The 72,089-nt window shown below is 44.8% G+C and overlaps 1 long non-coding RNA gene across 2 annotated transcripts; it reads left to right on the top strand.

Moving 5' to 3' along the window:
* Positions 1-19,631: 19,631 nt before the first annotated feature.
* Positions 19,632-34,036, top strand: LOC129342043 (uncharacterized). 2 transcript variants are annotated; one of them, XR_008598197.1, is made up of 4 exons: positions 19,632-19,662; positions 30,022-30,188; positions 32,977-33,106; positions 33,619-34,036. It is a non-coding gene; the product is annotated as an uncharacterized LOC129342043 (long non-coding RNA). The 2 variants fall into 2 exon arrangements; XR_008598196.1 differs by lacking the exon at positions 19,632-19,662 and adding an exon at positions 26,607-26,664.
* Positions 34,037-72,089: the final 38,053 nt, after the last annotated feature.

Here is a 72,089-nt window from a genome sequence, read left to right on the forward strand (position 1 = left end):
CTTGGGACAGAGTCTTTACTCCTACACATAAAATAACAAGCTCTGGGGGCCGGATCCACTGCTCTTCGCAACTGCGGAAGTTTGTGCGCTCCATAGGGGTGGTCATATTACTCTGCTGCACAACCTTGCAGACCATCATTTCATTCCCTGCTAGGGTATTGATACATCTCCAGTGGGGGTAGGGCATTAATTTGGACGGGCGTCCCTCTGTTAGGGTGCCTGCCAGCACGAGCAAACACAGAGTAGCCAGGTGCCTCATCTCCTGGCCTTCTTTTCCTTTGTGGTGAAAATATCCTGGGGAGACCTGCGGATATAAGTACAGGTTCCCTGAGTTTATTGCAGCAAAAAATGAATAAAGCGGAATGGGGGAAAAGGGAGGGTGTATTTCTGCCAGCACTGTATGTTAAGCGGGGTTCGAACGAGAAGTCCCAGAGCACTAAGCGAGCCTTCCAGCTTGTTGCTCTGGGGAACTCCTGTACGAAGGCTTCTTTCTAAAGCGTGTATATTTCAGAGGGTAACGTCTTTACGTCGAGCAAGGGTCGGCTGTGCGTTAGGCGGGATTATGCAAACTCGCCCCAGGGGTCCCTGGGTGCCTGGACTATGTGGCCTTCAGGTGCCCCTTGCTCGGCGGCGGGCTATTTTCATTTTGCGGGCTGAGAGCTGTCGGTCCGGCTCGGCCTGGCCTTGCCGTTTTAAAGCGAAAAACTAAAGAGCGGCTTCCATTAACTATAAGGGTTGCTGCAGACGGGGGCCCTCGCTTTAATTTTTCAAAAATAGGCCTTCGTCATATGTTTGCAGGACAACCAATTTTTGGAGGGACTCCCTCGGGAGGCCCCATTTTCTGGTTTAAAAAAAAGGTACACCGGTCAAAAAAGAAAAATACACTGAGCAAGAAAAATGCACTGAGCAAAAAGAAAAATACACGGAGCAAGAGGCATACAGGTGTGGGGTGCTTTTAGGTTGCCCTCACTTGGAAGGCCTGGCAGGGCTTCATTATAACTTCAATATGTCTCCCCCCCTTCTTTTCCCTTATACGGTACGGGCAAGGGAAAAGATTACGTGGGGCGGGCGGCTGCTGGCGGAAAGGGCCGAAATGGGACCGAAGGCGCTCGGCGGCGTTTATCGAAAAGCGGCGGAGGCGGCCGAGATCTGCCGGCGCCACTGGGTCTGGGTTATTCGGGGGTCATCTTGGCGCAGGGGGATCCTGGCTATGTAAATGAGGTACGCTGCCCCTTGTGCGTGGCGAACGCACCTCAATAACACATTCCAGAGGGCATATATTTACAAAATACTGGCGGGTCTTTTACTTTTGCACTAAAGCGTACTGACTGGTGGCGCCGTATAGCAACTCACCATGACGAATATGAACATTAGTAAAAGAGAGGTGTTGGGCTATCTGGGGGACCTTTTCCAGGGGAGGCACGGCCCTCAAAGCCAAAGCCGACCATCATGCGAAAGCGTGGGTCTGGCAGGTGAGACCCCGAATCTACGTAGATGCGGGATCTTCACCAGCACGGCGGGTGAAATGTTTTCAAACAAAGAAATCACCTTATTTGGTGGTTTCAACGTTGGAAGACTGCATTCACTTCTGGGCTAAAGCCTCTCCAACCACTTTCACACACAGCAAATCTCTTTTGCCTGTGCAATTTTTTTCCGAACATGCGGCTTCCAATCCAATTAAGAATCACTTTCGGTGGTGGTCCTATTTGGCTTTGATTGCCGTGTCTTTCCCTAAGGGTCCCAACTGTGGGGCCCGCCTAATGAAGTTAAAGAATAGAACTGGAAAAACTTTTAACATTTACACCGATATCTACATATTCTATTGTTTCTTTTATTCTAAAGCTACAAAAGTCTGATCTAAGGGGACGCACGGTATCTCTGGCCCAGGGTGGAGTGATATCTGGCGAATCACTGGGCAGAGGGGGGCTGGGCTGGTGGTGGTTCCCCCAGGGTCATACACAGGGGGGGCGGTTTGCAGCGGCTTCCCTTTCCATTCTTTTAATTGAGAGGCATGAAAGTATTTTAGCCACGTTCCTCCTGTCTTCCTCTGGATGGCTACCTGATAGACGGCTGGGGAGACTCTTTTTGTGATAGGGACTGGGCCTTGCCATTTGGCTGCTAGTGAATGCGCCTTTTGCGAAAACTTCCTGTACAGAACGAGCTGTCCTTCCTCCCACTGCCTGGGGTTCCTGACCCATCCCAATTTGCGGTCCATATCCTTCTGAGCTGTGCCCAACTTCTGGGCCACTTGCATGTGGACGGCGTGTATGGATAAGAGCAGGTCCTGGACCCAAGCATCATTAATCACTACAGGCTGCATATCGGAAGGGAGCTGCGTATCTAGCCAGAAGGCCTCCGGGAGCTGCATTCTTCGCCCTGTCATAACCATATGGGGTGTGAGCCCGTGAACTGCGGTAGTGCCTCTAATGGCCATTAGGATTATGGGGAGTTTTTCATCCCAGTCTCTCCCGGAGGAGCGAACCATCTTGCGGAGAGCCTCCTTGAGGGTCCGGTTGGTTCTTTCTATGGCGCCTGAAGCTTGAGGGTGGCCGGCTATGTGGAAGCGTTGCTGGATGCCCAGTGCTTTACAAAGCTCCTGTGTTACTTCTCCGATGAAGTGTGAGCCTAAATCAGAGTCCATGACTCTCACGATGCCCCATCGCGAGAAAACATTATTAAACAGTAATTTGGCTGTGGTGGCTGCATTGTTGCGCTTGCACGGAAACGCTTCGACCCATTTGCTGAAGGGGTCTATGACAGTGAGACAGTAGCGATTGCCGCGAGCAGTGGGGGGAAGAGGGCCGATAAAGTCAATCTGTATGCGAGCCCAGGGTCCATCAATTCTCTGATGCTGGAGGGGAGCTCTAGGTCCGGTGGGGTCTGCATTGACCATCGCGCAGGACAGACAGTTGTCTACCCATTGCGCTACTTCGGTGCGCATGCCAGGCCACCAGCCAACCTCTTTTACCCTTTCCAGAGTCAGATCCTTGCCTCGGTGTCCCTGCTCGTGGACAAACTGAATTAAGTCAGCCCTAACTTCCAATGGCACTACCCAATGGCGTTCGCCGGCTGCATCTACTGCCCAAACTATGTCTTCCTCTTCTCTGATCATGAGTCTCCCTGTCTGATCCCTTCCTGCGGCTAGGAGGTCAGTTATTTCTGGGTCAGATAGTTGCAGTTGTGCTAGGTCTAGTGTTCCTGCGGTTCCCTGAACTTGGCTGCGGGCTTGTGCCCGAGTGGTGACAGGGCGGAGGGGACAGTCGGTGGCTGATTCCGGTAGGGGAGCATTTTCAGTGGCGGCTGCCTTGGCTGCAAGGTCTGCCTGGTCGTTCCAATAAGCGGTCTCTGAATTTGTCTTCTGGTGTCCCTTGACATGGGTCACCTGTGTTGGGCCTGAGCGGGACTGGAGGAGTGCTGCTACCTGCTGCCATAGCTGTAGGTGGGCTACGGGTTTCCCATCGCTGGCTCTCCACCCCTGATTCTGCCACACCGGGAGCCAGACCGTGGCGGCTTTGGCCGTCCAATCCGAGTCTGTGTAAATGGCAAGTGGGCTTTCTGGGGGCTCAAACTCAAGCACTGCCAGAAGCGCTTGCACCTCAGCCGCTTGGCTGGAATGGGGGCGGGCTGGGCCTTTGAGGGTATGGGCGTCGCTCACTCGCACGGCGCCGTAGCCTGTCCGAGGGGAGCCTCCAACGTGAAAGGAGGAGCCGTCACAGAACCAGCATGTGAAGCCGTTCTGTCGGGCTTCCTCTAGCGGGACTCCCCAAGTGACTGGCCAGACAACCTGTGGTGGCGGGTCCAGGGGGCACTCGTGCTCGGTCCCGGTTACCAATAGGCCATAGGGGGCTGGAGGCTCGGTGGTCTCCTTTTTAAATTCCACTCCGCGGTTGACTAGGGCCAGGGTCCACTGCGCTATGCGGGCGTTTGAGACTTGTCCGTCTTGTATCTTGCCAGACAGAATATATTTGAGAGGCGTGTGGGTAGTTTGAACTATTGTGCGGGAGCCTCCTATGATAAATTCCCAATGGGTCAGACTCCAAACTAGAGCAAGGCATGTCTTCTCGCATGGGCTAAACTTAGCTTCCACTGCGGTTAGGTTGCGAGAGGCATAGGCTACTACTCTAGCGGTCCCCGCTTGCTGCTGGGTGAGCGTGGCTCCTATGCTCTTGTCTGATACTGCTAACTGGATAAAGAAGGGCTGGGTAACATCTGGATGGGCTAGGGCCGGGGCTGCGGCCAGGCTGCGCTTTAGCTCGGCTAAGGCTGTCTGTTGCTCCGGTCCCCACTCCCAGGGGGTGTTCTTCTTGAGGAGAGCATAAAGTGGGCGAGCTTTGTCTGCAAAGGACTCAATGAAGTCTCGGGAAAAGTTGAAAGTTCCTAGAAGGGCTCTGAGGGAGGGGACATCGGTGGGTGCAGGCAGCTTGGAAATGACCTCCATTCGCTGGGCGTCCGGGGTGCGACCCTCGGGTCCCAGGGTCAGACCCAGGTACTTGACGCTGGTCTGAACCAGTTGGGCCTTTTCCCTGCTTGCCTTGAACCCAGTCTCGCGGAGGAGTTCCAGGACTTCCCTGGTGATTTGGCGGGCTAATTCTTCCGTGGGGGCGTGGACTAAAATGTCATCCACGTAGCTCAGTACGTGGGGCCTCGAGGAGGGTTGGAGGCGTTCCCACATCTGAACTACATGGGCATGACAAATGCTGGGGCTGGAGTGGAATCCCTGGGGTGTCCGCTTGAATGCGTATTGCTGGCCGCGGAAAGTGAACGCGAACTTGTACCAGCAAGACTCATGCAACCGGATGGAGTGGAAAGCATTGGCCAGGTCTATGACCGAGTAGAACCGTGACCCAGCGGCAATGGCCGTTAGGATCTCATTATACTTGGCCACAACCGGGGCAACTGGAGGGGTGGTGGCATTCAGGGCACGGAAGTCGACCGTCATTCTCCAGGTCACTCCATCTGCTTTCAGAACTGGCCACAATGGGGCGTTGCAGATGGACTGCATCGGGAGTATGACGTCCCACTCAAGGAGTCCTTCTATAGTCTTGGCTATCCCTGCCTCAGCTTCTGCTGGGTACTTGTACTGTCTTTGGGGAGGGGGGTCCTTTCCTTCAATCAGGACGCAGGCGTCCTTCACTATCCCACACTCGGCCTTGTCTGTCACCCACACTTCGGGAAAGTCCTGAACCCAGGGGTCTCCGGTGACGGGGGCGAGAGGAAGGGGGGCCTTGAGGGCTGCGCATCGATGGACTGCATTAACAAAGTCGGGGCCTCCCGGGATGCGCCACAGGAGCCCGTTCGCTAGGTCAATGGTCAGTCCCTCGGCACGGAAAAATGGCATGCCCAAAAGTCCATCGTCTTCTCCCCGGTTTGCGCATGCCGAAATCCGGGTGGCCAGGCTCCCAACGGAAAGGGGGATGTCCTGCCAGACCGGGGATTCCTGCATGCCGCCTCCAAAACCGGCGAGCTGCATTGTAGTGGGGGTCTGGGTGCCCTTTGTGACTAAGGTGGGCTGGAGTATATTAAGTGAAGCTCCGGTATCTATGAGGAGAGTGGCAGGCTTCTTCTTTTCCCCGGGAGTCCCGATCCCTGCCTTCACTGTCGGTCTCCCCCATGTGTCCGGCTTTAGTTTGGCAACTATGCCCACGGAAGGAGACTGGGACTTGGGGCAACCCTATGCTGATCCTGCACTCTGGTCGGTGGAAGCGGCGCTTCCTCTAAAGGGGTTGTTGGGGCTCGGGCGCTCCCGGACTGCAGCTATCGGGGGACTCGAGAAGGGAGGGTCTGGCGGTAAAGGGGGCGCTGACGGGGGTACTGGGGGCTGCTGCTGGTCTTCCCACTCCATGATCGCCTTCATTAGAACGGACGTGGGCTTTCCGTCGAAGAGCTCCATGTTCGCTCCAATGTTTTTGAGGCGCATCCAAAGTTCCCAACGGAGGGAGTCCCTGGACTGGGGCGTGCTGCCTCGGTCCCGGTAGCCCTCGTGGTCGCCCTGCGGTGCTCCCCAAGCATTAGACTGATCTGGAGGCGGGTAGACCTGATGGTGGTACGGGTGCGATGCTCGCGAGTGAGAAGGGGCTATGGGTGCATCCTGTAGTCGGGGCTCGTGGGGTCCCTGCTGGGAGGAGGAACTGTAACTCGGGGTAGGCGCAAAGGAAACTCCCGGGCGGTAGTCCCTCGGTCCTCTTCCCCGGTTAAAGCTACTGCTCCTTCCCCTCAGGATTCCTCCCCTTGCCTCCGGATACGGGCTGCGTCCCTGTGGTCGGTACTGAGAGTGAGGGCCATGATTGGCATAGGTAACCGCGCTAATCGGCTCGCTTTCCTTCCTACGAGAGGCTGGGGACTTCACATGGCGGATGGCGCCGGTCTCTCGCAACAGGCCAGCAATGCTCCTGATGCGGGATTCCAGCTCTCCCCATGTAATGCTCCCGGGCTCTACTCCTGCTAGGGCTAGGCGAGTGGTGCTGTTGAGTCCATCTATGACTGCTCTCCTGAACTCTAAGTCGTCGAAGTCCGGCATGTCACTTAAATCTAAATCTACCTCGTCTGCTAGTTCGGCTAGGAGTTGTTTCCTGGCTAAATATGCCTCTGGGTCCTCTCCGGGTTTTTGAGATTCGGCAATATATAGGGCCTTTAAACTCTTGGTGGGCCACAGGAAGGCGCACAACTCTTTCATGGCACCATACTGACTGCGAGTGGCTAGTCTCCGGTTGGAAATATATGCGTTAAGAGAGGTGACTATTTCGGGGCTGGCACAATGGCGAGCCAGCTGAGCTACATCGGAGCCACTGGCAGAGGGCTGGGACATGGTCACGTGTGCAAACCATTGTATAGCTGAATCTCGGTTCAGGGGTCCCATGCGGTCCGCTATGGCTTGGAGCTCATCGGGCCTCCAATTGCGGGTTTCCTTAACTATTCGGTCTGTCTTCCTGCCATCATCGTCTGTGGTGACAATTTCTTTGGTAGCTATCGGATGGAGGGGCTGTGGAGCTTCCTCGGGCTGGGACAATTGAGATGCCCAGCTATCCTTACTATCTTCTGGGAGGGCCAAGAGGGCTGAGGGGTGCACGGCGGAAATTACGGCCTGTTGCATCCCCAAGTGTCGCTTTAGGGCCTCTAGCTCCCTCTTACAAGCTGAATGGTCCGCGGCTGCGGTTTTAGACTGGTTGTGGTCCGCCATGAACCGGGCAGCATGGGTGAGCTTAGTAATCTCTTCTTGTCCCTCCGTTAATGCGTGCTCAGCCATATCGGCACGAGCGGTGGCCGCTTCAGCCTTGTGCTGGGCGTCCTGGAGGGCGGTAGTTAATCCTTGCTTTTCTAATATGAAATTGACGCGTTCGGCGCGCCACTCGGCTGCTTTCTCTTCATGGTCTCTCTCCTGTTCGACTAGTTTGGCCCTGAGACTCTGGATTTCTAGATGCAGGGCGTCCTGTTCTCGTTTGGCTTTCTCCTCTAGCTCCTTCCTTTCTCTGTCCTGGGCTGTTCTGAGCCTCTCTATCTCCTGCTCACTATCTTCCTGCGCTATCTGTAATTTATTTATCAGGGACACGCTGTCCTGTAAGGCAGTGAAAAGTGCCCAAGCTCCGTATCTGTCTTTTTTGCTCGACTTGGGTTTCTCTTTCTCACAAAAATCTTGGAAGGCACTTCTGACTATCTGGAGCGGGTCAGGTCCCTTGAAGGAACCGGCTTCCCAAGGGCAATCTCCCTTCTTGACTAGCCACTTCTCCAGGCGGGGCACGGTGGGGGCTGCCCGGTACATTTTTACTTTTTAGTTTAAGGCTGATCTCGGGGGAGGTTAAAGAGTAGATCAGCGACACCAGGGGTGGGGCGATTAAAGCTGCTCAAGGGTTTTAACAACTTCTTCCTCTCTATGTTCCTTTTGGGAGGTTTATCCTTCCCTCAGGTCCTCAAGGGTTTTTACCAGGGGGTTTTAAGGTCCTACTTTTAGGGTCACAAGGGTATTTTAAGGGTCCTACACTCGGTTCTTCTCCACCGGGGGAGAAGGAAGAATTCCTATTCCCGTTTCAAGCTTGCCTACAAGCCACGGGACCAGGAAAAGTTTACTGGCTCAGAGGGTGCTCTCAAGCTCTCTAAGCCCAAGAACCAAAATTCTCAGCGCTTCCAAGCCTCTGCCTAGAAGCTAAAGCTCAGGGGTCTCCCAAGCCTCTACTCGGAAAACCAAAGCTCAGGGGTCTCCCAAGCCTATGCGCTCAGAAAACCAAAAAGGGTTCCCAAGCCTCTGCCTGGAAACTGCAACTAAGGGGTCTCCCAAGCCTCTGCTCAGGCAACCAGAAATGCTCCCAAGCCTCTGCTCAGAAGCCAAAATGCTCTCAAGCTCTCTGCCCAAGAACTAAACTCAAAGTGTCCCCAGGCCTCGTGCTCAGAGACAAACGGTTAAACTGTCTCCAAGCCTCGACCAAAAGACTAAATGTGCTCAAGGACTGCCTCTGCAAGTCCCCAAGCAAAATTGCTCAGGAGTAAAGCTTACTGTACTCCCAAGCGAGGTGCGCTCAAGAGTTTTAACAACTCCCAAGCAAAAGTGTGCCCAAGAGTCCCACTGACTCCCAAACGAGGTGCGCCCACGAGTCTGACTTACAACTCGCAAGCGGAAAGGCGCCCAAGAGTCTAACTTAAAACTCTTAAGCACGGTGCGGCCGGCTGCCGCGGGGCTTCAGGAACCTGGCTTTAGATTCCCAAAGCTAAACTGACTGAACGAACGGACTATCGATCCCTTCCCGTTTCCTCCGGAGCGGGGATTGAAGCCTAAGTGCTGGCAGGAACGGGGTTTGGACGGACTTAGGAGAGACGGGGGAGGGCGGAAAAGAGTTTTATATGTGCTGCTTCAGGATGCGTATATATATAAATCTATAGAGCCTACTTCTGGGATCCCACCCACATAGACGCGTTTAGGCGGCCCGGAAGGTGGCCAGGAACTTCACCAGTTCAGAGGTCCTCACCCACAGTACACCGGTTATAACGGCTGGAGGGCCTCGCGGTGCACCACAAAAGGCAAGTAGTCCAAAGCTGGCTGAAGGAGGAAATGGGGAAAAGCCAACCCACAAGATAGAAATGCTCACTAGAGCCACACACACTCACACTTTTAATTCCCTGAGCTAAAATTGCGCTCTTTACACAGAGGTCTGGAAAATTTTCCTCTAAGTCAGTTCGCCGAAAACACGCGTGTCGACTCACGTGTATTCACACGAACTGGGTTATGCCCGCATCCTCCACCAGTAAACTGTTACCAGAACTGCTCTTTTATTATAATGGGGAATTAGCTGTAGCAGTCTGTAACTATTAATATTAAGCGAGGATCATAACCTATGTATACGGAGGTCCTGATCCCAGACACTCTAGTGAAAAAGAGGCAGACAACGAGTCAGGTCCAAACACGTGTATTGAGTGTAGCGTAAGCCTAGCTTGCACAATCATACAAAGAACATACAAGGTCTAAGAAATACAGAGTAGGAAATACAGAGACATTCGCATTAGCTGGTTCCCAACGATGATAAGGGAAATACTCACAATCCTGGAGCGAAGCAGAGACACGGCAGCGAGGGTGGCCCAATGCCAGCACTGGGACCACAGACGGACAGCAAGGAGGTCTGGATAGGGAATGGCCGAGGCACCGAGTGGTCTGAGAGACCAGCTTAAATACCCCAAAACGTACCCTGGGGCTGGTGCTGTACTTGGTGGTTCTCACAGATTAAAACAAAGGGTCTAATGGGCTACTGAATGGCTTGGATGGGCCACTTTGGTAATCAGATTGTGATAAGTGACACCTCAGGAAGAGGGGACAAAAGAGGGAGGGGGAAATCCAAGTGGGCTGAAAGGATGTTCCAGCGGACAGGGCTTGTCCTGATGTCATCAGCTCTGGAATGCGGAGGTTTCTTTGAGATGCATTCTTTAAGTGCTTGGGATGGTCGGCACTTAGTTCCTTCTCCGGGGCGGCTCCTAAGATATGCAGAGCGGGGCGAGGGGCTCTCGCTGCGGACGTGGTGTGCCCGCTTCGCCGAAATGGCTTCCCAAAGCAGTCTTCTTCCCAGGGTCTTCTGTCTGCCTGAGAACATGGATGCCGGCTGGGCATGGCTGGGGCTGGCTAGCAGGCTGCCCGGTAGCGAGGGCAAGCTCGGCGACCGACCCGCGGGAGGCTCCAGGCGGGAACTGACCAGGGAGCGCCTAGCCAGGCTCGCTGGAGGTTTCCCCGGCTGGCGCCCGGCTGCTAGCAGCGGCTTGGGCCCATATGAGGCAGGCTTCCATGGAGGCAGCGGGAACGACACTTTAAAACACAGTCCAAAGCAGGGAACAGGCACGGTCCGTGGCAGATGGCAATGCAGGCACGGGGCACACTTGTAATAAAGTCCAAACACACACTGGGAAGTCCAGATACAGGTCTGGGCAGGGCTGCCCAGAAAGAGAGTCCTTGGTGCAGTTAACCAAACATGGAGTCAGTAAACTACACAGTCTATTACAGCAGCGGGGTAATTGACACGCAGGCAGGAAACTGACACGTGTATCAGAATACACACACGTGCACAGCAGTCTTTGGGTGTAGCAGTAAAACAGCAACGCAGGAAACTTTAACACAGTTCATAGCAGGCTTTAAAGCAGGGGAGGGGGCCTACTTGGCAACAGTGCTTAGGCACAGGGCCTGGCAGACAGGTGGGAAAATTTCCCTTCTTCTTTTGAAGGCCATATCAAACTGCCAGTATACTTTTGGACTACTCTTAGATGATTTGTTTTCTGTAATATTTAGTTTCTGGCTGGAATGGCCAACCATTTTGATATGTGTGCTTTAAGTAGCAAGTGGAAGATACCTCCATGCTCCACCCAAAACTACATTAAAAATTGTGAACATGCCTATAAGACATCTGAAATTTGTTGAGAAGCATTTGCAAGCATATGACAGGATGCTTACAAAATGTGAACATTCATACACAAACGCAAACATGCCCTTCTGCCCGTTCCCCTTCTCTGCAAGCCACAAACATTTCCCTTCCAAAGAGGTAGGCATAACGAGAGGATGGCTATCTTTCCTGCAGACTATCTTTCTATAGGTCAGTTCAGTTCAGAGTTTATTGTGTATATCCATAGGCCATCACAAAATTACAAAGACACATGGTGGAGATGGACAAACTAACTAGAAAGCTGAAAGAACAAAATGCAAATGAATTTTTAAAGGATTGGGAAAAATTTAAAGAATATTTGGGAAATGAATGGGATGTAAAAGGACAATTATGGTCGATGGATAACTATTGATGTCTTTAGGGTAGAGATTAGAGTGGGTGAAAAAAAAAAGAACTTTACCTTGAAGAATTAGAAAAATTAGAGATACCAGAATAGAGCAATATATTAAGACTTAAACAGGTTTTAGCGCTGTGGGGGGTCAAGGGTAAGGGGGAAGAGGGTGTGAAATGATGATTGTAGAAATGTAAGATAATTAATTTGTAAGAGGGGGAAACTAAATGAATGTTTTTTCTGAAATTTGTAATACCTATTTCACTCTACCCAATAATTCTAAAAAAAAAATTACAAAGACCCCATTAAATATGATAAAAATTAGGTAAAATACAACTATACACACTACAGATTTACCAAAATTCCATTAAAACAGACACTGATTAAAACCATCAATCAAAGTTAACTGCAAGTTCATGTAATGCCCTCTTTCTTTGCTGCATTAGACCATATCCTCATAGCAGCAAAGGCAAAAAGTGAAACTCTGTAAGAAATGTATACGTCAGCATCAGAAAGCAAAAATGGGGCTATTCCACGATCCTATTCATGGGTTAAAGTCCCCACATGAAATAATGTGAGAGATCGAGTGATGAGAGATCAACTATTCAAATGTGGTGGCTAGAGATCGGCATGAACAGCATTACGAATGCAAAAAAGCCCACGAACAGCCTGTTTGGCTGTTCGCGAACAAGCTTTCCATGAGGCCCCATTCTAAACGAACAGGTGGTCGTTGCAAGCCTTGTTCGTTGCTGTTCGTTGCTGTTCATCAAGCCAGACAGTCTGGCACCTGCAATCAATTCGCTTGGCAACTCAGCCAGGGATTGTCTGAACTCTGTCTGAACTCCTGCTGTTGCCTTGGAAACTCCAATCTAAGCCCAATTTAGCTTGGTAGGTAGGTCTTCCTTCCAAGTGTGGACTGGAGTTCCAAATTTGTTACAAGAGGAAAAGACCCGGGGGGAGGGGGGCTCCCAGCTCTGACTTTCAGGGAGAGACAGCTGCTGTTAGACAGACAGTGTGAGTGCAATGGAGCTTGAATTTTCTTTGTGTGGTGTGTCAGGGCCTGTCGCTGCCTCCGCTGGGTGAGGCACTGGCTGGGCTGGCCCTGACATCAGAGGGGCACCAGGGATGCTGCAGGACCCTGCTCTGTGGAAGGAGGGGTGGTATACATCACCCTGACTCCCTCTCAGTCCACTCACTGGCCTGCTCAACCTGGCCTGCTTACCCCCTGCATCCTCCATCATCTCCTTCTCCCAGAACTCTCCTCCAAGCCTCCACTCTTGTACTGCTTTGCTCTCACTCCACACCATCACTCCTTACTCACACCCACCACCTCAGAGCTCTTCCCAGACAGCTTTTATAGGGCCTTTTTCAGCACCCCGCCCACTTTGCAGGTCCTGCCTGCCAGGCCACACCCCTCCTTAGCCTCCCAGCATTGGCCTGGGCTGTCTCCAGCTGCTGCAGCTGGGGTACTGGCTGGGCTGCCTGGATCAGCAACAGCTGCGTTATGTTGGCTGGCTGCCAGGCCTCTCTGGCTGAGCTGATTATTGAAGGTAGGCCCAGCTGTGGCCCTTTGGCTGGCTGCCCAGCTCTTCCTACAGAATGCTTTCAGCAGCTCCACCTGGAGGGGCTTGGTTGTGAACATCTTCTGAGCCAGGCTGCTGTCTTCAAGCTGAGTTGGAGGCTGGGGCGTGGCTCTGAGCTGCTGCGGCTGCTTCTTCTCCCTGCCAGGTAAGAGCTCTGTTTGGGCTGCTGCTGGGCCCCTATTCCCCCTGCTTTGGCCCTTTTCCTCTGGCCTGCTTAGCCCCCTCTCCTCCCCCTGGAGGGTGGGACTAGCTGGTCTCTCCTTGTTCCCTCCAGTCCTCTGAGGCTTTGGCCTTTTGCCCCTTCCCCCTGGAGCAGGCAGGTTCTGGCTCTGGTTGCTGGCTGGGGTGGCAGGGTTGCTGCCTCCCTGTTGCCTCCTGCTGTTCCCTCCTGGCAAGTCTGGGGGTCGGGACTCAGACCCTGGACATGGTGGGATAGGGATCTACCCCTTCAGGTTCCAGGGCTGCTGTCAGGCTCTGGTGCCAATCTATTATTTATTATTGGTACCTTTCCTGCTCAGGTAGGGTTTCTGGGAGTGGTGTGGTGGAGGAGAGCCTGCTGGCCTCCACGAACAACGAACATGTTCATGACAGGATCATGTTTGTCAGTGTTCGTTGTTCGTGGATGGCAACCAACAATGAACACCATATGCATTTTTTTTCTGTTCATGTCCATGTCTAGTGGTGGTAAGGGCATCCCAAAGGCACCCTGGCCTGCAAGTCTAAACCTCTGGGGGGAATGTACACATTAGCACACAGAATTGTACCAAGGTGAGAACCTTTAAGTAATAGTGTCTGAAAATTACTGGGACAGCTATTCTCTATCACCTGAACTTCAACTTTCAAGTCTACTGTAATAAAAGTTACTAATCCTCCACTTCCACATCCCCTTGAGCTGGGACAGGTAATACCCTATACCCTTGTTTAACAAAGAGTTCAAGATTCTGGATCCAGGTTTCTTGTAAACAAAGTATATCATGACTAGATAAAAAGGTTAGAAAGTCAAAATCATGAAACTTATTATTCCACCCCACCCCCCACAAATTCTAGGATAAAATTTTTAATTGTCATTTGGCGTTAGATATCTTATTTAAATCACCCTCTGAGTCTATAAAAACACAGGGATTCTTGTATAATCAAACTTCACCTTGGTCAGTTTGATTACTTTTGTTGATGGATTCTTGAAAGCTTGTGGGCATTATGGCGACAGGTGCCTCTGTTGGTAACATGTGCAACTCAATGTTGTTTGAAGGAGTTTTTGGTGAAAGGTTTTTGGATGGGACCATCAAAATTGTTGTCGATGAGTCACATTCTAGGCAAGTTTTGGCCTTTTGGCATGGTTCCTTTGAGTTTGAAAGCTTTAACCTTACCAGTCTAGTCTTTCCAGTCTTTCTGATTTCTCTACTTCTGGAAGCACCAGGAAGGAGCTGATTAGATCTTCTTTAATTGAGTTGTCCAGATGTTGATTTTCAGTTCCACCTTGTGTGTCTTGGGGAGCTTTGTGGATGTCTGCCTTGACCAGGACTCCTTTTTCACAAGTGGTTATAGTAACACTTGGAAAGGAATCTTCCATTTTTGCTTGAGCTTTGGCTGTTTGCAGCTTGGGGAGCAGGGAAGACACTATGGTGTACTCAAAGACCCCTTATTGGGAAAATCTCTCTGGAATCAAGAAAGCTTTTTTGATGGAGCCACAGTGAAGATGTTTTTGAAGTGTTGAAAGTCAACATTATTCTCTGTGTTTGATTCAGGCTGTTCAGCCTTTCAACCAAGTATAGATCTATTTGGCTGCATCTCTCTGGGAATAGTGATCTTAAATGGTTAACAGCTCGGTTTTTAGTACTCCAATTAAGTGTTTGTCCCTTGTATTGGCAAATAGTGAGACAGAGCTTGTCTGGTTGCAGGGTAAAATTATTCCAGCCCCTGTAATCTTTTGGCTGTTTCAGGTCTGCATCTACTGTATCTCTTTCAACTTCAAAATTGCCTGCTCCACCAGATCCTGTTAAGCTCATTGGCTCATTGGCTTTATCACAGCCTTTAGGAGTTGATCAAGTTTGGAGCTGGTTTGCTTAAGCATGATAAAGATAAAGTCTACTGTTTTGGCTGTCAAAAGAGAGAGCTTTTTCAAAGCATAATTATCTCCCACTGTACTGCTGGTTTCCTCAATACTTCTTTCCTCTTGAGAAATATTTTGTGGTAGATTGTCAAGTTCTGCAGTGAGAGTTTCCTCCAAGTTTGTAATATCTGCTAGAGGAGCATAACAGTTGGCAGTTAGGATGCTGAAATTTACAAGTTCCTTTGGAGTAAAATATTTCTCTATTCTTTTCTGTGTAGCTTGATTCTCAGGGTCATGTGATCTCTTACTGAGACTCACCTTTTAAAATGTTTTTTAATCGGGAGCTTAATGCTGAAGTCGGTTTGCTGTATCTTTATGGCTGAAAGCTCTCAGATATTTGTGTTTAGCAAAAGTCAGTGGAGGAGCCGGGAGTCACCTCCTGTAGTTGATTACCCACAGCTGCAACCCGATTTCCCTGTCTTGTCACAGCAAGAGAAATTCAAGGTAAGACCTCATTGCTTATTTAGCAAATAACAGATGTTTTCTTGTGGTTCTTAAGGAAAAGCTAGAATTTGAGGCAAGTTTCCACTATGAGAATTGAGGAGGGTGGAAGCAACTAAATAGAATAGGAGAAACAAAACACAGTTAACTTGCGGAGAGACGTGGCAGAGGCTTTCATCTCGTTGCCATCTTGGCTCCTCCTCTTTTCTATATAAAATGCAAGCTGTATTGACAATGACTCACTTTTTATCCTGGTGCATCTGTACAGGAGTGCCAGGATAAAAACTGAGTAGTCACCAATACTGCCTATGGAGGGCACTGCCGCTGTGGGAAACCCAGGCAAGCCAGCCTGTCCATCCAGAGGGCACTGATGCAGCAGAAAGCCCAGGCGAGCTGGCCCATCCCTCCAAAGGGTACTGCCACAGCAGGAAGCCCATCCATCTGGAGGGTGCTGCTGCAGTGGGAAGCCCAGGTGAGCTGGCCCATCCCCCCGGAGGGCGCTGCTGTGGCAGGAAGGCCAGAGGAGGCAGCTCATCCCTCTGGAGGATGCTACCATGGCGGGAATCCCAGTGTTCCTGTACTCCATTTTCTAGGACCCGTTTTTAAAAAAGGGGCTCTGTTGCTAGTTCTTCATAAAGAGCAATCCTAAGCAGGTTTACTCAGAATCCTGCTCAGTCTATCCAGTGAGGCTTACTTGTAGGAAAGCGTTTTTCAGATTTCACTGTTTGTCTCCCACAGCATGAATTCCTGGAAACTGTAGGTTTTGCAGCCTCTCAAACCGAAGTGGAAATCAGAAAAAATGGTTATATTCCTTATCCCACATTACTCATTTAAAACCAGACCCCAAATACTTAAAGTTCTATATGTACTGCATCATTGGTGGCACCAATGATTTTGGAATTAACCAGTGATGCTGTATTCCTCATAAAAATATTTTTGAAATATTAGCCTGCTTGCAGTGCCCATTTTCTGATTCTCATCTCACACCCTTAGGTAAAGGTAAAGGTAGTCCCCTGTGCAAGCACTGAGTCATTACTGACCCATGGGGGGATGTCGCATCACAACGTTTTCTTGGCAGACTTTTTACAGGGTGGTTTGCCATTGCCTTCCCCAGTCATCTACACTTTACCCCCAGGGACCTGGGTACTCATTTTACTGACCTCGGAAGGATGGAAGGCTGAGTCAACCTTGAGCCGGCTACCTGAACCTGGCTTCCGCTGGGATCGAACTCAGGTTGTGAGCAGAGCTTGGGCTGCAGTACTGAAGTTTACCACTCTGCACCACAGGGATCCTCTTACACCCTCACATTGATGATTTATTCACAATTTAAAATGAACAGTGCACTGCACGTGTATTTGTGTGGGGGTAGTTCACAGCATTCCTCATCACATAGGCAGCAGAATAGCTTATGCTTTGAAATTAATCATCATGTTGCTGAGGTCCATGAATTACAGTTTTCAAATAAATACAAAGGGGAAAAAATGACAAATATCTCATGGTTTCAGGTGGATCGCTGTGTTGGTCTGCAGCAGAAGAGCAAGAGCAAGGTCCAGTACTATCTTAAAAACCAATTAAACTTCCAGGGTATGACCAGCTCCCTTCATCAGATAAAAAGGTATAATGCAGAGTTTTGGTCACAAGGAGGCAGCATTCTCCAGGGATTCCCTTCCATTTCCAAGCAGGTTGAAAAAGGTAATATTAACAAATGAAGTCAAAGCATGTAAAGGGAAGGACTGAAAGTAATAATATATTGGGGGGATTATTGTTGTTATCACTATTATTAATGTTATCACAGTCCACCAGATATTTGGGCTGCAATTTTTTGGTCCTTCACCAACTCAGATTTTATCCAAGAAGCTTGGAGTCAGTGAGGTATCGTCTTAGTATGTGATATGTTCCAGGTAGTATGGCTGATTGCAACTGTCCAGTTGTTATTCTGTCTATGCCAGTATCACCTAATTTACTCCTTTTGGAACCATACCTAGAGCTCCAATCACTACTGGAATAATTGTATGTTTCTTCCAGAGATGCTGATATTTTGTTATCTTTTCAATCTTTTTTCTTCAATTCATCTGTCACAGTAATCAGGTTGATCATCGTACTTTGAACTGCAGCATTATCCAGAGTATTATATTCTAGCTTGTTATCTGTTCAGATTTTAAAATCCCACAAGGTCTTAACTTCCCCATTTTAAACAACTTTCTCAGGTTAATTTTCCCACCAATTTTTTTGCATAAATCCCTGTGCAGCATTGTAGCTACTTTATTATGGCAGTTTTTATACTCAGTTTGTGCGATCTTGCTGCACCCACTGATGAGATGGTCAGCTGTTTCATCTGCTTTGTTAAATAATATAATCTATACTTCTTGTCATAATGTAGCTTGTCATTATTATTATTGTTATGTCTACTGCTGCTACTGCTTCTACTAGATTATTATAACTATTAATATTTTCATGAGGAAGCCATGTTAGTCTGTTGCAGCAAAACTAGAGGAGTCTTGAAGACCTTTAAATATTAACAAAAAAACCTGTATCCCAGTATAAGTTTTTGTAGACTTCATTATATACCATGAATTATTCTACCTCCTACTCAAGTCTTTTATGGCAGGGTATTGGGGGGGGGGGGGAAATAAACCAACAGGGTCAAGGGTCTTTGAAATGCAAGGGGAAATGTAATTTATGTAAAATTCAAATCTAATCGTGAAAAACAGAGACCATTTGATAGTTACTGTAACTAGCTAACACTTATAATGGGTGGCCAGTAAGGTTGCCATCACAGCTCCAAGTGACAGCAGGTTCATTTGGGTGGTGGAGACTGGCAAAATGGTATAAGGTGATGCTGCAACATCAGTTCTGGCTAGGAACCAGGAAGTGACATCAACACTAGAGATGGGCACGATCTCCATTACGATAAAAAAAAACCCCACGATAATGGCAATCTCCCAATTGTGACCTGATGGATTGTTGTCTTCCACGGCAAACGATCCAGCAGTCGGGAGGGGGCTGGACTGGGGTGATCGTGATAGGACTGGGAGGCTAGACATTCAGGCACCAACAATCTATTCCCCTGGCAACGGAGGCAGGGGAATGCCTGAGCTCTGTTTGAAACTTGATAATATTTCCCCTAGTGAGGAAAAGCAAACAGTTGTGAGTGAAAAGGTGGCTTCCTGAGAAAAATATAAGCAAAGTGATTGGGAGAGGAATGGGTTAAGAGAGAGAGAAAACTTTGAGTGCGGCTATCAGCAGAAGCTGTTTTGCACTCCTCCTGAGTTCATTCAGTGCGTTGAAAGAGATAAGAAGAGATCTCTTCTCAGTGTTAACTCTTTCAAAAACCCCTTGCTTTGAGAGCAGCTATCAAGCAGTTTTGCGCTCCTCTCCTGACTGAGTTCATTCAGTGCATTGAAAGAGTTAACTGAAAAGAGATATCTCTCTCCTCCTGGCTTCTCAGCCCAGTGCCTGCTTTTTGCAAGAAGTTGGTATGTGATTTGATGTTTCATTTGTGTTTTTCCTATTTAAAAAACCATAGGATCCGCGAGGATCCGTGTGAATCCTGGTTTTACTTTCTTCCTGTTTAAATATGCTTTTGGAAGACTGGCTGCTTGCTTTTAAAATTGGGTGGGATGGAGGATTCTATCCCTGCTTTTTTAAAAAAAGCTGGCTGAAACTTGTTGACGGGGTGTCTCTCTCTCTCTCTATTTGGAGAGGCAGGGACGGGTTAAAAACTCCCCCCCTCTGCTCTAAGTGCATGAGTATGTGTGTGTGTGGGAGAGAAAATGTCCCCTCCCTGAGGGGAGGCGGCTCATCGCCAGGTTAAAAACTTTCCCTCCCCACTCTGCTCTAAGTGCATGCATGCCCATGTGTGTGTGAGAGAAAACGTCCCCTCCCTGAGGGGAGGCAGCTCGTTGCCGGGTTAAAAACCTTTTTCCCCATCTGCTCTAAGTGTGTGGGGGGGGCGCCCCTCCGATCCTAGATCCCAGATTGGAAACGGGACTTGATCAGAGTGAATTGGTGATCTGGGGTAGTCACCAGAGCAGATCCACGAACAGCTTGATCGGTATTTTTTTTTTGGATCGTGCCCACGTCTAATCACCACATCATGTGATGCTCTAAGAATCCACTCAGTCTCTATGGGAGAAAAATCCCCTCAGTCTCTATAGGAGCCAAAGAGAGGAAAAAATGGAGGGGAGACATAATATTCAGCAATATTCAGTAATATTCAGTTTCATGTTTTATATTAGTTCCTGGACACCAGAATCTGGAGTAGTTCCAGCCCAGGTTTTACTCAAGTCTCAGGTAAGCTGGCTAGAGAATCTCCTATAAAGGATTCTCTTAGACCTTGTTTTCCTTCATTCATTTCTCTTAAAGAAAGTTGGCCAGGAAAAGTGCTGTTAAATCACGGTTGACTTTTCTTAACCCATGCTGGGGTTTCCAAGGCAAGAGACTAACAGAGGTGGTTTGCCATTTCGTGCCTCTGCATAGCTACCCTAGTCTTCCTTGGAAGTCTCCCATCCACTTACTTAACCAAGGCCAACCTAGCTTAGAGTCCAGGTCAGGGCTAAATAAAGTTAGTCTAAGTTTATTTTTTAAAAAGTCCTCCTGCAGTAACTTACAGGGGGCCTTACACAATGAGGCCACATCACTTCCATTTGGAACCCAGCAATGCTCCAGGAATTTTCCAGATTTCTATAGTAGATACAATAGAAATCTGGAACATTCCTCAAACATTGCTGGCTGGGTTTCAGGCAAAAGTGACATTGCCACATTGGGCAGCATGTTCCCCCTGCATTTTCTTCCCATCACTATACTGAGTGCCAGCAAGTGACAGGGAGAGCTGGTGGGAGTTTGCCGATTATATTAGACCAATGGCAACCCTAGTGGAGAGTTCAAGATTTTGTCAATCCTAAAATTAGGTCACATTGACCTCTTTTGGAAATATATGTATTATCTAGAAGTTCTAGAACATTAGGATGAATCTGTCTTTTAATGTAATTTAATTTATTAACTCAATTTTTGTGTAGCCATCAAAAGGGCAATAACAATTTATGGCAATGAATTATCACGAATCAAGGATGAATATATCTCTACCATACCACCCAAACTAGTCTTAAATTGCTGATAAAACTAGTCACATATTGCCACTTATTAAAGAGTCATTTATTTCCTGGTTTAGCACTGGCTTCCAGTCTCCTAAACAATTTGTAATGCACTTAATTAAGTAGCAACCTCCTCAATATAATATAAATACTAGCTGCATTCAAAATGAAATAAACAAGCCAGAAACACAGCCAGAAATCGCTGTTTCGTTTCATTAAAGCAGCTTCCAGAATGATGAACCAAATCCAGGAAACCCAGTTATATCAGCACCAAAGTTTGTATGTTTTGTATTAGTTCTTATCTCACAGCAATGGCAACAGCAGGCAGATAGGCACTGTGCCCATATGGCAGCTTCTTGTTTTCCTTAAAGATATTCACCAATCAGATCCCAAGGAGAGAGAGAGCTTATTTTACTAATTAACTGTATTGGCTGGAAGGGGAATGTGCATGAGTGCATCTTTTTTTCCTGGTCTCTACCTGGGCAATGACATTGTCTCCCTTCCAATTGGGTCCTCTCAAGGGGAGATTCCCATCCCAAACACACACACACACACACATCGGCTTTGGAAACATTTGAAATGGGAAATGTGCATATTTTAATCATAAGCTGCAATTCTAAAGACACTTCCCTGGGAGTAAGCACTATTGTATAAAATGAAACTTACATCTGAGTAGACATGTTTAGAGCTGCATCTTGGTTTGTTCTGTGGAACTACCCAGGCACTAGTCTGTCTCATCACTCCCAACAAGGAATTTAAACTGTCAGTTGCTGTGAGTAAAAGTGTAGGGTGCCCGGGGTCAGCAGCCCAGCCCCTGGACTTGCTGACAGGCAGTGGCAGGGGGCAGCCGGGAGACAGCAGTTCAACTGCTCTGTCTTGCAAACAGAGCCAGAACCTGCCTACTCCAGGGGGAAGGGGCGAAAGGCCAAAGCCTCAGAAGGCTGGAGGGAGCAGGGAGAGGCCAGCTAGTCCAACCCCCCAGGGGGAAGAGAGGGGGCTAAACAGGCTAGAGGAAAAGGGCCAAGGCAGGGGGAATAGGGACCCAGCAATAGCCCAAACAGAGCCCTTACCTTCCAAGGAGGAGAGGCAGCCACTACAGCCCAGAGTCACACCCTGGCTAGAGGACAGCAGCCTGGCTCAGGAGGTGCTAGGAGCCAAGCCCCTCCAGGTGGAGCTGCCACAGGCATTCTGGGGGAGGAGATGGGTAGCCCTGCCCAGCATTAATGAGCAGGCAGCCCAGAAGCTGACCAGGGCAGCTCCTCGTGAGCAAGGCCAGGCATGCTCAGCAGCACAGAAGCCGGCTGGGACAGCTCCTTGCGAGCAAGGCCAGGCATGCTCAGCAGCACAGAAGCAGGCTGGGGCAGCTCCTCGTGAGCAAGACCAAGGAGACCTGAGCTGGGGATGGCTCGCATTCAACCCCACCCTGCCAGCAAGGCAAGGAAGCCAAGAAGGGATTAGTGGTAGGAGGGAAACACCTGAGGGAAGGCACAGCTGGGCCAAGTCAGGAGAAGGAACAAGCCTAGGAGGAGGGCGGGGCGGAGAAAGGAAGCCCTATATAAGGTGGCTAGGAAGAGCTCTGAGGTGGTGGGTGTGAGTAAGGAGTGATGGTGTGGAGTGAGAGCAGAGCAGTGCGAAAGTGGAGGCTTGGAGGAGAGTTCTGGGAGAAGGAGATAATGGAGGACGCAGAGGGTGAGCAGGCCAGGTTGAGCAGGCCAGCGAGTGGACTGAGAGGGAGTCTGGGTGATGTATACCACCCCTCCTTCCACAGAGCAGGGTCCTGCAGTATCCCTGGTGCCCCTCTGATGTCAGGGCCGGCCCAACTGGGGTCCTGCCCAGCGGCGGCAGCGACAAGCCCTGACATAGGGGATGGGGTGGTGGTGGTGCAAGTGATCTGTCCATAAAACAGGATTGTTTTTAATGCTGCCACTGCCTTGCTATCCCTTTGCCAGTTTTCTGCTGTAGTGTACAACCTCTGACCCTTGTGTTCTTTAGGATCTGTTGTTGTTGTGTTGTAATGTGGGTGTGTTTCTTTAAATGTTTAATGTGATACAAATGAAGAGTTGGGGTGAAAGATAGGGGTGAGTGAATGAGATGATTGTTTGATGGCTGAGAGTGTGGGTGGAGTTGAGAAGTATGTCTGGATTGAAATCTGCTTGGACAGTAGCAGTGCTCTAGGGTGGAGTGAACTGCAGTTTTTAGTTACTGAGTGGAGGGGAAAGTTTCATTCTGCATTCTGGTTTAGACAGGCAAGTTGTGTGCAGACTAAGAGTGTCCATGTATTTCTGAGAGAAATACAACCTGTGTGGAAGCCTGAACTCTGTGTCTGAGAGAAAACATTCATTCTATTCAAAGCAGGCAAACTGTGTGTGTGCCTGAGAGGGAAAGTCTATGTATATTTGAGTGAGAGACTGATCTATCCAAAGCAGGCAAATTGTGTGTACCTGAGAGAGAAAGTTGTGTGTGTGTGTGTGTGTGTGTGTGTGTGTGTGTGTGTGTGTATAAAGCAATTTTAAGAACTGATAACTATCTCTGAAACCATCGAGCTTAGCTAATAGTGCGAAATTGATACACTTCTTGTAAAAATAAAAGGGTTTTTTTTCATCCCAGAATATATGTTATTCCTATATCCCATTCCTGTCTTCAGAGCTGCATAGTCCCATGAAGAAGCCTGATGCTTGGACACATTATTAAAGGGGAAATTTGAATTAACTATTTTGGAATATAATTCCTGGTATCAGCAATCTACCCAGAGGGTGTAAGAAGAGAGTTAAAGGCAAAATCTAACTAAGGACAGAAAGGAGGTCGTAATATATGTGTGTGGTGTAATTGAGGAAAAATTCTATGGGTTGATGGTTTAAAGGAAGGATTGTGTTCTGTGCCATTTTGGTGCCATTAAGTGCAAAAACAGCTGACCCAGAGAACCTGGAAGGAAAGAATGGGGCTGAAACTCATGACAACTGGAAAAAATGGATTAGATCACAGGTGGCAATGCCCCATACACACTGAATATTTTTTTTATCTGTCTACTCTTTTATACAATCCTTCCTCTAAGCAGTGTCCATGGTTGTCTCATTCTGTTTATCTTTGTGAGATAAGTTAGGCTGAGCAAGTTTTCATGGAAACTTTTCAGCCAGCAAGCAAGTTTTTGTGGAACTGCTGAATTGTGAACTGGGGTCTAACCACAACACCACACTAACCACAACACCACACTAGCACTCAAATTTCATGTTTTGAGTAAGATGCTCTAAATTTTATTCATATTGGTTTATAAGAAAGATGATCTTTTCTATGCTTAATAATTAGGATTCTGGTTTTTTCCTCTGCTTACACTTGGGTATTTTCCAGTAACTCTGAAGAAATCTGCTGTAGGCAGGTTAGTCTAGATTCCATTTGCTACTGATGAACAACCTTCACCTCAGTTTCATCAGAGAAAAATATCTTAGGTTTTCTATGATCTAAACTCACTTGTGTTCTGAGCTATTCCAGAAGAACTAAACTTAACGTTTCCTGCCTTTGTTCTATATGAATCAGAGGGTATGCTATTTCCTTATATGTAAGCTTTGACAGACTCCCATCAGATTTATATTTTATTCCTCATCCATCATAACCCAAACTCCAATTCTATAGCCAAAGTAGAAGTTTTTGGCAGAGTGCCTAATGTAGTCAAGACAATGAACTGATTGAGAGAAGAAAAGTTTTATTAATAGATATAACTGGATAGGAAAAAGAAGAAATAAAACTAGCTGTCTGGCTAGTTCAGAGCATTCTAGAGAGTTCTAAGAGTTCTGCAGACAGATAGGCAAGCAGAAAACCCCTTATTAGAAAGAAGATATCCCCTCAACAGTATTGTCAAACTAGAGCTTGCTACCCCTGCAGGATCTCCTTCTCTTCTTCTTTGAATATTAGACCTTGCAGTTGGCCTTGGTTAGTAATTGGATGGGAGACCTCACGTGAAGACCAGGGTTGCAGAGGCCGGCAATGACAAACTACCTCTGCTAGTCTCTTGCCTTAAAAAATCCAATAGGGGTTGCCATGTCAGCTATGACTTGACGGTACTCTCCACAACCACATATTCCAACAGATGAATTGTGTTGTACCTGCAGTAGAACTGAACTTTGGCTGCGATCTAATATTTTTATCCTGCCTTTCCTTCAAATAGTTCAGTGTGGAAAATACGTTCTCCTCTCCCTCACAATGAACATGTGTGATAGGTTAGTATGAAAGAGTGAGCTTTTTCGCTGAGGAGACATTTGAGCATGCTTCTCTCACCATTATACTACTCTAGACCTTGTGACTAGACATAGGCACGAACCAAAAAAAATTAATGAACCAGTGGTTCGTGGTTCGGTGCTGCCGACGAACCCGAACTAATGAACTGAAACGAATTTTTCCTGCTGATGAACCGGTTCGAGGTTCTTGGTTTGTGGGTGTCAGAACAGCCCCCATTGGACTTAGAGATCCCATATTCCCAGGGAATGTTTAGCAGGCTCTCCTCCAGCCAGCATCCAAGTTTGGTCAAGATTGCAATAGGGATCTTGGCATTATACCCTCTCCAATCTGAGGCCCCCAAGAAACTCCCATTCGATACAATTAGAACCACCAGTTGACGTTGGCCCAGTGTACAAGGGGTTGGCCGTCAGAACTGCCTATCAGAGTTTGCAGGGATGAGATTGGAGTACCCATGGCTACAGAACACCCCCCTTCCCCCTCCCTCCCCTGGGGTGTCTTCTCCCATGTAACCAATTGTAACCAATTTGCAACTCCATGGTTGGAAGGAAGACCTGCTGATCAAGGTAAGCTGGGCTTCGATTTGGGTTTCCAGGGTGACAGAAGGAGTGCAGACAGAGTTCAGGCATTCCCCCAGCTCCGTTTCCAAGGGAATTGATTGATGGTGCCTGACTGTCTGGCTTCACGAACCGTGGGCGAATGCAACGAACTGGGCTTCCAATGAACACTGGTTCGTTGGCCATGGACCCTCATGAACTGCTGGTTTGCGAACAGATGATCAGGCAGTTCATGGGTTTTTTTGGTTTATAATGTGTTTCGTGCCCATGTCTACTCGTGACCCCATGACATAGATTAAACTAAGAGGTAATGATGGACCAAATATCATCCAATGAACTTCACTGCAAAGCACAAGTTTGAACCCATGACTCCAAAGATCTAGGGCTGCCTTAGAGAATGCACAGTCCCTGGGAGTCTTAAAGGACCATTGGGGAGAAAACAAGACATTTTGAGGGATCATTCAAAAATACATCAAAACCCTAAAGTGTTATTCACTGAAAATGAAAGTTAAAAGTATAATTACTGTGTCTGTCCCTGCAGACCACACCTCTGCCCCACATAAGTTGTATTTGTTAATTTTGAAAAGAAATCAGCTGATCAGAGTAGCTTAACAAGCAGTTGAACTTGCACAAAACGGTTGCTAAACCAGCTTTGCTAGTTTACCTGTATAGAATCCATTTGATTTCTGGAAAGGATTCTGTTTGGCAGGTGGTAAGTCTGGCTGCTTTCTTTTTTCCACTTTTCATTTGTTAGAACTTCAGGCTTTGCTTAAACAAATTCTGTCTTTCCTTAGTAGCAGTGTTAGCAGTCAGACCTGTCCTCATGTTATTAAGAAGCCTTATGAACATGGAATATCATAAGCCCCTCTCATTGTTTTAAACACAGACAAACTGCCTGGCTAGGCAGTAAAATACTAGAATGTGAGCAATGAGGTAAGACTTGCTTCCAGCCCCACACCTCCAGAGATGTGCAGAACTGTATAACAAAAAGGACTTCTGGAAGCTTGAGCTAATCTCTTCATCCACCCTGCCAATCTTTCCTGATTCCATTTCCCCACCTGAGTCACTCAGGGACTGATAAGCCTCACCCATCAGGAGCCATCAGGACTCATCAATAATCTTTTTACTCCTTTAGTTCCTCTCAGGGAGATACAATCAAGCTTCCCCAGTCCTATTGTCTCACCTCCAGACATAGCCATCAAGCTATTGTTTTAGGGCAGAGACTCTCAGTCCTGCTTCAGGGCATGTTTCACAATATATCTGATTGCCCTGCCATGTGCTCAGTGTGTGTTCTGGAATCTCCTCCCACGCACCCTCAGACTATATCTGAGTCCCCTCTCTCCTCTTTGATGAGATGCTGGCCATCCATGCTGCTCCTCCACAGAGCCTTCTTTGCTCTCCAAGCTCTATTGGAACTGGTAAATATCACCCAATCCTTGAACTTCTATTCCCACTTCCTCTGTTTCCCTAGTTAATTCTCTGTGTGTGCTATGTGTATTTTATCCCATTGATCTTTATTATTTTATAAATTAAAAAGCCCTTTTAGTCAAGAATCTGCCTGTTTATTAAAGAGTCCTCTAGAGGAAGGGACCCTTGTATACAAAGGTGGAGATCTCACTAAGTGACCTCTTGCTAACTCTCCTTGCATGCTAATTTACACAAATCACAAGGAGACCTCCTCATTTAATGACAGCAGGCTAATTAAAATATGTCTTATGTCAAGGTTTTGGTGTATTTTGTTCAGATTGTTTATATACTAAGATTGGAGCAGAGGTAGGTAGGGAGGTCCAGCTTCTCTCCATAAATTATGCCCATCAGATCATTTGATTGCCTATCTATCACATTTTCATTACATTCCTCTTCTAAGAATTTCAACCTTCCAACCATTCTTTGAAAGAAAGTGATTGCTCCAGTGTTACTGGAATGGGTCTCCTTACAAGTTGAGGGAATTAGCAAATGAGGAGAAAGCTATGTGAGAGGTGGTAACAAGCAAGACCTTCCACCAATTTTTACCAGGTCCTCTCTCCAAGGAAACTAACAAGAGATTGGTGTTTTCCAAAACAAGAGTATTTTTATTTAAAGGGGAAACTCAAACACACAGCAAGAGGAAACTCACAAGCACACAAGGTTCCTAGAAAAGCAGTGATGAAAGTGGGAATAGGTTTCAGGATTTTCAGGTGATAATCACCTATCAGAGGAATAGAGTAGTCCGCAGAGGAAGAAGGCTTCAAATGGCCAGCATTCTCAACCAAAGAGGCTCTAAGGGTTCTGAGTGCCCAGCACTTGGATCTGAGTAAGGGTGTACAATTTGGGTGGGGCAAACTGTGCCTTGAGGCTGGAGAGTGACTTCAGCCGATGGAACAAAGACCTACACTAGTGGCCAAAATTGTGGAAACCTTTTGGAAAAAGTGTATTTTTGAGGTTTGATGGCTCATAACACCACTTTTTTTTGGAGTAATACCATAAAATTATATATTAATGGAAAGATAATTTAATCAAGAATGTAATGCAATAACTTTTATGAAGGAATTTTTTTTAGAACAGTAGTTATAAAGAAGAAAATTGAAACACAGAAAAAATGAGTTATACAACAATTCTCACCATATCAGTTAATACTTAGTTGGGTAACCTTTTGCTTTAATTACGGCCTTACAACGCCTTCCCATGGAGTGAACCAAGTTTTTTTAGTTCTGCAGCTGTTATAATGTGAAACCACGATTGAGTTATTGCTTCTATTAATTGCGGTTTATTTCTGGGTTGCTTCTCACTAACCAGTTTCTTTAGTTGTCTCCATAGATTTTCGATGGGGCTAAGGTCTGGGCTATTCCCAGGCCATTTCAACAGTGGAATATGATTATCTTGAAACCACTTTTTGCACACAGCAGCAACATGACATGGAGCTGAATCTTGTTGAAATATAAAGGCTTCAGTTTGGGCTCAAGTATTTCATTTATGTATTTTGGGGCATTTATATTGCCATTTATCACGCAAATTCTGCCCACACCTTTTGATATCATACAACCCCATATCATAACACTAACTGGGTGTTTCATAGTAGGTGTAATGCAATCAGGATGCAAATCTTCAATCCTTCTTCTCACGTATTTTATGCCATCACTACCAAACAGGAAGATTTTGGTCTTATCACTCCAAATAACACTGTCCCATTGTTCCACTGTCCAGTTAACATGGGTTTTAGCCCAGTTTAATCTTTTCAACCTTTGTTTGAGAGATAACAATGGTTTTTTTTTTGTGGAATTCTAGCATTAAGACCAAATTCCTCCAGTCTGCACCGAACAGTCCTTGCACTGAACTTCACATTGAATTGTGCCATTTTGTTCTGTATGAACAAAATGTTCTGTAGTGACTGAGTTGCCTTATACCTCTTCAAAAATTTAGAAATGCCACCTTTGGTTAAGTTTCCACCAATTTTTCTTCTAATTTCTTCATAACTGTAGCCTTGTTCACTTAACAGTAATATTTTATATTGCTTTCTGGGTGACCAGTCAACTCTTTGTGCCATTTCTTTAATTTTATTACGTTTTACAAGCTCACTAAATGAAAGAATACAAAACAAACCAACCAACTTGATAGCAATCACATAACACACTGACAAATGACTTCATCTCAGCTCCAATACATGACATCAGTAGCTGAATCCTACTGTGACCTGATTGGCTCATTGCCAAAACAAGATGACACCTGATTGGCTCTCTAAAGACTCATGCTCATTGGCTACATTCAAATGAAGGAAAGCTACTTCATATCAACCTAAGCAAGTTGTGCTTCCTTTTCCTGGTTATTTGGCTATAACATTTGATAGAATACAGATAATTGAACAAACTTTGTTGCATTACATTCTTGATTAAATTATCTTTTCATTGATATATGATTTTATGGTATTACTCCAAAAAAAAGTGGTGTTATGAGCCATCAAACCTCAAAAATGCACTTTTTCCAAAAGGTTTCCACAATTTTGGCCACTAGTGTAAGTGATTGTCTCCTGGGATGGACAAAAGGCTTGAGTAGCTTTGATTAGCCTGCTGGGGCAGGATAAAGGAGTTAGTTTGCTTGTACCGGTGTTTCACAAAAAAATTGTACATTCAATTAAGTGTTCTCTAGAGCTGGCTGATGACTTTAGAGTTGTGATTAAATGTTCCGAGGAAGAACTTAAACTTATCAGAGCTGATTGATGGCCCTAGATTGAGGGATAGGGTTTTAGTTGGGGTTGCAATCAATAGGAAGAAAGGAGATTGGAATGTCCGAGGGACTTGTTTCAAGCATCTTTCTTGTCAAGGAACAAGGGGTGGGTCAGAGTCAATAACACTTAATCACTCAGCATTCCATTCACATGGCATGTGCATTCCAGTCTTCGGGTTGGGAGCTGGCAATGTTTTGCCCTGCTGGGCAGCTGGCTTATTGTGGCATGAAGTGCATTAGTTAAGACTTCATGATTTTTCCCAATCATAAGCAGATATTTAAATGGTGGAGAGCTAAGCGGACTGCTCGCACCAAAGTCACCTAATGAGTTACATGGTGAAGTGACGTTTTGAGCTTAGGTCTCTCCCGCCCTATCCTAACTATTACATCAAAATGACTCAGTGCTAGGATGCTGTTGAAAAATACAGCAAGACAGTTCTGTATTCTTAAGCAACAGAGTATACTCATATACAATTAACAGAGATTATGTGCATACATGCTGTCAAATGGAACAAGTGATTTATGGTGACCCCAGGTGAGAAGCTGAGGTTGTTTGCCATTGCCTTTCTACACAGAGTCTTCCTTGGTGGTCCCCCATCCAAATACAAAGCCTGCTTAGCTTCTGAGATCTGACAAGATTGGGTTATACCTACTGCAACTATAATTCCCAGCGATCCACCAGATATGAAGTTTCTTCATTTTCTCTTGATTGCCTTCTTCTTGATACTTATGCCCACTCCAGGTAAAATGTAAACAAACGTCATGTGTTCCAAAATTAAGCTGAGCCTGACTAGACAGCTTGTTATATTGTGCAAATTTAGGTTTGGTTTATAATTACTGCAATATATTTTCATCAGATCAACATCTATGGAAGCAAGAGCACTATATTTTATAGAAACAACCAACATGAAAGACTTCACAGAAAATAAAACTACACCCTACACTGTTCTTTGATGTGGCTGATGGAGATCTCCCTGTGCAGGAAAAATGTCAAGGGGAGGCATACAGAAAAATGTATAATGTCTTTGGTTATATTTTTCTAAAAAGATCAGAGCATGCTCTTGCAGTGAAAGGTGGAAATAACCTACAACAATTTTTTGAGTTCATGAAAGGCATATGAGAGTTAGGTTTGCACTTGTTGAGTTGCTTGTGTAAATGGGTCACCTGGAAGACTTAACACTACATGAAGAACCATTAACATCATTTCTCATCACCATAGAAGCGGCACTTTTCCTCAACTGGAATGTTTAAACAACCGGATGCCAGTACCAAAGCTATCAAGTGAAATGCATGCATGTTTGAACCAGTCTTCATTGCCACATGGCCAAGAACTTGAACTAAGAATGGAATTTACATCCATGGGTGGTAGAAACAATAACTTGAAATTTAGGGCATAGTTGTGAGGGCATAAAGCTTGGAATGAATCCAAAATTCTCCTCATCGACATTTCTGTTAAAATTGTAGATTCCCAAATTACTTGGTCTTGCTACCTAAGTGGAGTGATACACCAGAAACCTCCCATTAAACAAAGACATCAACGAAAACCTGAGTCTTGTTCAGAATCCTGTGGATATCCAGTTTGCCATGGCTTCCAGTTCAAGATATCTTTCCTTCATCTACATTACTGATAGTTATATGTGCATTTATAAAACACTGCAAAAAAATGAAGCAGTCTTGATGTGATGAAACATATCACAATATCCAGATTCTTTACTCATGATTATATCAGTTCATAAGAGCATATGTGTGCATTGGTAAAGCACTTCACAAAAAGAATCTTGATGCATTCATATATACAGTCATATCAAGAAGAATTTTATTGATGTACATGCACATGTGTATTGGTAATGAATGTGCGTGGAATACATCGAGAAGCTGAAAGCTGCACCAAACTGGGCATGCTCCAGTTATGCAGTTACTTTCAGATATTCTCTTAGCTAAACAAGAATTCAAGAGGAGTAGAACTCAGTGGAAAGGGAAGTCATTGATCACTAAAAGAATGAGCAGGATAAATCTGCGCATCTGGGACATGTTGGAATCCCATGAATTGTGCTCCCAAATACTGCCTATATATTTTCTCTGACATATGTCCCATAACAATAATCTCAGGCCCACTCAGTGAAGTGGATGGGCAATAGATCCAGAACAAAAGGTAATACTTTATTCAATGAGTAATTAAATTGTGGAACTGACTGCCAGTAGTCATTGAGCTCGCCATTGCTTTACAGTGGAATTAGATACATGAAGGACTGATCCATCAATGGCTGCTAGCCACTATGGTTGTAAATGAGAGCATGATACCTCCTTCACCATACATCCATGCAGGGGCATCTCTGACCATAAAACCCAGGCAGATGGCTCATCTGTGAAAATGTGAGAGTTTATGGAGATAGATCTGTGCATTTGGAGACCGACTTTCTCGGGGGGGGGGGTCATCAGAATCTAAACTGATGTGTATTTGTATCTTGAGAATGATGCAGTAAAGCACAATGGTGTGAGACTCAGAGTGATTGGCCAAGGGGGTTGGTGGGTTAAAGAAGAGCCAAGTCCAGGGAGCATATTGGTCTGCTACCTGTGACACAACTGTAAAGGAGAGGGTAAAAAGCTCTCTCTCTCTCTCTCTCTCTCTCTCTCTCTCTCTCTCTCTCTCTCTCTGTGTGTGTGTGTGTGTGTGTGTGTGTGAAACACACAGAAAGACACACAGAGACAGCTGGGAAGCAACCTCGTGATGCACCTATCTGTTCCACCTCGTGTGCACATGTCTGTCTGTCTGAATATCTGAACTAAGTTTAGGAAAGCTTTCTGTATTTATTTTTCTTTTGCTAGATGATAATCATCATCATCATCATCATCATCCAATTTATATACCGCCCTTCAGTACAACTTAATGCCCACTCAGAGCGGTTTACAAAGTATGCTATCATTATCCCCACAACAAAACACCCTGTGAGGTGGGTGGGGCTGAGAGAGCTCCAGAGAGATGTGACTAGCCCAAGGTCACCCAGCTGGCTTCAAGTAGAGGAGTGGGGAATCAAACCCGGCTCTCCAGATTAGAGTCCCGTGCTCTTAACCACTACATCAAACTGGCTCTCAGTGCCAGGATTGTTCTGATACTCAGAGCAATCCTTAGAAAGAGCCACAAGAGCCAAGCATTGGTTGGCCACTGATGCAAACAGGATGCTGAACTAGGAGGATCATTGATCTGCTCCAGCAGGACTCTTCTTATGTTATTTTCTTATGTCAGTATCAGTGGTGAAGTTTCGGAGATGCTATGAAATGAGCTCAGAATGTTCTGCAGTCATAGTGAATCTCTGTACTGAATCGTCTGAACTAAGGATCTCCCTTGTTGTTTGAAACCAGGAAGTCTGGCCTCTTTTAGCACCCAGATCTTATAGTACTATCCTCTGCTATTTGGACCGAGTCTCAGTGAATGGAAAAATTCCTCTAAAACTGAAATTGGGTCCTTATTTTCTGAAAACAAAAGACTGTACTCCATTAACATTTTTCATTTTTTAAATTTTTTTCCTCAGGATTAGCCCCTGATTCCCCATGGAATCCAGAAAGCTGTCATGAAAAGGGAGGTTTCTGTTATGCCATGAACTGCCCCTGGTGTTTTAGCTCCTATGGGGCATGTAGTGTGGCTGAGAAGTGCTGTATGAGGTAAGCTGCTGATTCCCACAGTGGATACTGTAGAGATTAAGAAATACGTTTCTCATTCCAGTCTTTCCTATTGACTTCATTATTTGCTGCTGCTACCAGCAAAGTGAATTAGCTGGACTAAATTCAAATAATCATATATGACATTCCATCACAATGAAAAAAATAAGGGAATGCATAAGCAAAGTCTGTGTGGCTATGAAAACACAGGAGGGTACTTTTCAAGAGTAAAGGGTTTTTCCGATCAGTGACTTTTTACATGGCTGATTGGGAGAACCATAGAATTTTCAAGAAAAAAAGGGTTGGGGCCTTAGGATCTGTTTGGTTAACTGTGGGGGGTTTGTTTTGCACAAACTTTCCCTGCCACGAGAGGCTTCTCTTGCATCCAGGGAGAGCTACTTGTACTAGTGGAAAGTAGCACGATTAGCAAGCATGGGATTAAGGCTGAAATGCTTGACAACACTTGAAACCATCAGCAGCACTACAATAATCTATTTTTTTTTACATGTGCCTAGGGAGAGCTGGCGCCCTGAATGTGCAGAAGCCACTACACCAGCAGGGATTGGTAGCCCTACGACATCAGCACCTTCGGCTCCAAAATCTACTTCATCCCAGAAACCTCTTGGCAATACTAGGAAACAGTGCTAAACTGGCCATTACTACTACCCTGTCTGTGGGTCTGTCCACATACTTACCGAATTACCCATCAGTGTCTGGTGTTCCTCATTAATGGCCTGGTTAAATAGCCCTGTTTTGCCTTTTAGAAAGTTCCTTCTAATGTTTGTCTATCTGTTATGACTCTGTTATGACAGACCCATTTGCCACCCTATCTAGCTTGTAGTACTGTTGTCAACTTTGAACTTGTGGAGCAACAGAATGTAAATCTGATAGCGTTTGTTTGTCATTTATGGATAAGGAACATCTATCCTTGGAGATGGAATGCATCCAAATAAAATCTCCTTGGAGATGTGAATGTGAACTGACTAGATCGGTTTGGGCCCTTTTGTCAGGCGCTGGTAAACTGTCTACTGCTTTGTTTCCTCTTCCCTTTCAACAGTGGCCACTACTCTTGATGCTGGGGTGGTGGTTCTGGTGAGGGAGTGGCCCCCAGGACTGGTTAGCCCCAATGGGAAGTGGCCCCTAGCCCATCAGCCCACTGAGATGCTTTCTGGAGACCTTAATGGCCAATCTGCCACTGTTAATATCAAAGTTCTCAGAATCCTGATTAGGAATTTTGTGCATGGCAGTTTCCCTCCAACAGTGCTCACTCCATAGTTCAGAGTAGGGATGGGCACGGACAGCAATACAAAACCCACAAACAGCCCAATCTGCTGTTCACAAACAAGCTGTTAGTGAGGCCTCATTCTAAATGAATAGGTGGTTGTTGCAAGCCTCGTTCGTTGCTGTTCTTCAAGCCAGACAGTTTGGTACCTGCAATCAATTCCCATGGCAACTCAGGCAGAGATTGTTTGAACTCTGTCTGAACTCCTGCTGTTGCCCTGGAAACCCCAATCTAAGCCCAATTTAGCTTAATAGGCAGGTCTTCCTTCCAAGTGTGGACTGGAGCTCCAAATTTGTTACAAGAGGAAAAGACTAGGGGGGAGGGGGGCTCCCAGCTCTGACTTTCAGGGAGAGACAGCTGCTGTTAGAGAGACAGGGTGAGTGTATTGGAGCGTGGATTTTCTTTGTCTGGTGGGATAGGGATCTACCCCAGGTCCCAGGGCTGCTGCCAGGCTCTGGGGCCAAGCTATTGTTTATTATTGGTACCTTTCCTGCTGCCTGCTCAGGTAGGGTTTCTGGGAGTGGTGTGGTAGGGATCTTGATGGCTGGAGGAGAGCCTGCTGGCCCCCATGAACAACGAACAATGAACATGTTCATGAAAGGATCATGCTCGTCAGTGTTCATTGTTTGTGGATGGCAACAAACAATGAACACCATGTTTGTGTTTTTTTCTGTTCGTGCCCATGTCTAGTTCAGAGAGGGCTTTCACTTTGCATAAATAGAGACACTCCTTGCCTGCTTCATTCTAACTACTTGGTGAGCCAGATGGTAGTTGCTTACGATTGAAAGCTGCATTGTATTTATGCCTAAGCCTCCTGGAGTGGGAGGATGCATATCAAGGCCAAATCAAACATGATGCTTGTCATGTGTTCTCCATGAGTACTGGCAGCCATACAGCAGTAACTAGTTCCCAATGGTAGCTGCCTATAAATGTACTGATTCTGGTTGGGACCATGGCACAGGGGGAAGGGGCTCTTTCCTCTCCCTGTATCATTTTCCTGACCCAAACTGGCACTGCCGGGGCTTCATATGCAAGATTCCATGTGTGTTATAGTTATATTTACCCAGTTGGGTGGCTACACACACATGGAACCTTGCATGTGAAGCCCTACCACTGCCATTGTGGGTCAGGAAAACAGAATGGAGGAAAACAAGCAGTCCCTCCTCCCCATCTTGCTGCGGTCTTTACCAGAGTCAGGCCCTTGAAGAAGATTTACAGGCAACTGCCGCTGACAACTGGCAGCTACAGTATGACTGCTAGTCCCCATAGCAAACATGAGACAAATTTTACTTCTGATTTGGTCCTTAGACTCAAAGAGGGGCTTGAAGAGACAGCCAAAGAGTTTATGCCCCATTCTGTCCCTAACCATGTGGCAGCTTTGCATAATAAACACCAAGGATTCCATTTTCAGACAATTCATAGGCACAGAGGGGCAGGAGGAGAAAGGAGAAGCATCAAAATTCTCTCTGTGGGTCAGTTTCACTCTTTGTCCTCTACCCTGATTTGGCCAGAAAGGATGGATGTATAGTCCAACTAAGCAGTGTCTGACTGGCCAGCCTTACCTGCTTTCACAAGAGAAAGGAAGAGGAATCCACCACTTCTGTTGATGAGCTTTGGAAAACAATTAGGGAGCAAAGGAAATTATCTCCAAGTCATTAATGGTGCCATTGGGGCATGATTTGTCCAGCCTGGCTCATTTGTGTGTGTGTTCTTGTAGTATTCCATTTTAATAGGCCTTTTTCGAAATAGGAAGCACTGTCACAAGGTTTCTTTAAATCCATGAGTAGCTGCTCGTTTCTTTCTATGAGGAGATGGGTTTGTTCTGTGTCTATTGATATTTTATTGTACTTCTGATAGACTCGGGCTGAATCAAAAGATCAGTCTTTTCAATTTTTGTGACAAAATTTGCCTGCTCAAGAAGGAATAGTCCTTTGTGGAACAGCCAACTAAATGACATGGTTGCTGGCAGAGTGCAAATAAAGCAGAGAAGCACTGTGCTGATTAAAGAGGCTAAAAGTTTATTTAAAAATACATACTTGAGAGTGAAGAAGAGATACAGAGACAGAGTCCTGACTATCTGACTACTACATCTTGGAGAAGAGCGAGAGGGCAGGAGAGAGAAGAAGCAGGATATTGCCCTGTTTAACCCAACAGAAAACAAGACAAGGAAATGATCCCCAGGAAACAAGAGAGATGCTGCTCTCACTATCTTAACTAAGTGATCCTGGCTGCTCCCTGTATAGAAGGCTCTTCTTCCCTTCTTGCTGCTGCAGTACACCAGACATTGCAATTTCCAACAATGGTAAGGCTTTTGCAGTTGTACTTGCAACAAAAGGGATGATTTTGAATTTCTCGTGTCTGTTGTTGAGCATAAAAATCCTGTTTTGCTTTTCATCCATCATTGCAAAGATGAAGCCTAAGCATCTTTGCTCAGAAGTAAGTTCCATTTCATTCCACAGGGCTTACTTCCAGGAAACTGTTCTGCAGCCTCTTTCCTTGCTCTGAATTTCCCCCATAAAATATAAACATTTCAACAGTATTTACATGCTCATAATCAGTGTTACAAGTAGAGTTCTCAGGCGCCTGCCAGTGGCAGCAGACTCCCAGAGATTTGTACCCTTGCTCACCGACCCATCAGTACAGCACATGGGCACCCAGGGGGCACGATGACGTTATTCCCGGAAGTGATGTTGTTGTGCTCCCATGCTTTGTTTGGGGCTGATTTTGGCCTCAAATGGGCTGAATCAGCCTTGCACGGAGCGCAGGAGTGCTTTCATGGCCAGCACAACATCTGGGTGTGACGTCATCATGCAGGCACTGGAGGACACACCACACTGCCAGAACGAGATTAAGTGCCAGGTCCCCCCTCCTGATGGGAGGGTATAGGAACCTGGCAACCTTAGAGAGGAACTACAAGTGACAAAAGGCACAGGTTGGACACTTTTCAGCTTCCCTCAAGTTTTGATGGGAAATGTAGGCGTCCTGATCTTGCAGCTGTAATGGAGAGCCACACGCGCGCACACACACACCACTCCTGAGGGCCTTCTGTAAGGATTTTTAAAGTCTCTTAGAGCGGGACCACAAGTGACGCCTAACACAGGTTGGACACTTGTCAGCTTCCCTCAAGTTTTGATGGGAAATGTAGGCATCCTGGTCTTGCAGCTTGGCTCTCCGACTGCTGTCCAATGGACTTTTCAACTGTCACTTGTCCAACATTCCGCCAAGCTACCTACATTTCCCATCAAAACTTGAGGGAAGCTGACAAGTGTCCAATCTGTGCCCTTTGTCACTTGTAGTTCCGCTCCTAGTTACTTAGGGCTGCCATCTCCAGGTTGGAAGGGTGGTGGAGCCTTGAGAGGGCAGGGTTTGGGGTGGGGAAGGACCACAGCAGAGTCCACCTTCAAAGGCAGCCATTTTCTCCAGGGGAGATGATCTCTCTGGCTTGGAGATCAGTTATAATGCTGGAAAATCTCCAGCCACCACCTGGAAACTGGCAATCATAGTTACAAGCACAGGACCCACAGGGACTTGCGGACTGAGCCATCTAATTTCCCCTTCCGCCAACATATCCTCCTTCTCTTTCCTAAAAGTTCCCACAGTCTCTCTCCTTTTCCTGTTTCCTTTTCTCCTTAAAAACCACCAGCCAACCTACATTTATTAGCCCTCAATCCCTCCCCAGGAAGCCTCTCCCTAAGAAAACTCTGTGCAGTTCCAGTTGCTGGACTGGGCCAGGTCCAGTAGCACAGTGCCAGCCACCAGGCCACACTCAGTTGTGCAGTGGGGGGGCATCACTTTCCCCTATACCCTCTCTCCACACTATTTCCTCTTTCCCAGGAAAGAGGGGAAAGTGATGTCATTGCACCACACCGGGAGCATGCCTCAGGAAGCCCCCTGCATCGCTGCCCCCCACTGGCCAGATGAGTGGGAGGGGGCAAAGGCTTGGAGTGGAGGATCCCCCACCCACATCAGGGGACCAACAATGCTACTTCCCTCCCACCAACAAACTGACCGTTTAACTGCCCCTACTTCAGCTGAATGTATTATTTATTTACTTTATGTATAAGCCACCTTTCTCCACAATGGGTCCCCAAAGCAGTTTACAGTATTTTCCATATTATCCTCACAATAAACCCTGTGAAGTCAGTTAGACTGAGAATGTGTCATGAATTTCATCAAGTAAGCAGAATGTGGCAGAATGAGGACTTGAACCAAAGGTACTTTTTGCACTCGTTTTTTAGAGTGTGTTTGTACCTGTTCCGCATCCCATGTTTGCAAGTTTTTCACACTTTCAAAGCAGTCATGGGATGCAGTCCCGCTTTTTGTCCGCTGTATCCCTGATTTTTCTCCCTGCGGATATACCACGATGTTTTTTCAAGTCCACTGCTGACTGGCAGCTGGCCCACATTTTGCTAATGTGAACCCTTTTGCCCCCTTTTTGCTTCTTCCCCCTCTCCTTTTCCCTAGGAGCTGATTGGTTTGTGCAGAATTAACCACTCCTACCCTCCTCAGCTCTCTGAACTCCTTGTACACCATTTTTTTAGTAAGGCAAGGCTGGGGTCATAAGGCTGCTTCTCCATTGGTTTCCTTCCTCCTAGGTATGCACGCACTCTTATTTTTTTTTCAAAGCCAGGAACGATTCCTAAACTTGCTGTTAATTCCCTGCTGGCTTTAAAAGCAAGGAAAGAGTTAAATAGCTACTTTCTCCTTCTTCCCTTAGGGTATGCACACACTCTCTTTTTTTAAGACAAGAATGGGTTGCAACATTGTATCATTGTAATGTTACTGCACTTTCTTCCTGGCTTTAAAAACAAGGAAAGGATTAAATGGCTGCTTTCCCCTTCCTCCCAGGCATGTTGCCAAAGAGAAAAAAAAACAAGCATTTTGCACAGCCCTTTGGAAACAAAGCCTCAGCTTGCTGGGAGGGGATGAATCTGCAGCATTTTAACCCTTTCCTGGCTTGATTTAAAAAAATAAATGAAAGTGGTACATGTTTTCCACCCAGAACTCTGCCACCAATTGCCTCTCCAGAGGGCAGGGGACAGTCCAATCAGCAAAAGGGGGGGGATGGGTTCCAACAGTGCAATGTTACTACGCATGTGTGACATGAATTGCAAAGCCCCAAAAGCCCAAAACTGCACTGAGGCTTCAAAATGGGTTTGAAATGAAGCACAGATGTCAAATCGAAACTGCAGTGGACAGTGTGCAATGAACAGGTGCAATGCCAAAGCCATTGCGATTGGGGCAAATGCTCATAAATGGCAGTTTAAACGGTAAGTACGAAAAGGGCCATGGTCTCACAAGTCCAAATCCAAAACTTTAACCATTACACCATACAGGCTTTCATGAGGTGGCTTGTATTGTAGCAAGTAGGGTTGCCTGGTCCCCTGGGGTTCAAACAGGACTGGGAACCCTAATAGCAAACAGCTTGGCTTAAGTGCAGGTCAGGTGGTATCAAGCAGCCTAGTGGTTGCTGCTGGGTCTGGGCCTGATGAGTACTCCCTCAAATGCCCAAACAGACATGGAAATGGACCTTCCTCCCCCTCCCAGCCCTTTTCTGACAGAAATCAAGGTTTGATGTCACTGTTGTGGATGCCTAGCAATAACCACTGAAGCGATTTATTTCTTAAAGCTACAGGTGCTCCTTTTATTTGGGGTGTTTCACCCCGTTTTTTAAGAGTTCAGATTTTTCTGCAAATCTGGGACTGTAGAAAGATGTTTTTTTCTGTCTGTGGCCTCATTCTCTAGATTTAAATATCCACAAATGGAGTCTTGTTGAGAATTAGACATAGCAATTAGATATTGCTCTTCCGTACTCCAGCAGCCTCTCCCTGGGAAAAGTCTGACCATTCTGTGTGGTGTCAGCTGCCAGGCTAGGCCCAGCTGGGCAATGGAGGACCCATATGACTTGTGGGGGCACCTTACTTGCCCTTGTATCCCTTTTCCCACACTATTCTTCTTTCCCTTCTCCTAGCAACTCCCAGTGTAGTCTAGTGGCTAGAGTTATGGACTAGGGCTATTTACATACTCTCAGACTAACCTACCTCACAGGGTTGTTATGAGAGAAAAAATGGATGAGAGGAGAATGATGTAAACCACGTTAGGTTCCCACTGGGGAGAAAGGGGGATTTAAATGAAGTAAAATCAAAAATAAAATAATATCCTCACCTTTCCCTGCTTCCTTCTCTCCACCCACCAATCTACATTTTACCTGCCCCCCATCCTCAGCTATATTTATTATTTATTTACTACATTTATATCTCACCTTTCTCCTCACTGTATACCCAAAGCCGTTTACATCCTTCTCTTCCATTTTATCTTCACAACAACCCTGTGAGGTAGCTTAGGATGAGAGGCCCAACGTCACCCAGCAAGATTCCATGGTAAAGTGCTGATTTGAACCTGAGTCTCCAAGATCCTAATGTGAACTTCTAACCACTACACCACAATGGCTTTCATTGGCTTTCATGGTGGCTGATGTTGCCAGTGTAGCAAGCAGCCAGTTTAGGTTAAGCTACAAAAATCATGTGAGTAGCAAGTCATTTATGGTTCCTACTGTGCCTGGCCCAAATGAGTTCTGCCTCAGAGGCCAAAGCAGCATTCAAAAGGGCCCTGACCCTTCTTTCCACCTCGTTCCTGACAGAAACCAAGGCTTGAATAGTGTTGTGGATGGCAGCAATGGCCACTAAAGCACCTGTTTCTTAAAGCTACAGACATTACTTTTATCTATTTTGTTTGTTTGTTTGTTTAGATTATTCTCCAAACCTGAAGCTTTTCTCAGGTTTGTAGGAAGATCTGTGTGGTCTGTTCATGGCTCCAATCTCCAGATTTATGTATCCATAGAGCTGGCTGTATTGAGTAATATATTAGATATATTGATATGCAGGGCTTTTTTTCTGGGAAAAGAGGTGGTGGAACTCAGGACCGCACAATGATGTCACTTTGGATCAGCTGCAACAAGGGGGGAGTTTTTTTAAAGTTTACATTGCCCTCGACAAAAATGGTCACATGGCTGGTGGCCCCACCCCCTGATCTCCAGACAGAGGGGAGTTTAGATTGCCCTCTGTGCCGCTCCAGCGGCATGGAGGGCAATCTAAACTCCCCTTTGTCTGGAGATCAGAGGGTGGGGCCACCAGCCATGTGACCATTTTCAAGAGGTTCAGGAGCTGTGTTCCACCACATTCCAGCTGAAAAAAAGCCCTGTTGATATGAATATTATACTTATAAATGATGTACACTGAATATATAAATACCATCCCATCAAGGCTATGCTACAAGAGTGAGTGGACTATGAGAAAATTACAGCATCACAAAGAACAAATATGGAAGCAGAATGATTTCCTGGCACTTTTATTATTATTTTTTTAAGAAGTAGACAAGAACATTGAAGTAGCAAGAAGCAATTCTTTTTCATGATAGATCTCTTAAAGCCCAAATCAACAGAAATTCTCTCTTCCATGGAAACTGGACACTGTAATCACAGACCAATGGAGCAGCTTTCAGAGTTTCAAAAATGTTCCAATTAGGGTTATCAGCTCCAGTTTGGGAAATTCCTGGGGATTATGGGGGTGGAGCCTGGAGAGAGTGGATTTTGGAAAGGGGAGGGACTTAAACAGGGTATAATGCCATAGAGTGCACCCACCAGCACAGCCATTTTATCCAGGAGAACTGATCTTTATGGTCTGGAGATCAATTGTAATTTTGGGAGATCTCCAGTTGCCGCCTAGAGGTTGGCAAGCCTAGTTTCAATATTCCCTCATTTCCTATTAAAAAAGAAAGAAAATAAGAAACATGCTTTAGTCATGCCTAAAGAAAATCAAGGATTTCATATTAGTGCCAAATGTGAATTGCAAAAGTGAACTAGATGTCTAGAGATCGGTAAATGAATAACAACAACAACATTTGATTTATACCCTTCAGGACAACTTAACGCCCACTCAGAACGGTTTGCAAAGTATGTTATTATTATCCCCACAACAAAACACCCTGTGAGGTGGGTGGGCTGAGAGAGCTGGGGCAAAACCCAAATTATGTTTATTCTTGGGGTTCCATTTCCAAGCTAGAAAGCTTGGAAATAAAAGGAACTGACATTTCAAACCTCAAAAGCTAGAAGTGTTTGTCCACCTAGTGCACTCTATTTCACATAGTGGTCAGCCACTTTCCTTGGAAAGACAAAAAAAACCCTCAAAGAGTTACTGGGAATTTTTCAGAAAGTACACTTTTAAATGATTCTGTGTCGGTATTTGTGTTGTATGTGTTTGCATTAATGGAGGAAAAAATAAAGAAGACAATTGTGTTATCCATTCTGTTTGTTTTACAATCATATTACAGGAAAGTTCTTTCTCTAAAACATCTCATTTAAAATAAGCATTTTGATACAAATGTCAAGACTGAAAATATTTCTGTAGGGAAATGAGACTAACCTTTTACAACAGCGATACATCTTGCTGCAGCTTCCAGCACTCTGAGTTCCACGAGGGCATAAGAAAAGATAGCATTCATAGCCCCTAAGCCTACATTGTGTGGAGTCACCCTGAGAAACATTTCCTGCACAAAGAAAATGATGGTTGTTTGAAGCAGGGTACATGATAGTCAAAATAAATTCACATAAACCAATGAGGAAATTAAATTAAATAGTGGGGAGGGGGGTATGGCAGCATGGTGAATATCACTACAGAGTAAAGCTGTACCAAAAATGCTAGAATTTGGAGATCACCTGGTGATCATCAAAAGATACAGAAGGGGATATGCTTTTCACATAATACTTAATCAACAATGTCATCCATTAATACTTGTGGTTATAGCTATTGTTAAAAAATGTGCGGAGACTAAGCCCACTAATGCCTATTAGCTATGACAGAGTCATGAAATGATAACTAAACAGAAATGGTTGACTTATGGAGATTTATTAGATTTCTCACAAGGAGATTGTAAATTGAAGACAAGGGAAGACTTAATAGCTAAAAGTTGTAAATGTCAATGGTTTATTTATGCACAGTTACTAGAAAGATTTAAACTAGATAAAAATTATGGGGTTTTGAATAGACATGGGCACGAATGGAAAAAAAAACCCTGAACACCCTGTTCGTCATTAGTTGCCATCCACGAACAATGAACAACGAACATGGATGAACTTGAACTGTTCCTGGACATGTTCGTTGTTCATGGGGGCCAGAACCACCTCCAACCCCAACCCCCCCACTTAGCCCCCCTCCCCTCAAACCCACTTACCTGTCCCTTTAAAGATCCCTTTAAACTATCAGCTGGCAGGCAGCAGGGGGATTCCCCCCTGCCGCCTGCCAGCTGATAGTTTAAAGGGCCCTTTCCTGCCACATGCAAGGAGCAGGGCCCTTTAAACATCCCACAAACTGACCTTCCCAATATCCAATGCCCACCAGATTTGCAGGGGACATAGTCCTCACTGTCCTCTGAACCCCCCCCCCCCCCCAAGTTTCAGAGAGATCGCATCCCAGGAAAGGCATGATCCACGGGTCTCCCCTTTGGCTGTCATTTTCTCTTCACAGTGGCAAAAACGGGACTCTCTGCTGGAAGTACTTTAAAGGGTTAAAGCCAGAAGGAAAACTGGAAGGAGTTCAGACAGAGTCCAGTCCCTCCCTCCCTCCGGTTGCCAAGGGGATTGATTGCAGCAGGCACCAGACTGTCTGGCTTGCCTAATGGCTGCTGAAGGCAACGAACAAGGCTTTTAACAACCACCTGTTTGTTTAGGATGGGGCCTCACAAACAGCTTGCTCGCAAACAGCAGATTGGGCTGTTCATGGGCTTTTTTCAGTTCATAATGTTGTTCGTGCCCATGTCCAGTTTTGAACAAGAAAAGATGGAATTTGACAAAGAACTATGTACAAATGATGACCATATTATTTCTAAAATGTATAGACTTCTATTGAAATTTGATATGGGATATATTTTCTCTTTAATGGGATTTTAATCTTTCTATTAAAACAAAATTTAATTTAAAAAGAGGACAGTTGGAATATCCTTAATTATTCAGAGATAACGTACCTGTAATGACCAGTTGTTGGAGGTAAACTAAATGGTATGGTCTTCAACATACCCTGCTTGAACTTTCCAACTCTTGAAAAAGGAAAAAATGCTTAGCATGGATCCTGTCTAAAATTTCCATGAATGAAAGGATTTCTGTCTCCCCTACACCCTGCCCTTCCTGCAGCTCTGAATGCTTCCTGAAATGTTACTTCTGGGGGAAACTGGATTAGGTCTTATTATTAAGTCATACTAAGTCCTAGTCCTAAATTCTGAACTATTCAGAATTCCAGATACTTGGTGCAAGTCCTGAAAGCACTTGCAAGGATGGGATCTGCAGATAGTTTTGAGCCTTAGGATCTCCTATGTTTAAATATTAGGCTTGTAGGCACAAGAAATAAGTGTTTTTTGTGTTTTTTCCAGTTACCTGGGTCCTCTGCAGCTCCATCCTGAATGCCTTGCAAAGCTTGCTCTTGGGCTTGAAGATCATTCAAACTTTTTAAGGTCTCTTCTAGTTGCAGCATCTCTTCTTGATCTAGACCAGCATCATGAGCCTTCACATCAAAAAAGAAGCCAACTGCAAAGAGAAGATAGAAGAACTTCATAATGGTAGACTTGTCAGTGTGGATGAGTGATGGCAATGTTTCCACAGATAGCGCTGATGTCTTTATATACAAAATAGCCAAATGGAAGAAAGCCAAATTGTCCTTTCTGTGGGTTCTGTTTCATTGGCTTTGAATCTGTACTATCTCCATATGCTATAGATGGGCCAGTGAATATCAATCTTATCAGTATGGCATTTGAAACTGTTTTATTTTTAGGGAATGAATTTTCTTTGATGTTGCCTCCAACCTCAAGGATCTTGCAATATGTCTGTTTATTCTGCAGTTATTCCTAACAGCACTCTTGCTCCCTATCTTGTGTTTTCCTCTTCATTTAGCAGCTGGTTCATCCTAGGCACAATACATTGATGTCCCTGACTGGCATTTCTGGATACATCACTGATTGGCATTTCCTCTTTCTCTTTGGTGGTTCATTAAGTTCAGAAGAGCTCTAATTCTACATGAATTGGGAGTGGGTGTCCTTGCCTATGGGCCAAATTATACATGAAGGTTTTTTTAAAGAGTTGGATCTGAGGAACCCACAGCCACACAGCAACTTTGGAGGAAAGATGTAAAAAAAAGGAGAGCCAGTTTGGGCTCAGATTGTAACGTGGTCCCAGGGGAAGGAAGGGCTCCTCCTTTCTCCCAAAATCTGTTTTCCTGTGCCACAACAGTGCTGGGGGGAGTTATTTCCCCATTGTTGCTGCTCCAAATGCACAGTATACTTCATGCGGAGCAGCAAAAATGAGGGAATAAGTCTTCTCTTGTGCTATTTTTTATGCATGAAAACAGCTCGGGGGGGCAGGAGCCATTCATTTCCTGCAGTGGTGTTTCAAGCCCAAATGAGCTTTCTTTTACTTTTTAACAACAATTCCCTGCAGCTGCTGTGTGGCTGCAGAGAACCTGAGTTGGGTCCAAGGAACCCAGACCCAACTCTTTAAAAACCCACACATCTAGTTTAGCCATAAGTCATTCCAGCTTCCAATTAGACACCAGCCTGATTGCAGGATTGGGCAAATGCTTTGGCAAAAGGCAAGCACAATAGAAGAAGCAATTTCTGCCTTGTCTAACCAAACCACCACCCCACCACTTTGAGGGAGATGCAAAGGCTTTACTTTTCTCTTCTGCAAGGCAGAAATAGATGCAATACTACTTGAGAAGATGCAGCCAAAAATAGATCAGTCCTCTTTTGCTTCATGCCCCGCTTCATACAAACATCCTTCTGGCTTTGCATATCAAAAGAGTAAGCTTTCAATATTCTTAGTTAGCTTTAGGGGTGTGCACAGGAAAAATAATTGGTAAATTTGGGTTTGGTAATACCAAACTGGAAAAAAATAAGCACTCCCAGAATACTGAATTCATTCTCCAGTTCGATTTGTTAATACAAAGCAAATTCAGTAAAATTCATAGTTTACTATGGGAAACGCTTCAGGTATATCGGTGGCAGGGGGGTTGTTTTTGATCTGATTTCACCAAATTTGCAGGGGAACTACTCCTAACTGACCTCTAATGACCCCCACGTTTCATAAATATTGGACTCTGGGGCCCACATTTTATGCCCCCCAAAGAAGGTACCCCCCCAGCCACCTGCAATCTCCATTATTTCCAATGGGGAAAACTATCTGGAAGCTATCCAGGGAGCAGGGTGGTAAAAAATTACCAGTAGATCCAGGTGTGCAGGATGTAGAATTGTATGAACACAATGTTGGGGCTAATATAATGTTAATACCTAAAAAATAAAGGTTTTTGTTAGCAGTTTGGCTAGAAATGAGATAATATTTCCTATTTTGTTCTCTTCACATTTTTGGGGGGGTCTCCACTTTTCCTGTTGCTTTTGTAGGTACTTTTTTACTGTGTCCCTATGTTGGATGGTTTTTATACTACTCAATACAGAGAGAGTCATGGAAAAGCATCACCCAATACAAAAGAATAAACCGTGAGTGACCTACTTACTATTACAATTTAAATATACAATGTACCACAGTAAACAAAAGATCCAGAGGAGTTAGCCGTGTTAGTCTGTAGTAGCAAAATAGAAAAGAGTCCAGTAGCACCTTTAAGACTAACCAACTTTACTGTAGCATAAGCTTTCGAGAATCACAGTTGTCTTCTTCAGATGCATGGAGGGTAAGAAGAAACTCGTGGTGGAGAGGGGAGGGGGGAGTAGATGCAATCAGGTGGAGAGGGGAGGGGGGAGTAGATGCAATCAGTGACTTCTAATAATGGGATCAGTTTGTTTCTGATAATGAGATAACCATTCATAGTCTCTATTCTATCCAAGCATGACTGAGTCAAATTTACATATGAATTCCATTTCAGCAGCTTCACGTTGGACTCTGTTTTTGAAAGGTTTCTGTTGAACTACAGTGACCTTTAAGTCCTTGATGGAATGTCCTGATAGATTGAAGTGTTCTCCCACTGGTTTCTGGATGTTGCCATTTTTAATGTCAGATTTGTGTCCATTTATTGTGTCCAAAGTAAACAAAAGTTTCTTTTATATTTATTTCTTATTTATTTTTATTTATTTCAAATTTCTATTCTGCCCTCCCCACGAGTGGGCTCAGGGTGGATAACAACATATTAAAATACAAAATACAATAAAAACAACATATTAAAATACAATAAAATCTATACACATTTAAAACAGGATGGTGGATATCATGAACACGTCTCAATTTATAGAGAATATGCAATATCTTTCCAATAGGATCTAAAGCAGCTAGCAGCATCATACAATTTCAAAAATTCAAAGTGCAGTAGTGCTTATAAATTCCTTTTTCAAAGTGCAAATGCCAGTTTAAAGGAACCACGCCTTTCTAAATCACATACATTTCATATAGTAATTTCATAAGCTACATGCAGTATCTGAATACAATATAATCCAAATTCAAGTTTCAGCAATAAGCCTTCAGTACATCATAATAAAAAATTAATACATATATAGTTCAAAAATCAATAGTAACTGCAACAGGTTTGCTAGCAAGAGAATCCTATTTCCATCATCCCCTTCCTCCTGGCAGTTACCAAGCTGCAATAAATAACACATCATGTATTAAAATCTCAATGAATATCAAATATATAAGTATCTTAACACCCCTGGAGTTATGCTTACAGTAAGAAATCAAACACAATCACATGTCAGTTTCAATGCTCAACATCCACTCACTCAAGGGCATGTACTCAGCATAACCCAATGTGTTTTAAATAGCAAATAGACCAAATGTTCTTAAAGGGCCAGTAATACCGTTGAAGACATCCTCATAAATAAGCAGGTAAATCACAATTGATGTTTAGTCCATAAGGTTCCACCAAATTTAATTTATGAATCCACCAAGCTTCTCTTCTTAGTAAGTCCCTCCATATGAAAGAGTCTTCTTTGTATTTGCTGACATATAATACCAAACACAGAAAGTCTCCGTCCCTGTGTCCTGTCTCCAAGAAATGAGATACCAACGATGTATCTTCCACTCTTCTGTGAAGTCTAGAGCGGTGTTCCTGTATGCGGACCTTAATTACTCTACTGGTGTTTCCAACATACAATTTTTTGCATGAACAAACATAAACAACATTCTGAGTGTTACAATTTGAAAAAGCCTCACATTGCAAACCTAATTCTCTAATTTGTTGGGGGGACATTACCAAGTAACAAGATGAACAATGGCCACATTTAAAATGGCCCTTAGGTAAATCCTTGCTTGGTTTTATAGCTCACATATCTGAATGCACCAGATGATTCCCTAAAGCTTTTGGTTCTTTGTAGGGCCACCCTAGGGATATTTTTGCAGCCGAGGAGATCTTATACCAATGGCCAATACTTAAGCACCACCTGCCTTATTGATTTAGCTAAAAGAGTATAATCAAGTGCAAAGGTAAATCTCTCCTCCGGATTTTTTTGCTGTGTTTTTAATAAATTCTGTCTGTTCCTTTGGAGAGCCCAATCCCTGCATCTATTAATGATATGCTCCGGATATCCTTTAAGAGTGAACTGTCTAGCTAAACATTCACTATTATTACAAAAATCCTGTATTGAAGTGGAATTCTGTCTTAAACGAAGAAATTGCCTGAAAGGTAAATTGCAATGCAAATGTGGGGGGTGAAAAGACTGGAAATGTAAAAAAGCTTTACAAAAAGGGCAAACTCCCCCCCCCTCCTACTAGTTTGAAAAACTGTAACGTCTAGGTAATTAATAGAAGAACAATTGGAAGTCCAGGTAAATCGGATGTTACTATTAATATTATTGAGGTATCAGTCATAAGGGTTTTAAGGGCTCCGTACTCCTTCCTTCAAAGAGTGTGCCCTCTCGGGTGAAAGTCCTTTTCCAGTGCTTCAATTTCCTTTAGCATCGTGGCTTCAAACATCTGAATGTTATGATTGGTACAAGGTGGAACAAAAGTCGAGCGCGGATGCAAAGAGGAAAGTTCACTCCATTAAGACGGCAGTGTCTCACCAAAAAAATCCCTAAGCTTCAAAAGCCTCACTAGTTTATAAATATCTATGCATGTCTGAAAAGAGTTGTATGTCAGGTTGGGTACAAAACCTAGCCCCAAATTCAAAACCTGATGTTCCAAAGGGAGGAGGCTTCTGGAAGACAAATTAACGACTAGGTCCTCCTCCCCCATCCCCGAGTTCCTCTCCATAAAATACTACTCTTGTTTTTTATATGCATTTTATATGTGTAAACTGTATATATTTTATCTATATATTAACAACTGATGAAAAATTCATTTTTTTCAGGAGATATTTGGTATTGAGGAGACAGAATGGTGTGAAAATAAACTATCCCATTTTTCATTTGTACAAAAGAAAAGCAAAATTGAAATGGGGATTTGGGAGTCAAAATAGCAGGAAGAAGAAAGCCAAAATAAACCTCAATTTGGAAAGCATCTGTGATGTGACTTTTCCCAGTGTTGCAATATCTTGGCTCCTTGATCCATATCTATCTGTTTCTGTTTACCCTTCCATAGTAAGTTATAATAATCCCCGCTACCTCTTATCTGGCACAGTCTTCTTTCCACTGTGCAGCTGTCATACCTGATGTCCCTTTTATCTTTGGGTAAATATATGATATTTCTACATTTCATTACCAAGGGCAGATCATACATTTTGCCACATGGTTAAAGGAATACATGTATTCTTTGAGATCAGGACAGTAGAGGAAAGTCTGGCTAATTGTCTTTCTTTAAAATGTCATAAATGAGATGGCATAAATGAGGAGGAGGAATGAAGCTTGCTGGGCAGCGAAGGTGGCAATTATTTTAATTTGTATTTGTATTTTGTGGAAAGTACTGTAAAATACCTCAATCAATCAGTCAATCAATCAATCTGTCAATCAACCAATCAATCAGTCAGTCAATCAATCAATAGCTCAACACTATGCATAACGATAGGCCTCGATTTTAATGATTCTCTCCCTGACTTTCTCCTCTCCACAAGGAATTCCAAAGACTCCCAGGTTAACGCAGTGGGAATCCTATTGGCTAATTTTTGTATTCCTGCTAACAAAGTCATTTTAAATGGCTCACTGCATCATGATCTGTTGGGTGAATTCACATTTTGCTCTCCCCGGGGTTGTAGTGTCATTGATTACGCTATTGTATCTTATAATTTGAAACAACAGATCCTCGATTTCTCAGTAGGAGAATGTGAGGCTAGTGACCATTTTCCTTTGATTATAGCGCTTGGATGTGAAACTCTGCCTCATTTACCTGCTCAATCCAACCAGCAGGATGGTATGCCCACCCATAAAAGAATCAGATGGACAAAAAAACCCAGAAGCAGGCATTAATCAACTGCTTCTTACTGATAGGTTAAATGAACTAGGTCAACAATTAACCTGTGCTAAGAATCCCTCTGAGGCTCTTCAGTCCTATAATAATTTGACCTATTTAATTACACACTTCCACCAGCAACATTCTGTAGCCAATGACAGCTTCTCAAGAAGAAAGTCAAACATATGGCTTGACAATGAATGTCGAAGATTGAAAGTTCAAATTCGTGGCACATACCATCTCTATCAGATCTCTAAAGGGCCTAATATTCCTCCTTGCTATTTCCATCTCAAAAAACAGCTTAAGAATGCAATTGCTCATAGGGAAAGAGTTAACCATATTAGGAACTGGGACCTATTAATTAATGCTTCTCTTGCCAGAGATAGCAGACAATTTTGGTCCCTTGTTGCTGACACTGCTAACAATAGGCCCTCTTTCCCCTGTCACTCTATCTCAACGCAAGCTCGGACAGATTATTTCTCAGATATATTTTTTGACCCCTCACTTTCCACAACTGGAATACAGCAAATCTTGCCTCCTGAACTTCCTGAATGGCCCCCAGTTCACCCTGATGACATCCTACAGCTTATTAGCCACCTGAAAGCAGGGATGCATCCTGGCCCCTTATCTGTTTAATTTATTGCTATGCGACCTAGCTCCCTCACTTGCCAAGACTGATGACCACTCCCCTAAACTTGGCTCCCTCCCTGTCCCTTTCCTACTTTACACCGATGATGCAGTAATTTTATCTCAGACACAGAAGGGCCTCAAGAGTGTATTTAATGCCTTTGTCTCATATTGTGAAATCAACTCTCTAGCTGTCAAATATGTAAAATCTAAAATTTTGGTCTTTTCAAGATCCTGGAGGCGTTTAAATTGGTGTTTAAAGGAAACAATATCGAGCAAGTAAAATCCTTCAAATATCTGGGTGTTTCCTTTCAGTATAACTATAATTGGATATCTCAACAGAATTATGTAATAAATCTGGCTAAGTGTAGTGCAGCAGCTACTGCCAGTTTCTTTCATGTGAAAGGCAACCAATTTTTTCCTGCTTTTTTCATGTTTTCAATGCTAACACTGTGCCCCAAATATTATATGGGATTCCTATCTGGATTAGCGGTTTTAACCACCAGCTGGAGCAAATCCAAGCAATGTTTTTGAGGTGTAACTTGGGGCTTCCAAATTGTGTTTGTTACGCAGCTGTGTGTCTGGAAACTGGGCAGTGCTACCTTGAGACCCGTGCTTGGATCTCAACATTTAAATTCTGGCTATGCATCCATTTTAGGGCTGAACCTGCATGTTACATTTATTTGATGCTCACGGATGCCTTTACATCCAAATGGGCCTTCCTGATTCAGAGGAAACTACAGTCTATAGGGATGTCCTTTGATTGCCTTCTAATGTTAATGGAAAACCAAACTTTCAGATTCCTAAAACAAAGACTTCTAAATATTGATAGGCAAACCCTCTGTTCTCTGGCACAGAAGACCTGCTCCCCATTGGAGTTTGGAATCATCCCTAAGTATAAAAGCCCTGTCGCTTATTTCTCATCACTGTATTTTCCTCGCCTACACCGAGCTTTTATGCTTGAACGTTTTGATGTTTTACCCTCTGAAATTCTGTTTGGGAGATTTACAAATACACCCTACCCCAATAGACTATGCCCTTGTGGAAGGATGCAACCCGAATCTGTAACTCAAGTTTTATTTTATTGCAACTTTTATGTTCACGTCAGAGTCAGAAAGCTTTATTGCTTCAGCACAGCCATAGCAAATAACAAGAAAAATACAATACAATAATCTTAATACTAAATTACTACATCGTAAAATTTAAACAGAGGTTAACAAAACCCCATCTAGAACTCTAAATCCATAGAATCCATAGCAGCGTATAAAATAATATAATAAGTCCTACTAATAAAAACTTATTAATACCTTTAAATAAATAGATGTTCATGTGTGGGACTCTGCCCCAGGCACTGCCAAAGAGGGGGCGGCAAGCCGGTCACCCTGGAACACGGTGCACCATGGAGCTGGCAGTGGCTGCACGGGCAGCTGAATGGAGAGCTGGAAGGCTACTGTACGATTCACCTGTCCCACTGACCAGGTGGCTCGCATAAGCACAGGGTGCCCCCTGGAAGCATGCCACCCATGCTACCTACTGCTGGAGGGAAGGAAGTGCACGGCAAGCCGGCTGCCCTGTCACTGGGGAAGGGGAACAGCGCTGGTGGCCTTCTAGCCCTCCACTCAGCTGCCCATGCAGCTGCTGCCAGCTCCGTGGCATGCCATGTTCCAGGGCAGCCAGCTTGCCGCATGCTCCCTTCCCTCCAGCAGCAGTGGGGTGGCATGCTTTTTCCTGGGGGGCCCCACTTGATGACATCACGAAAGTGGCATCATCACGCAGTGCCGAGTGCGCACACACTTTGCGTGCATGCGGGGGACTGCGGGGCTTGGGTTGACCTGGGCATGGACAACCCTAGATCTGGCCCTCCATGCTCTCATACATTGCCAGGAAACTGATGAAAGAGCTATTAAAGGGAAAGTGGTAGATAGTATTGAATCATTTATTTATTGAAATATTTTTACTGCATTTCCCCCAAAGCACAAATTCTATTTAAATAATCACCTCTCCTATAGCCCAGCAAGCTAGGTAAATCTGACTGCACACTCATTGTTATTCGTCAGCATCAGCAACCTTTTATTGGCATTAAATAAAACAATTTACATCAAGTAGGGCAGAAACCAAAAACAGCAAAATCAGTCAACAGAATTAACCATATACTCCCTAATTCACATAGCAATTGAGAAATACAATGCAACCGTATATGTAATGTGGGGACAATGATCTGATAGTAAGAAAGAAACTAATCCACTGTCAGATTGACCCTGATGATTGATCAGCAGAGGGCTAATCAAGGAGTCCCACACATGAACATCTATTTATTTAAAGGTATTAATAAGTTTTTATTAGTAGGACTTATTATATTATTTTATACGCTGCTATGGATTCTATGGATTTAGAGTTCTAGATGGGGTTTTGTTAACCTCTGTTTAAATTTTATGATGTAGTAATTTACTATTAAGATTATTGTATTGTATTTTTCTTGTTATTTGCTATGGCTGTGCCCCCCCCCTCGAAAGCATGTAGTGAATGCATATAGTTTTCAATGGTTTTGGTATGTTTGTATGAGATGTTTGTATGAGATGTTCATTACCATATAATATTCTGATGATCTCCAGTGACTGAGGCTGTGATATTTAAGGCCATGACACAGAGTTACTAGGGAAAAAAGTGCAAAAAAATTGCTTGAAGTGAGCAGCACTGCAGTACATAGTGATGGTGAGATTAAAAATTGGACACAATAATAAATAATAACAACATTTGATTTATATACCGCCCTTCAGAATGACTTAACACCCATTCAGAGTGGTTTACAAAGTAAGCCATTATTATCTCCACAACAACACCCTGTGAGGTGGGTCGGATGAGAGAGCTCCTAGAAGCTGCGACTGACCCAAGGTCACCCAGCTGGCTTCAAGTGGAGGAGTGGGGAATCAAAGCCAGTTCTCCAGATTAGAGTCCTGCCACTCTTAACCACTACACCAAACTGGCTCTCAAAAATACTGATGAGTTGGAAATCCCTTTATTTTTGTTTTTTGGTATCCTCCTAGGTTCCTCAGACATCCCTCTCTTCATGGGGACTTCCCTTATGGTGGACACCAACAGTTAAGTCTCAGGATTTCTCTTTGGTAGCTCCTATCCTCTGGAACAGCCTATAAGAGCGGGTGTAGCAGTCACTTTCACTGGCTGCATTTATGGAGGCATGTAAGACAGTTCTTTTTCAAGGGGTGTTTGATGGACAGTAAATTGTCTTAGAATATATGGCTGTGTTCTTAATCTGTATTTTTTTAATTTGTTCATTATTTTTATTTTGTTAATGCTTTTCAGTTTGTGCATAACTTACAACTTGTTGTGTTGTTACTAGCCATCTTGAGTCTAAGGAAATAAGACTGGGTAGAAATATTTTAAAAGGTATCTTTTAGAAGTGTTTTCCAGAAATCCATTGTGAAGCATCTGGCACCTAGAAGTGTATGTCTGTTTAGAACGTAGGGGCTGCTAGATCTGCTGTCTTTTAGGTGCATCTGGGGGCTTCCCCATCTGCTTTGCTTTTATATTTATTAACAAAGCCAATATTACAAAAACATTATATATTTCTTGCACTACATTATCCAAAGGAATGTTGAAAAAAGTTGCTGTATACTCAGAGATATCAGTGATTTCCAGTTGGAAATTTTAGATCTAAAGTGAGCAAAAAAAAGTAGCGTCCCACTTAGGGGGGTCAGCTAAGGAATGCTAGAAGGACTTTTCAAAGCCAAGAAGAAGTGGCAGGCAGCTCCCCACCCCCCACCCCGTTCTGTGTAAGTCAGCAATCAAATGAAGCGGAGTATCAGCTGCAACTGCGGGGGGGGGGGCATTTCCTGGATATGTATTGCCTATTCACTCACTCGCTGATACTTCAAGCAGCAGCACCCTGACCTTCCTCCTCTCTTTTAAAGAAAGATATGTTTTGTTGCCATGTTCCAAGGCACTAGTGCTTTTATGTTACCTCTCTTCACACATCATTGTCTGAGGTGTGCTTCTCAGTAGAATGAAATGTATTTTAGTAAGCAATTTCTGCAGCAGGTGGAATCCATTCCCCATAAGCTTGTCTGCAGGCTTGCCACGGAAACTTCTTTCAGGTTGCAGGGGGATACGGAGACTACACATTTTCCTTGGGACAATGGATAAGTGACTTGGGACTGTGTCCTCAATGCATGGAACATCTGGAACTTTATGGTGAGAATAATGGAGACAGAGCTCCTCATTATTACTTACTACAAAATGCTGGAAAAATTTTCCTTCTGGCAACTGATTGGGTGGTACTTGAAGACAGAACACTAAGCTAGATGCTCAACTGATTTTACCCCATTTGGCAATTCACACGGCCTTTTCTAAAAATGTGGTTTTTATGGAAAGTCCCAGTGTAATGCTATTCTATATAAATTACTCCTATTCCTAATCATTGTTGTCATACAGAGAAATGATGATTTCAAGTACATTCCTATGCACTCATTGACTACAATGGACTTAGAAGGGCATAACCTTGCTTAGGATACCAGTGTTAGATGTAATATTTTCATAACTCTTGCAAAAGCCTCCTCATAATTAACATTGGGGTGTGGGCAGTGGCAGAAGATGCAAGAAAGTTAAGGATGCCTAAGAAATTTTTGATTGGGAAGAGTTTAGAACCAAGTACTTTCCAGCTGAGATAATTAGCTTACTGTACTGTACAAGCATCCCTACAGCTAGTTCATGTGGTGGTGGAGAGTGCCCTCCAGTCATAGCAGACTTATTGCCACCCCCCCCCCTTGCTAGGGTTTTCAAGGCAAGATTAAGAGAGGTGGTTTGCCATTGCCTGCCTCTAGCAACTCTGGTCTTTGGTGGAGGTCTCCCAGGCAATCTTATTTACAGGCATGAATCATCAAAACCGCAGTTGTAAGCATGCTGGAAATGATTTTACCGCCAAGGAGCGCCCAAGTGCAACCCGGGTACCACTCCCGGCGGGAGAATGGCTACGGGTTTGCCAGGCTACATTGGTACCCCGTTTCGCTGCAACAACTCTTCTTCAAAAGCCTTCACAAAATTGCCTGAAAACATATACAATACAATGAATGTATAATTACATTTACAAACCTTCTATGCATTAACTTAACATTAAACAAACACCACCAACAATTGCTCCCATTATTTACATAATTACCAGTATTTGTAGTTGCCGACCACTAGACAGGAACAAGATAAATCAATTCATTCAAAAACTTCATCTACTTTCATTCCATAAGATAATTCCTTCTGTTTTGCAGTTCCCGGTCCTTGCAGTCGTTTAAATATAACACGCTGCCGAACCAATCACCAGGCATGGAGCTACTTAAAGTGACATGTGCATATATACAGGAAGTGACTTCTCGCAATTCAACCATTCATGTTGAAACACTTATTCCAATCTCTCTTTGAAAGGTACAAAACCCTTTCATAAAGTGCTCATAAACATCCAAATTCTAAACTCTACTCAGAATACAGGGTTTAAGAAATTATCATATGATCAGGTCTTTCTCAAATCAAAAGGTTGGGGACGTAAAGGGCACGCAATTCATTCAAGAAAAGGTGCAAAATCAGTTTACAAACGTAATAGAGCTCTTTGAACATTCAAAGGACCCCTGCTGCTCAACACTTTAAGGACAGTGAATTGCAATTCCCGTTCATTCTGATGGTGATCAATAAAATGTTGAGTTAAAGGTACTTCTAGAGTTTTGTTTCTGATCTTTGACATGTGTTCCTGAATACGAAGCTTCACAGGTCGAGTTGTGCTCCCTATATACAGTAAACCACATGTACACTTGATGACATAAATCACACATGGTGTGCCACATGTAGAAAAGTCCTTAGTATACAGCTTCCTCTTTGTTACAGGGTTTACAATGACATCTGTATTAACTGATAGGGAACAAATGTTACAGCGGCCACACGGAAAATGACCCACTGGCATAGTTTTAATTGCTCGTTCCCTGCCAAAATCAGAGTGTACTACCATATCCTTTATGTTCTTGTATCTCCTAAAGCCCACTAAAGGGGGATTGGCACATCCAGCAATACTACTCACCATGTGCCAATTCCGTTTAACAGTATTTGCAATTGGTAGTGCTAGGGGGAAGAAATCAATTGACCACGCAATTCTGTCTTGCTTCCCTTTCACAGATGGAAGTAATAGGGAGCTCCTGGGAACTTTATTGGCTCGTAGCATAGCCTGTTCCACTACTTTACAAGGGTACCCTCTCTCAATGAATGCGCGCTTCAACTTCCATGATTCTCTGTTGTAATCTTCAAATTTAGTTGAGTTGCGTTTGATCCTGAGGAACTGGCCAAATGGAATGTTGCGTTTCAAATTCATGTTATGGTAAGAAGAGTAGTGAAGGTAAGCCCACCTATCAGTAGCCTTCCTGTATGGTCTCACTCCCAGTTTGCTATCACTCTTCTTATAAATTACCACATCCAGAAAATTAATATGTTGTGTATGAGATTGCCAAGTGAATTTGATGTTACTATCCACGGCATTCATCCAGCGATCATGGCCACATCATCTATGTACCTCTTGTAATAGATAATCTCCCCATAAAGAGGATTTTCTTCAGGATTCAGGTAATATTTTTTCTCCAGATCTGCCATATATAATATGGCAATGCTGGGTGCCGCTGGGCACCCCATGGCAACCCCTTTGCATTGGTAAAAAAATTGGTCTCTAAAACAGAAATAATTTCTCCAAAACAATATCCACCAATTGCAACATAAGGTTAGTAGGAGGAGCATCAAGAGGTCTAGAGCAAAGGGCATTCTCCACTACCAATCTTGCCCCTTCGTGGGGAATCGAGGTATATAATGATTCTACGTCCATAGTTACTAGAAGAGCCTGTGGAGGGATTCTCAGTTGTTCTATAGATTTAATCAATGTAGTAGTGTCCTTGATATATGTATCTGTCCCTTGTACAATGGGTTGTAAAACAAAATCAATAAAAAAAGAAAGAGCTTCCAAAACTGAAATTGATCCAGAAACAATGGGGTGGCCAGGGGGTGGGAACTTATTCTTATAAATTTTTGGAAGGGTGTAGAAAACGGGGGGGGGGGGGGTTGGACAGTCATTAATCAGGTCTTTAAAGGAAGCATTATTCAATTCTCCCATAAGTAAAACTTCCTCCAGTGTAATTCTAATAACCCTTTGAATGTCAGGTAAGGGATCCTTTCCAATGGGCCGATAGTTTTCAACATTGTTTAATTGGGACAGTGGAACAAAAGGGTTTGGTTTGTTAAAACTTGCAAAATGGAAAGGAGGACATATCCCCTTTAATGAGTGACTGGTGGATTAATGAGGATGACGGTATATAAGTTGTTATCACGGGTGGTGCCTCACACCATTGATATTGACCAAATTGGAGACGGACAGTTAGAGACAGTTTATTGTGGAAAACTGTAAGTTTAAAGTCTTTTATCCCAGTATACTGTTTATTAGGAATGCCTCGGAGTAAAAATAATTGTGTTTTTTTGTAGAAATATTGGCTGGAAGAAGATATTCTCGAAACGAGCAGAAAGTGACATGGCTGGCAGAGCTCATAGCCATTCATCTGGAATTGCCACCTGTGTTCTTCCTGCCTGCAGGGGAACAAGCAGCATCTATTCACAAATGGTCTTTTGATTGCATATGCTCCATGGTGGGCAACTGTGGACAACAAGGAAACGGGACTTGACTTTATACACTGATATTATGATATTCTGAATGCATTTTGTGATTAGGTCTTTGTAATTTATTGATTATTGACTTGATATGTGTGGGTGCCTTACCTATAAAATTAACTGACGTATTGTAAGATGGAAGGTGTGTTAATTCCACTCCTTTGTGTACCTCCCTGAGTGTAAGCTCTCGACTTGTTGGTGGCTTATTCAGCCTGACAAAGTGCACTTGTTGAAACAAAATGATTTCACTATGTTTTACTTAATTTAATATTATTAGAAGGGTAGGAAAAGAGTTAACAAGGAATAGTTTTGTTCCATAACAGATCACTTTAATCAGAATGAGAGCCACTGGAACAATGAGACAGTTTTCAGATTTCCAGAGATCTTCCAATGCACCGATGTTTACCAATTACTCTGTAAAAACAGTAATAGGCAATTTTAATGTATGCTTGTACAAGTAGGAAGAAAATACCGTTATCAATGAGTGCCAATTTCATATCAGACAAACTAGAGCAATTACAGTTCCAATTTTGAGATGCAAAGTCTTTGCTTTGATACATATCTGACAGCTCAGAATTTAAATGAGCATTGTCACCCTCACTTGCAATATACACACAGGGCTTAATACGCTCCCTTGCAGGTATAACCTCTATGTGTAGAAATATTGCCATATTGTTTCCTCTTGTTTTAAATAAATGAAGGGGGCAAGATTTCATGGAACCTTATGGCCATCACTTCCTGCACACATGCTGCATGGCTTAAGGTTGAGATCATGCATTTCAATTCTGTTTTTGATATCTGGGTATCAAGCTTATCCCAGCAAGATCTGTAGCTACATTCACATTTTTGTGATTCCCTCATACACTTTTGAAAACAAAAGATACGAGATGGGTGGGTGGGATACCATGATGTTACTCTCAGCTGGAAAGCACTTGAGGATGGCTGTGTAGAATCACTACTCTCTCACCTGCCTGCCTTTTCCCAGAAAGAGCTGCCTCATCCTCCCTCCTTTTAAGAACAGTATGGAATTATCTGGTTGCTTCTGGATTTTTAGAGGATCTGCTTCCAATTGGCCTTGAGTCAGTCTTTTTTTCACCTGCTTCATTCTGTACAATGGAGTGGAGTTTAGAATTAAATAGTAGTGTTGCCAAGTGGAGTCCGGAGAAATACCAGACCACTGAGGAGGGGGACAGTGGCACTCACCTCTTCAAAAGAAGGAGCATGGCAAAGCAAGTACAATCCTGGCATGATGACATCACTTCCAGCATAATGACATCACGCTACCCCACGCCACCCCAATTGTATCTGCAGGAGGCCAGCTGGGCACCCAGGCTGGGCATGTTGATGAAGGCAGAGTTGCCACTGGAGAGAAGGGCCGGCCAGGTGCCCAATATTTGGGGGATATTTTCCCTGGACAGTCCCTCAAAATACCAGACTGTCTGGGTAAAAACCTGACACCTGGCAAGTTGTGGCAACCCAATGAAATAGGTCTGGCCAGAATAGATTAATGAGGCCCTAACTAAGGTGGCAGATTTAGTACAACCTCATACTATAGGTTGTATGCTATTAATGTGTGGTCTATGACCGTAATAAAGATTGATTGATTGATTGATTGATTGATTGATTGATTGATTGATTGATTGATTGATTGATTGATTGATTGATTGATTGATTGATTGATTGATTGATTGTACAACCTCATTGTTACATTAATCAGGCCAGCATGCTGAGGTATTTTATATAGGAAGAATTAAGCAAACTAAAGAAGTAAATAGCAGTCACATTATTATTCTGTGCTTGGAGCTACAGTGGGATTGCCAGATGCTGGCAAAAGTCATTTGGTACCCTCTTAAGGTACCCACACTAACAGAGTAAATGGTTTACCTGTTACAGGTCAGCCTTTTAAATGATCAGTTAGATCTTTGGCCAAATCCACACTTACTGGCACAGCACTAAGCAGGCGGAGTGAGAGCGTCTTTCTGGCGTGATTTATGACATCATCGCACCATGATGCCGCTCTCGTGGCGTGATGATGTCATAAAACGTGCCAGAAAGATGCTCCCACTCCGCCTGCTTAGCGCTGTGCCAGGTAAGTGTGGATTCGGCCTTTGTGTCCTTGGGCTTTTCTGCACACTCAGTTTATTCCTGATTTTCTTAGCAGTCAATCTCCAAACATGGGAGATTAGTTTATGTACAGTTCTTCTTATGTTTGCCTACCCTTTGCATTTTACAGTTGTGGAGCTGGTTTATTTTGCTCCACACATGCCTCAATAATCAGGATTTCTAAGTGAGGGTACTCTTGTCATCAGTGGCATCATCAATGATGTCACAACCCCCCTTTTATTTTTTGCCTAGGATTATATTGCTATATCAATATAAGGGATGATTTTTTAAAAAATATTGAAAATGAACACATGGGGAAGACTTTGCATGGGGAAGACTAAAAGGGAAGCTGCTCCATCTCCCATACCTAACTTCCCCCACACCCATGGTCCAAACTGGAGACCCTTGCCAAGACAGACCCATAGCTGGTAGCAAACCAACCTGTTGAGATGGAGCTCAGAGCAACAACTGCTTTGTGCTTTTCAAGTATGGCCGCCTCCCCACTCTCCTGGGCTACCAGGGCTTTTACAATTTTTTAAAAAATTATCTTTATATTGTTGTATTGATCTGCCATTGTAACAATACAAGCAGCAGATCTATCATTACAATAGTAAGTCAATACAGCAATATAAAAATGACATTTTTTAAAAAAATAGAAAACAAAACCTGAAGAGTAAGGAAGTTCAGGGAAGTTGTTTAACGATGATGAATGTCTAATAATTGATAAGTGAGTGGGAGAAAAAACCCCAAACAAACATTACGGATGTGAAAAAAATTGGCTGCTAGAAAAAGATTGGAGTAAAAGTGGTCTTAAAAGAACTGGGGGGGGGGAAATAGGGCGGGGGGAAAGGCAGGGGGAAAAGGTGTGTGGAAATCAGGGGATAAATTGAAGCCATATGGGGCCAGAACCAACAGAAAAATTGCCCCCCCCCCCCGTGTGTTTCTTTTGGGATGGGGAAGGCCAAATATAAGATGATATCTTATGTCGGTAGCAACACTGCATTTCAACATCACTAGATTTATTTCTTGGAGAGATTTGGAATCAAACATTTTGTGTTTTAAAAACTCAAGACTAGCTCTGAACATTTATTGTCATGCTTTCCTTTTGTCGCAAACCCAAAACATGCACACATGCATACTCACAGAGAGTGTGTGCAGTTACTTGCTATGTCTGAATGAACTCAAAGTTTGTACTGGATTATACCCATTTTAGTCTAGACACTATGGGCCTGGTTCAGAGAAACATTGCCTGAATACTATCCATTGATTATTAGGAGCTGAATGTATGAATTCTGTCCATTGTCTGCCACTCAGTGGCAGAGACCCACTTTGTATGTAGAAGGGTCCAGGTTTGATACCTGACATTACCAGTTAAACAAGTCTTAACATCAGAGAACTTTGCCTGATGTAAATATACAACACACTCAAACAGGCTTCCTCCTCATATTTACATAAATTAATTCCATGCTCCAATTTGAAGTCTTCATAATGTTAATTTAAAGATTGAGGTGGGGTGGGGAAGGCTCAATAAGGCATTATCATTATAATTAAACATGGAAGTGTAAGGTGTGTTTTTTAACTTATTGTACAAACGTGTAAGATCAGAAAGGGTGGCACTATTGTGGCACTGGGCCTTTTGCCAGTTTTGGTGCCCAGTGGATGACCACCTCATCTACTATCTAGAATCTGCCGTGACGTTCTATAAAATTTCAAATACATTGATTCTCATTATAAAGTATTTTGGTTGTTGTGGATTTTCTGGGCTGTATTGCCGTGGTCTTGGCATTGTAGTTCCTGACATTTTGCCAGCAGCTGTGACTGGCATCTTCAGAGGTGTAGCACCTGTCTTTCGGTGCTACACCTCTGAAGATGCCAGTCACAGCTGCTGGCGAAATGTCAGGAACTACAATGCTAAGAACATGGCAATACAGCCCGGAATATCCACAACAACCATCGTTCTCCGGCCATGAAAGTCTTCGACAATATAAAGTATTTTCTTTAAAATATGTTGTTCCACAAATGCTAAAACTAAAACATTTCCAACTGGAATTTCACTCACTTTTACAGCAGCGATAGAATAAGTCACAGTGCCCAATGGTTGGCCATCCCCAAGGGCATAGGAGAAAGTGGCATGAACCACCTTTGTAACCACAGGTGGTAAAGCCAAACTGGCGTCGGTCATTTTCTGTACAAAGAACAGCAGTTAGTGTTAAATACCGGCTACAGACAGGAAAGAATTTAAAGTTATACACAAAATGACACTGTAGTGAGGATGAGTTCCCTGTTTCAGAACTTGGGAATTACTCAGCGAAATGGCCACTAAAACTTGGGAATTACACAGTGAAATGGACCACTAGGGGTCGCACAAGGGAGATATGTGTCTTTTTAAATAACTCCCAAATAACTGTGACAATCACTAACAGAAGACATGGTTACAGCCACTGTTTTTAAAAGCAGAAGAGAAGAATGAATGGAAGGATATGGATTGGAATTCCAAATCCCAATACTTGTGAAAGGAAAGTATTTGCTTATACCAGGGGTGGCCAAACTGCGGCTCGGGAACCACATGTGGCTCTTCTAGACATATTGTGCAGCTCCCAGTGGTCTCTGAGTATCGCCATGGCCATACATTTTAGTTTAGTTTATTTCCCTCCCTCCCTTCCCTCCCTTCCCTCCTTTCTTTCTATGTCTTTCCCTCCCCCCCTTTGCTTCTCTCTTTCCATGTCTTTCCCTCCCTTTTCCTTTTTTCCTTCCTTCCTTCTTTCTTTCCATGTCTTTCATATTTTCAGTAAAAATGTTGGGGTTGCCAGGTCTGACTCAGAAAATACCTGGGGACTTTAGGCATGAAGCCTAGCAAGGATGTGACATCACTTTTGTGATGTTACTTCCAAGTCAAAGGTCAGGTGATGGCTCTTCCCAAGCTCCACCCCTTCTGATGATGTCACACTGCACCAAAACTCCACCTCTTTCTGTAATGTCACTTTCAGGACACTCCCCCAAACCTACTTCTTCATCTGAAGTCACTTCAATGCATCACGTCTTGCGACTCTCAAACATCTGATGTTTATTCTATGTGGCTCTTAGATTAAGCAAGTTTGGCCACCCCTGGTTTATACCAACGCTGATTAGAAATTAATCTTCTCAGGATTTATATCCAGAAACATTTGGAACACTAGAAGTATATTCACCATTAAATGCAGAAAACAGTGCCTGTGAACATGTCCAAAGTATCTTTCACTAAACACCGAGAACTTGTGACAATAATAATTTAGGTGGGTGTTGCTCTGCAGTAGAACAGCAGGATATGAGTCCAGTGGCACCTTAGAGACCAACAAGATTTTCAGAGTGTAAACTTTCGAGACTCAGACTTCCCCTCTTCAAACATGAACAGGAATAGAGATCCCTGAGACTTTATATCCCAGCTAAAGGTGGGCAGGGTATTACAAAGGAGGGCATCAGGAAGTAAAAGTTCAATGCAACTAGATTAGAGCAGAAATTAGCATCTGTAGTGAGATAATAATTCTAAATCTCTGTTCAGCCCCAGTGGGTCTCTTGTGCTGAAGTTGTGAATAAACTCCATTTCAGCAACCTCACAATGTAATCTCCCCTTGAAGTTTCTCTGTTTGAGGACTGCCACTTTTAAGAATGGAGATCCCTGAGTCTTTGGCTGGGATATAAAGGCTCAGGGATCTCCATTCCTACTTATGTCTAAAGAAGGGATCTCTGACTCTTGAAAGCGTAAACTCTAAAAATCTTGTTGGCCTCTAAGGTGCCAGTGGACTCATATCCTGCTGTGACAATGACACTATTTTAAGGCACAATGTAATTAAAGTCAAACATTGTTAAATCCCATTAAACTCTGACACTAGAGTTAAGAACATATGTGAATATCTTCCACTGAAATCAGAGAGTCTAAGGGCCAAACTAAATGCTGTGTTTTGAGGCTAATTGTGTCTAGTTTTTCTTTACCCAATGTGTGTTCCCTGCAGTTGCAGGGAATGTTATTTTAAAGATTAGAATGAGCCTTTTTGCACTTGAAACTGTGGTGTTGTGGAAAAAGCCATTTCTGCCTCCGCTTAGCAATAGCAAAAAGTTACAATTGTCATGAAAACCTAACAAAATAAAGATTTAGAAAAATTACAAAATTATTCTTACTATTATTTTCCTATCTCTTTTCGTGATTCTCCGCTTTTTGCTCCACCCAGCGATGGGCAGGAAGTTATTTTGATAACTTTGGAACCAATAAGTTCTGGAAATACTCTGCATTGCTCCAAAGTTGTGTAGCTAATTCCCTGCTCGGGCTCATTTCCGCTTCTCAAAACATTGTTGGGGGAAAGGCAGGAGCTCCTCCACCCCAACACCACATTTCCAAGTGCAAAGGCCTCCCTCTGTTACTTAAAATGACATCCTTTGCTGCTGCTGTATCACTGCATGAAATACAAGTTGTGTCAAACAACCCAGACTCAATTCCCCCAAAACCACGACATCTAAGTTGGGCCCTCAGTGCTTAACTTTGGTTAGAAAGTATCTATAGAATTTATTTTTTTTCTAATTGCTCAAATCACTTCTAAGAGTATGACTGAGAAACAGAATTGAGATTTAGCAAGTCTTAAAAAAAACTGAGCCCTTTCCAGCCTGATAAATACAAGTTGCTAAAAATTACCATATAATTCATAATGCCCTGACCTGGATAGTCCAGGCAATCATGAGCTTGTCAGATCTTGGAAGCTAAGCAGGGTTGGCCTTGTTTAGTTAATGGACTGGAGACCTCCAAAGAAGATGGAAGTATTTATGCAGATGCAGGCAAGGGCAAACCACCTCTGTTAGTCTGTTGTCTTGAAAATCCCATCAGGCACTTTCCATCACCAATTCATAATTACCTGGGTCCTCTGCCGTGGCATCTTCTTGAATGCCTTGCAAAGCTTGAACTTGTTCTTGAAGATCACTTAAACCTTCCAAGGTCTCTCCCAGCTGCAGCTTCTCCTCTTGATCTAGCCCCGCATCATTAGCTCTCACACTGAAAAGGAAGCCAACTGCAAAGAGAAGACAGAAGAACTTCATGATGACTGCAAATTTGTCCCTGGAAAGACTTGCACCAAATTAGATAGGCAACTGCAATACTTCCAGAGACAGAGCTCATGTCTATATATGCAGATGGAAATGAAGAGATAGGTACTCTGAGTCATTTTCATTGGCTTTGGATTTGTACTCTCTCTAAACAGATGTAGCAGATGAGCCATTGATAAGAACATTATCAATGTTATCATACCATCTAGTATGCCATTTGAGATCATTTCATTCTTATATGATCTTTGATGTCTCAAGGTCCATGCCTCAGATCTGCAATCTATCTATTTACCATACAGTTATTTCTAATGCCCCTCTTGCTCCCCACCTGTAGGGCTGCTTATCGCCTGTTAAATTACTGGCTCTTTCAAAGCACAATGAACCGAAGATGCAAATCCATGGGGTAAACTGTGGAAGGAAGCAATGGACTCTAGAGTTACTGCCTTATGGGGTTATTTCTGGATTTCATTACCTTTAAAATTCTTTTCCATCATGCACAAAAGTTTTGGGGGAATTACAGCTGATATTTTCATATTCATTTGTCACATCCTTCTTCTTCTGCTAGAGGGTTGGTGGGGGTGGAGAGAGAGGTTAACACTGCATATGGCTCCAGAGTAAGACAGCTGAATGCCAGCAGCCAGGCATTACAGCCTCAATTTTGTTGGCCACTCAGAGTCTATTAGACACAAATATTGGGAAGTTTCATGAATGGGTAGAACTTGCTCCCTAAAGCTTCTCTCATTGTGCCTCAGGTTCCTTCTCCTCAGAGCTACGTTGGCCATCTACTATTGCTTGGCATGGAGAAGGTCCCAGGTTCATTTCCTGACATTTTCATTAAATGGATCCTAGACAGCAGATGTCAGGAAAGACATCTAAAATAATAAATACTCAAGTGGCTTTTTAAAAGTCAAGGGTAACAAGGGGGCTTTCCCTGTTAAGCATGCTACACCAAAATGTCCACCCATTGAATTATCCTCAAAGAGGTAGGATTTGTATTACTGTTGTACTTATTACCACACCCCAGCAAACATATGACCATGTGCGTTCAGACTGACATAGAGAATTAGCTTGCATGTTAGTACAGGAGTGGAAAGAAGGATCTTTTACCTAAAGCAGCAGGTGTGAGACTAGCCGTGAGGAATGTGATTCTGTAAGGACAAGAGAAACAGATATAAAGGTTTAAAGGGAAATATGAAGTTTATTGAGGGATTTGGGACAAAATTAGGAGCAGGGGTGTGCAAAATGAAACAAGAGAGCAGGAAATATGCCCAGAAATCACTGATTTTGTTTAAGTGACTTCCAAAATGGTGAAATAAATTTGGGAAACAAAGCTATAATGACTTTCCCGTTAAACAGTTTGCATGTTTTAGTTTGGTTCTTACCACACTGCAGCAGCACAGTCAGGCACTGGCCCTGGACCTGCAGTGGCAGGCAGCAGCATTTTCCTTAACAGAACTCAAGGGGAGACATTGAGCTGTAGTAGAGTGTAACTCTATTGGCGGGAAGGGGAATGTGTGCATTGTACATGAGTGCATTTTGTCTTTGGTGCCTCCCAAGCAATGGTTAGTTTGCAAAAGGCTTACTTTGTACCTCTTGATCTCCAGATCAAGAACAGCAGATGGCACTGTGCCATCGGTGTCACCTCACCAATTTTTCTCTATGCGCTTTTATTCACAATGCAAGGAAAGGCTGGCAAGCAACCAACATGCAATGTCCATGCAGGAGTGCACATGTGGGTTTGAGGAGGGAGGATTCTCCTTTAGCCTCTGAGATCCTGGCTGCTGAAAAGGTGTTTGCACCTTTTCAGCAGCCAGGTTAGGGTGAAAACTGGAAATAATAAACAATTATTAAAGGAGAGCTGCACTGAGGAGAACTCAGGCATGTGTGGACCTGGTTGCCCATTTAGAGGCCTTCTGTGGCTATATTTTGCTTTGGTGCCAGCGCAAGCCATTTCTGGCTGCAGAAGTCAACCTAATAAGCACCAAAAGATTATTCAACTTTCCGAGAAAAGACTTCCTCATCTTTTCTGGTTCTTCTGATTAAAACTGTTAACGCAGTGCGCAGAGATAGTAGCAGGTCTGTGCACTGGACAGATTTCCATGTGAGCCTTTGGGAAGATTGGCTACCAGTGACAGAGTATTTGTCTAATCTAAGCATAACAAATTATCCTCTTTTGTTCCATTTGTTACATACGGTTGAAAGCCTTAGCTTTGGTATAAATGTAGAGCTTAACTTTGTAATTCCCAGTATAAAACCTTTAATTTAGACATAATTAGACATGGGCACGAACTGCATTACGAACGCAAAATACCCATGAACCACCGGATTGTCTTTTTGCGAGGGTCCATAGCCAACTAACGAGGGTCCATAGCCAACTAATGAGTGTTTGTAAGAAGCCTGGTTTGTTGCGTTCGTCCACGGTTCGTGAAACCAGACAGTCAGGCAACATCAATCAATTCCATTGGAAATGGAGCCAGGGGACTGCATGAACTCTGTCTGCACTCCTGTCACCCTGGAAACCCGAATCGAAGCCCAACTTACCTTGATGGGCAGGTCTTCCTTCCAACCATGGAGCTGCAAATTGGTTACAATTGGTTACATGGGAGAAGACACCCAGGGGAGGGAGGGGGAGGGGTGTTCTGTAGCCCTGAGCACTCCAATCTCATCCCTGCAAACCCTGATAGGCAGCTCTGATGGCCAACCACAGACCTCCTGTGTTGCTCTATGGGACCTCTGCTTATAAAAAGCACTGGACTCCCAGGCTGGGTTTCACTTTCAGCGAGTAGTGAAGTGTGACAGAGCTGTTGCTTGCTACTTGCTAGCCTTTGGGGAGAGACAGTCTAATTGAGCTGGGATTTTTTGGGACAGGGATCTATCTCCTCTGGTGCCAGGGCTGCTGCCAGGCACTGGGGCCAAGCTCAGTGGGCACCTCAGCTGAGGGCTCACCCTATTGTTATTGTTGTTGTTGTTGTTGCTGTTGTTGTTGTTAGTCTCACTGACTGTTCTGTTCAGGCTTCTGGGAGTGCTGGGCTAGGGCTGTACCCCCTCTCTCTGGTTCCAGGGCTGCTGCCTGGCTCTGGGGCCAAGCTCAGTGGGCACCATGGCTGAGGGCTCACAGTATTATTAGTGCCAGTTCTGTTCAGGCTTCTGAGAGTGCTAGGCCAGGGCTCTACCCCCTCCCTCTGGTTCCAGGGCTGCTGCCTGGGTCTGGGGCCAAGCTCAGTGGGCACTTCGACTGAGGGCTCACAGTATTATTATTGCCTGATCTGGTCAGGTCTGTGGGAGTGCTGGGCTAGGGCTCTGCCCCCTCCCTCTGGTTCCAGGGCTGCTGCCAGGCCCTGGGGCCAAGCTCAGTGGGCACCATGGCTGAGGGCTCACAGTATTATTAGTATCTGATCTGGTCAGGTCTCTGGGAGTGCTGGGCTAGGGCTCTACCCCCTCTCTCTGGTTCAAGGGCTGCTGCCAGGCCCTGGGGCCAAGCTCAGTGGGCACCTCAGCTGAGGTCTCACAGTATTATTAGTGCCAGATCTGTTCAGGCTTCTGAGAGTGCTAGGCCAGGGCTCTACCCTCTCCCTTTGGTTCCAGGGCTGCTGCCTGGCTTTGGGGCCAAGCTCAGTGGGCACTTCGACTGAGGGCTCACAGTATTATTATTGCCTGATCTGGTCAGGTCTCTGGGAGTGCTGGGCTAGGGCTCTACCCCCTCCCTCTGGTGCCAGGGCTGCTGCCAGGCCCTGGGGCCAAGCTCAGTGAGCACCTCTGATGAGGGCTCACAGTATTATTAGTGCCTGTTCTGTTCAGGCTTCTGGGAGTGCTGGGCTAGGGCTCTACTCCCTCCCTTTGGTTCCAGGGCTGCTGCCAGGCCCTGGGGCCAAGCTCAGTGGGCACCTCGGTTGAGGGCTCACAGTATTATTAGTGCCTATTCTGTTCAGGCTTCTGGGAGTGCTGGGCTAGGGCTCTACCCTCTCCCTCTGGTTCAAGGGCTGCTGCCTGGCTCTGGGTCCAAGCTCAGTGGATACCTCGGCTGAGGGCTCACAGTATTATTAGTGCCTGATTTAGTCAGGTCTCTGGGAGTGCTGGGCTAGGGCTCTACTCCCTCCCTTTGGTTCCAGGGCTGCTGCCAGGCCCTGGGGCCAAGCTCAGTGGGCACCTCGGTTGAGGGCTCACAGTATTATTAGTGCCTATTCTGTTCAGGCTTCTGGGAGTGCTGGGCTAGGGCTCTACCCTCTCCCTCTGGTTCAAGGGCTGCTGCCTGGCTCTGGGTCCAAGCTCAGTGGATACCTCGGCTGAGGGCTCACAGTATTATTAGTGCCTGATTTAGTCAGGCTTCTGGGAGTGCTGGGCTAGGGCTATACCCCCTCCCTCTGGTTCAAGGACAGCTGCCAGGCCCTGGGGCCAAGCTCAGTGGGCACCTCAGATGAGGGCTCACAGTATTATTAGTGCCAGTTCTGTTCAGGCTTCTGAGAGTGCTAGGCCAGGGCTCTACCCCCTCCCTCTGGTTCCAGGGCTGCTGCCTGGGTCTGGGGCCAAGCTCAGTGGGCACTTCGACTGAGGGCTCACAGTATTATTAGTGCCTGATCTGGTCAGGTCTGTGGGAGTGCTGGGCTAGGGCTCTAGTCCCTCCCTCCCTCTGGTGCCAGGGCTGCTGCCAGGCCCTGAGGCCAAGCTCAGTGGGCACCTTGGCTGAGGGCTCACATTGATTATTATCAGTGCCTGATCTGGTCAGGTCTGTGGGAGTGGTGTGCTAGGCCTCTGCTGCTGTTGCTGATGTTAGGGTGGCACTGCACGGTACCCCCCTACCATGGCATTTGGTGTCCCCTCTGATTAGGGGGGAATGGGTCTCTCCCACTCTTTCTGTGAGGGCAGGAAGGTGGGTGCTGTCTGCTGCCTCTGCTTTGGACCACGAGGGACAGCTCAGATGCAGTTTTGGAGCTGACAGGTTTGAGCTGCTTGGTGCACCCCTATCCATGGGCACCTGCTGTCCTCTCTGTGCATGGGGGGAATGGGTCCCATGACTCACATCCTTTCTGTGAAGGCAGGAAGGTGAGAAATCCTGGCAACAGCCTCCGCTGTGACACAGGAGGGGTGGACAAGCCTCTTCAGCAGCAGTCTGTGCACTCCTTCAGGGTGGAAGTTGGGTTCCTCCATCCTGGTCCTGCTGCACAATGCGGCCAGGAAGCCTCTGTCCTCCTCTCCCACACAAGTACACGGTCCCTTTTCTCACGTCACCCTCTCTGGAATACTCCCACCCCTCCCAACGACCTCTCTGGTCCTCCCCCTCCCATCCTTTCCACGAAGGCAGGGATGTGGGTGATGTTGGCTGCCGCCACAGAGTACCTCAGTGGGATCCTCAGATGAGGCCTCGCAAGTGTTGGTCCCTCTTTGACCTCTCCCTCTCTGGAGCACTCCGACCCCTCCAAATAACATCTCTTCTCTCTCCCGTCCTTTCCGCAAAGGCAAGAAGGTGGGTGATGCCAGCTGCCACTGCACTCAAGCACGGGGGACTACCGAACCATGGCTGCCAGGTTTGGGCCTTCCCAGTCCTGCTCTGCCATACGGCTGTGACAAACAACCCTTTTTGCTCCTCTCCCCGTCAAGGTCGTGGATGTTCCCTCTTTCAACCTCTCCCTCTCTGGAACCGCTCCAACCCCTCCCAATGACCTCTCCTCTCCTGCCCACCCCATCCTTTCCACGAAGGCAGGAAGGTGGTTGATGTCTGCTAGTGGTGGTTTTGGCCATGAGGGGCAGCTCAGGAGCTGTTGCGTGTATGGTTGTACAGCACAGAACCCCCCTTTCCATGGGCACCTGCTGTCCCCTCTGAGCAGGGGGGAACGGGTCCCTCACACCCT

The sequence above is a fragment of the Eublepharis macularius genome, chromosome 1 (genome assembly GCF_028583425.1).
Source record: "Eublepharis macularius isolate TG4126 chromosome 1, MPM_Emac_v1.0, whole genome shotgun sequence".
NCBI classification, from domain to species: Eukaryota; Metazoa; Chordata; class Lepidosauria; order Squamata; family Eublepharidae; genus Eublepharis; species Eublepharis macularius.